At 32.7% G+C, this 72089-nt stretch overlaps 3 protein-coding genes across 6 annotated transcripts in view; 2 read left to right on the top strand and 1 right to left on the bottom strand.

Annotated features, from left to right (window-relative positions):
• The first annotated feature begins 11660 nt into the window (after nucleotides 1-11660).
• LOC117910698 lies at nucleotides 11661-30163 on the top strand. Its single transcript, XM_034824812.1, has 2 exons — nucleotides 11661-11762; nucleotides 28277-30163. The coding sequence occupies exons 1-2, from the start codon at nucleotides 11661-11663 to the stop codon at nucleotides 30161-30163; spliced, it is 1989 nt and encodes a 662-aa protein (XP_034680703.1).
• Nucleotides 30164-38034: 7871 nt separating this feature from the next.
• LOC117910699 lies at nucleotides 38035-46965 on the top strand. Of its 4 annotated transcripts, XM_034824817.1 has the most exons (3): nucleotides 38035-38187; nucleotides 45110-45804; nucleotides 45838-46965. In XM_034824817.1, the coding sequence occupies exons 2-3, from the start codon at nucleotides 45144-45146 to the stop codon at nucleotides 46521-46523; spliced, it is 1347 nt and encodes a 448-aa protein (XP_034680708.1). In that variant the 5' UTR covers nucleotides 38035-38187; nucleotides 45110-45143; the 3' UTR covers nucleotides 46524-46965. The 4 variants fall into 4 exon arrangements, with proteins under 4 accessions (XP_034680708.1, XP_034680707.1, XP_034680704.1 ...); XM_034824816.1 differs by having other exon boundaries at nucleotides 45126-46965; XM_034824813.1 differs by having other exon boundaries at nucleotides 45110-46965.
• A 24173-nt stretch (nucleotides 46966-71138) lies between these two features.
• LOC117910697 (probable disease resistance protein RF9) overlaps nucleotides 71139-72089 on the bottom strand; it is a 1519-nt gene continuing 568 nt past the window's right edge. Inside the window, exon 1 of the mRNA XM_034824811.1 lies at nucleotides 71139-72089. This exon is cut by the window's right edge and continues 568 nt beyond it. Coding sequence (XP_034680702.1) covers nucleotides 71155-72089 — 935 coding nt within the window. The 3' untranslated portion in view covers nucleotides 71139-71154.

Below are 72089 nucleotides of genomic sequence, written 5' to 3'. Positions count from 1 at the left end.
TCTCCATTTATGCTGCCAAAAGGGATAGGGGAATTTAGGTTCCGAGACACTTCTTCAAAGACCAAAAGATTTTTCCAGCAAAGAAGCCAGTCCGAATCTAGTAGAAATGAAGCTCGCAAATCGTTGCTTGAAGTTGACATGAAACTAGAGCCGATAAAAGTGAAAGGAGATAAAAGCAAGTCAGTGTTGTTCGAGGCATGTAGGCTCGCCAAAATGTTGAAATCACTGGAAATGGAGGCTAGAGAGAAATGGAAGATGGTAAGTGAGGTGTGGGTGGAGATGTTGTGCTATGCTGCTAGTCACTGTGGATGGAGTTGACACGGTCAATAGCTCCGGCGAGGAGGGGAGCTACTCACTCATGTTTGGCTTCTTATGTCTCATCTTGGCTTAAGCGAGCAATTCCAAATATCGACAGAAAATGTTATACCTCTCATGTCATCTTCTTATATAGATGAAGATGTTATGCATCCCTATTGTACCTCCCATTCTTATTTAGATGAAAATGTTATGCGTCCCGACCTTACCTCGAGTTGGCCTGCTATTTGATGCCATTATTTGATCCCGAGGAAGCTTGTAATTTGAACATCTCATTTCTTTCGTGACTGCTCGATGTGGGATGGGATTCAAGAAGAGTAAAGAAATGCTAAAATAAGAATATAGAAAGGAGGCCCAATTCTATGGCCCACACTCCCTTGGCCTTATGTTCCCTCAAGCACGATAAACTCAGTCACTGAATTGGAAATTTCGACTTTATTTATTTATTTTTAAATAAAGAGTTTCTAAAAACATATTAGGTCCATAAAACCTTCTTTACTTTTTTTTTTTTTACCTAAGATGTGATTAGAGAATTTTCAGATTCCCATAATGATGATGGAACCTTTGTCTCGCCTAGAAGGAAAGAGGGGCTGGGCATAAAAAAAAAGTAATTTAACATATTTCTAAATGCTTCAAAATAACAAGATTTAATATAATAACAAAAGTTTATAATAATTATATTTGATTACTAACAAAGTGTTGAAAATTTTCTAGATTAAGTTGTATTAATTACTTAGCGGTTTTTATGTGTTACATTTTTAAATTTATGAATTTGTAATTGAATCCAATGTTTGATTATTCATATTAATTCTTTAATTTTTGGATTTTTAATTCAGGGGAAAACATCACCACCTTACATTTTATTTTTCAAAATTAATTAAAATTATTAACTCTAGTGGATATTTAGATGCATTTAAATTATAGTCTAGAGTTTTAATTAGATAAATTTCACTAAAATTGATTATAGTTGATTTCTTTTGTTTTTATTGTATTGTAAGGAGCTAAATTGAAAATTTGTAATAAATTCATTCACAATACAATTTTCTTATTATAATTTTATTGAGAATTGGATGAGGTATGACATCATGTAGTTAAATCTCGATTTTGATTTTGGAACTTTGTCAATATATTTTAAATTCATTTCTTATCAAACCAAGTGATTTTTATAATATTTGATTTGTTTTTTTAGTAAGAATTCATTAAATAAATTCTAAATTTACTTGAAAATAAGATAACAAAATGAAGACAAAAAAACAATTTATCTTAGTCATATTCAATCTTTTTTAATGATAATTTTACTAATATATGATAAATTATTTTTCATCTAAATTGCATACGAAATTTTTAAGATTGAATTTTATTTTATTTTATTTTTTTTAATGAAAAAATGGGTGTAAATGTTATTGTAGTTACCGGATGGCTACAACTGCCCAAAAAATGAAATGCAAGCAAAACAGAGGGATGGGAAAATTCCAAGAAAACAGGGGAAGGAAGTTGACAAGTGACAAAAGTTTAAATATTTAATTGGTGAAGCAGTTTGTCGTCTCTTGAAAACTCGAACTCAATCCAACCCATCATTGTCTCCAACTTTCAAAGTCGCTCTTCACCATCACCAATCAAGCTTTGCAGATCTCCATCACCATGACATATACAAACGAGTAAGTTAATACCCCAAAGAAAAAACTAAGAAACCCATGTTTCTATTCTCTTACAGCTTTAAAAAAACCTTAATAACAATATCACATCTTTCAAATACACTCCACCCATGTTGATACCAGGTCAACTGATGACAGATTCCTCCATTTGGCAGTGGCGTTGAAAGCTCCTGTTCAGATGCTGGAATCTGGGCTCTCTACTTCCCTACACAAAGATGTCCAGACAGGTTGCCTAGACACACCCTTCAATGCTCAAGTCAGACTTAGGAATGAATAGAAACCCTTAGAGAGAAAGAGTAAGTGAGAAAACTAACAGTGTTGACCTCCCTGGCGTTCTGTTTCAATAGGGTTTTTATAGTGTTCAAAGGTGGAGGGCACAGTAGTATTGTGCTGACCCTTGTAATGATGATTGCGCAATAATGACAGGGTAATCATCACAACTATAAAGCGGCTAGGGGTTGTGTCAGACGACATGTCATGGTACAGCTTGTTGTTCCTTCAACTTGTTGAAGGTATGAGACTGGACATGATAATCAATTGATATAGACTTGAGAATGGGAAGGGTCTCATCTATCATTCCAATGTTAGAAAACCAAATCCTTACACACCTTAGAGGATTTCGGGTTGTCTGGAAGATGTGATCCACCCAGTGATGCCACATAGTCTAGATAGGATGTCTCTGGGTGCCTTGAAGTGTATCCGATTAACCATGCGAGGGGTGACACGTGGTCCAATGAGGGTTTTGCTATGTGGACAAACGCGTGAAGGTACACGTGGTCAGCCACGTGGGAGAAAAGTCTCACAATGCCCCCTTTAGCTCATGCACTTATGTCCGGTTAGAGGTGGACAGCCTAAAAATGTTGATTGAAGTCCCCTAATGGGAGTGAGCCACGTGTCAACCGTTTAAACGAGGGCGCTCCCATCGAGGCGTTTTGTCAAGTTGCGTGTCACTTTGGGGTGTGCTCCTGACAGCCTGTCTTTTGGGATCTCTAGGGTTTCTAGTTCCCTATAAGTAGGGAACCCTAGACCTTTGGGAACACCTTTTGGATGTTTCGTATTTTGTTCTCTTCCGCCATTATTTTCTTTGTACCTCTACAACTCCGGTTGTAGTTTTTCTATCACCCTACTGTTCACTTTCGCCAACGGCTCTTGTACCCTACACCATTGCAATCCCAGTAGACGTCCATCTTCTTGGTGGTCCCATCGACTGTTGCAGTTCTGCTCTGGGATGAATGCTCATTTCTAGTAGTGTTGCTTTCTCGATCTTAGGTAAGCCAAAAATTTCTAGTGTTGGTTTATTTACTTTCAATGTTGCGCTTAATTGCTATTTGGAATTATTTGTGGCTTTTGTGGGGGAGTGAGTTCGATGGCGTTTGTGTTTTGTAGTTGGACTTTTGTTTAGTTCAAGACCCTTGTGAGGTATGTTAAAGAGAAAGAACCATAGTTGGGGCTCACCGTACTGGCCAAGCTAGGGGGTCTACCCAAATATGGGCTTTAGGCTTGTGTAGGCTAATCATTGCACATCTGAGGCACTGTCTATTGGCAGAAGGGTCGGGTGACTGCTTTCTACTAATCAGTCATTATGTCATGCAGGTCTTACTCGGCCCACTACTTCAGCATGTCAACACGAGGGGGTGTTGTTTCCACCAGCGCAATTAGTAAAGGCAAGAAAAATGTCCAGACAAAAGAAAGTGTCGAACGCACGGATGCAGAGAAGCCCAATGAACTTTTTACTAAATGGGAGTTTAAAGAGCATTTCTGCGTTCTGTATGGGATTATTATTCGCTTGATCGATGATGGCCCAGTGTCAACCAAAAATGAGTCCTTTAATGCCACTATTTTTAACAAGGAGCAATTTAATGTCGGGCTCCATTTTCCTCTTCCTTCCCTCTTTAAGCAATTTCTTCACTTTACAAAGATTCCCCCAGCCTTCCTCCATCCGAACGTGATTAAGGTACTAATGAGGTGCAACATTTTGAATATGTTTTTCCACTTGGATCTCTCCTTGCTTGAGATCTTGTTTATCTATACTATTAAGATGAGCGAAAAAGAGATTTTCAGCTTGTCCGCCCATATCCCATCCCTTCAGTTGGTGATCGGACTTCCAGATTCTACCAAGGGCACAACAAAGAGACACGTTGTTGTTTTAGGCCCTTGGGCCGGCTCATACGAGCATTCGATTCTAGAATTTGAACCACGTCATTCATTGGGGATTCTGAGTAGAGTAGATCTTTGTTCTCTTGTCTTCTCCTTTATAATTATGGGATTGTTTTGATGCACATTACTTGGTTTATTACAGGAAAAATGAAAAGAAGTCGACTGATAGAGTGGATGGAGAAGGCTTCTTTTGACTTGTTGAACAAGTTATTTGTGATTTCTACTAGTGAGCGAAATCATGAGACCCTACTAACTGATCTGAATTTTCTAATAATGGTTTGGGACTCCCAATCGTACATTATCTCTGTCATTCCTCATTTTGCACCAACAAAACCATGTGCTGAAAATATCTCCTTTTCTACAAGAAAGCTTGGACGGCAGACACAAAGGCAAGGCAAGACCTGCTCAATAAAAAGAGAAAAAACGCCAGAAGGGGACCTTGAGACAGGCTCCGGGCGTAGGTCGTCCGACCACCAACTCTACTGCTCACTCCCCTACTAAGAAAAAGTCCTTTATTTGGCCTGTTGAGAAGACCTTGGACTTATCTCCGTCACCTTCTTCTCCTTCACCTCTATAGAGGCCAACACCAACTAGGACTCAATCGGTTTGCCTTCGATGGGAGACAGTCCTAACCGGGAGCTTGAGCCAGTGGCGCCTTGCATTATCCTTAAGTCAGAAGAAGAAGAAGAAAAAAAAGAAATGGCTCCGAACTTTAGGGTTAGTTTCAAGGAAAAGTAGCATAAGCGCCTCTCTAAAACACTTCCTCCTATAGTTCTTCTTGCTAAGAAGACTTGTTCGGATATTTCTCACGAGGAGCCGATTTTGGGCACTCCTATGGTGCAGGTACCCCTTTTTGATGCCATTAGGTCCAGGCAAGAACAGGTCACGAGTTGTTCTATTGAGAATGACGCTTGCCTGGTGGAAGATGGACCTTTGCAGCCACTCCAGGTGGTGATATTAATGAGAAAGACGCCTCGAATAGCTCTCTAAACTGGGAAGAGATAGTGGTGTTACTGAAGGAAGTTCCTTGTTTTACTGCGCTCGAGCCTCCAACACCAAGCATAGATACCCTCTTTTCGCTCACCTGTCGTCATTTTGTTGACTTGCTCTGCGATTCTCATATTGTTGGCGTGGTTCATCTTCCCCACGGCACTCCGGAGTTTGTACTTCAGTGTACTTATCTGATGCAGAAGTATACTACCGAGGAGATGACAGAAATGGTAAGGTTTGCTCCATCTTTGCCCAAGTTTACTTAATGTCTGGTTTTGACACCTGGTTCAATGTTGTTTCAAGGAGTGACTACTATTCGTAACTTGATGCAGTAGCTAAGCTCGCTCTTCAAACAGCTAGAGGTCACGGAGACCATGCGAGCATTTCTTACCCAACAGATAGACAACGATGAAGAGCTCAATGCCTAACTTAGACGAGTAGAGAGCAAGCTGGTTGTTGCTCGAAAAGTCATCACAAACGGGGAAAGGCTGTTGAATGAGACAGATGAGGAGAGGCAGGTGGCGAAGGTCGAGGCTCGTTGAATGAGAGAGGAAAAGGAGGCTGCAGAGGCTAAGTGAAAGAATACTGAACATGAGATGGACCAACTGAAGAAGGAGTTGGAAGAGCTCCGGGCTGGGTTCACTGCTGAAAAGAATGAGCTGGAGAAAGATTACCAGAAGCAAGTTGATGAGATATTCTTTTTCGGCTACCAATGTTGCATGAGGAAGAACGACATCACACAAGATATCCCCAGCTATCCTTTTGATGAAAAAGAAGATGCGACAGTTAGCAATCCCGCCCAATGAGACAAAGATCCAGATGTAGTTGGTCTTTCTGATGGGTAGTGATTGTACATTTGCATTTTTTTTTCTCTTCCATCTTTCTTTGCCCGGATGTAATGACACCATTTAATAATCAATACATAATCATTTCAATTCACTTGCGTTTTCTTATTGGACCTTATTTCTTTACGTCCAATTTATTGATAGTATTGCTTTAAGTTAGATACATTCCAAGGGCGGAGCAGGGGTGTTTTGTTTAGTGTTTGCAGGTGGTAAGCCCCTGAATCTTCAGTTTTAGATACAATATGGTGCCCTTCCTAGTTTGCTTGGAGTTTTTCACCTCATTTTTTAGTCGTGTTCTCAAAAACCCTTTTGAGGACTACAGTCCCAACCCTAAAGGCACGTGGTCGAGCCTTTCGGTTGTAATGAACGATAACTCTTTGTTGATAGGAGGCCATTTGGATATCTGCATTCCCTCTTGCTTCATCTGCCCAATCCAAGTCTCTTTCAAGTTCTTGAATTTTGTCTCTTCGGCCTTGGACGATCGTCCAGACTATGGGCATGTCAATCCCTGTTGGGATGACCGCATCCATCCATAGGTGAGAGCAAAGGGAGTAGTTCCTGTTGGTCATCAGGGTGTCATTCGATAGGCCCATAGGACTCTGGGTAGTTCATCCACCTACCTTCTTTTGGCTTTTTCGAGTCTTTTTTTTAGCGCAGAGAGTAGGGTTTTGTTCGTTGCCTCTGCTTGCCCGTTGCTTTGAGGGTAACGTGGAGTGGAGTACATATTTTTTATTTTTGGCTCTGAACAAAAGGTTCTAAAAGCAATGTTGTCAAATTGTGGTATGTTATCAGCTACAATCGCTTGCGGGATTCCGAACTAACAGACGATGTTCTTCCAAACAAACTTGAAATGTCCTATCCTTAATGTTGGCATAAGCCTCTACTTCTACCCATTTGCTAAAGTAGTCAGTGGCTACAAGTAGAAACTTCTTTTGCACAGCTACAACAGGTAGGGGGCCAACTATGCCCATTCCTCAAAGTGTGAATGGACAAGGGCTCATGACTAGATTAAGGACCTCAGATAGCATGCGAGGAATAAGGGTGTGTATTTGACATCGATCACACCTTTTGACGTAGTTCTCAGCGTTTTGTTTCATAATGGGCCAATAGTACCCTTGCGAATGAGCACGATATGCTAAGGTATGTCCCCCTATGTGATTGTCACATATACCTTCGTGCAGTTCTACCAATACATACGACGCCTATGCATCGTTTAAGCACTTAAGGTATGGACCTCCAAAGGATTGCCTGTAGAGGTTGTCCCCAATCAGAGTGAAGGGAGCAGCTTGCACCTGGATCTTATGATCTTGTTTGCTTTCTTCAGGCAGATCCCTTGTCTGAAGGTAATTTTCGATCTCATGCATCCAACCAACGCCTATTTCACTGGTGTTGCACACAAGTGCGACTGCAATTGATGATGTAGTTTAGAGGTAGATGGGCAGTAATACTGTTTCTTTTATAGGGAGCGTAGCAGCTATTCCAGCCAAGGTGTTGGCTTGTACATTTTTTGTGCTAAGAATTCTCTTGATGACCCACTTTCTTAATTTATCCAAGGTATTTCGTACCTTCAAAAAGTATTAAGTCATGCGTCCGTCCTTGGTTTCGTACTCCCCCTGAATCTGTCCAACAACTAGTTGGGAGTCACTACATATTTTAAGCTTAGAAGTTGACAAATCAAGAGCAAGACACAATCTGGATAGAATGGCCTCATACTCGGTTTCATTATTAGAGGTTGGGAACCTGAGTTGGATAGTCTATTCTAGTTGTTCTCCAATTGGTGATTCTACGAGGAGGCCCACTCAGGACCCCAAGACTCGGGATGCTCCGTCAACGTGGAGAATCCACCATCCCTTTTCAATAAGCCCTACAAGTTGAGACAACTTCTGAGAGATCTCGGCTATGAAATCAGCCATGACTTGTCCCTTCATGGCCAACCTGGGTTGATATTTGATTTCATACTCACTCAATTCTATGGCCCACTTCAGCATTCTACCGGACAGGTTAGGTTTATGCAAAATACTTCTGAGTGGTTGATTTGTGAGCACGGTTACCTGATGGGCTTGAAAGTAAGGGTAGAGCTTTCTGTGCAACACTCTTTAATGCTAAAGTCGTTTTTTCCATCTTGGAGTACCGGATTTCCGCGTCGATCATGGCCTTGCTTACATGAAGATGGACCTTTGTTCTTTATCTTTCTCATGGCGAAAGAGTATAGCACTGACGGCACAATCAGACACTGCTAGATACATGTACAGTTCTTCGCCAGGCTAAGGACTACTCAGAATGGGTGGCTGCATAAGATAGCGTTTAATCTCTCCAAATGCTTGTTCGCAGTCACTTGTCCATCCGGCCTTGTTGGCCCCTTTTAGTGTAATGAAAAAAAGTCTTAGCCTGTTTGTGAAACGGGCTATAAAGCGTCCCAACGCAGCTAGGCGGCCTGTGAGGCGTTGTAGTTCTTTTTTAAAACTTGGGGCGGATGTCTCCATGACGGCTTTGATTTGGTCTGGATTGACCTTTATTCCCATTTGTGTAACCATGAGTCTTAGGAATTTGCCCGCACTGACTCCAAATGCGCACTTAGTTGGATTCAGTTTCATGTTATATGCTTTCATCAAACGAAAGATTTCTTCTAAATGTCGAGTGTGCTAGCTCCTGGTTTTGCTTTTTACCACAATGTCATCAATATATACTTCCACAATTTGGCCGATTAGTGGTTTAAAAATATTTGTCATTAGTCGTTGGTAAGTAGCTCCAGCGTTTTTGAGTCCAAACAGCATGACCTTGTAACAATATAACCTACGTGACGTCACAAAGAAGGTCTTCTCTTCATCTGGTTGGAACATAGGAATTTGATGGTAACCAAAGAACGCATCTATGAAAGAGAGCATCCCGTGATCGGCAGTGGAATCCACTATTTGGACTATCCGCGCAATGGGAAGCTATCTTTTGGGCAAGCATCATTCAAGTTGGTGTAATCCATACAAACTCGCCATTTACCCCCATTTTTTTAGACAACCATCACATTTTCTAGCCACTCTGGATACTCAACTTCTCTTATAAACCCGACTGTCAACAATTTTTCTACTTCGACTTGAATTATCCTTTGCTTGTCCAGATGGTAGCGTCGAACCTTCTGGAAAATAGGCCATGAGGAAGGTATTACATTGAGCAGATGCGAGGCTATTGAAATATGGATCCCGGGCATGTCATAATGGGTCCACGCGAAAACGTCTTTGTTCTGCTGAAATACTACTTCGAGGGTTTGCACTTCTTCCGATGTTAGGAGGGAGCTGTCATAGGTAAAGTGATCACTTCTTTCAAAGAGAAGTATGGTTTGCAAAGGGTCAGCTACCGACAGATCTCTCTTCGATGGGCTCTAAAATTGCTATTGTTTCGTCACTCCCATCGATTTCATGGGTGGCCCACCATCGTTGGTCATCGTTGGTGGATCCTGACTCTCGTGCTACCTGATAACACTAGCGTGTATCTAGTTGGCTTTCATAGAGGTAGATATGTCTGTCCTCAGTTAGGCAACTTACCATTTGATGATATGTAGAGGGGATGACTTTCATGTCATGCAACCATATGTGCCCCATGATGGCATTGAAATATGACAAGTCTTCCACCACTGAGAACTACACATTTTAGATAACTGGACCGACTTGGACAGGTAGCACGACATCTCCCAGAGAGGTTGTTGATACTTCATTGAATCCTAATTGTATCCGACTGGGATTTTCTAGAGCGGATGGTGGGAACCCCATCTGTCTGAATGCAGACATTTGTAACAGGTCGGTTGAATTGCCTAGATCAACTAAGATCCACATTACATCGAAATTATCGATCCCTAAAGTCAGGATCAGGACATCTTCATGGAGATGTAGTATCCAATTGGGGTCTACTGGGGGAAAAGTGATTGCCCCCTCTATTGGGCGCGTACTCCCATGTGGCGATCCAAGTTGGATGGAGCTAACTTGCCCTCATACGAAGGCATCTCAAAGTAACCTTTGCCTCTTCCATTTAGAGTTGTATTTTTCATCAATGGTGCCCCCATGAATGTAGTTGATTATGGCTCTAGGAGCCGCTAAAGTCAGGGGGACTGGGGTGGCCGGGTCTTAGGTTGTCTCCCCATGCCTGCGGATATATTGTTTTAGGTGTCCAGCTCTCACTAGTTTTTCTACTAGGCAGTGGAGACTTCTGCATTGCTCCATGGTATGGCCATGTTCTTTGTGATAGACATACTTTCTATTTCGGTCCCGCTTTACCGGATCTGTCTTAATTGGCTCTGGCCATCTGAAATCAAACAAATCTCGGATTATGAGGAGGAGCTTGTCATATGAAATGTTGAAGGGGGTGAGGTTGGCTTGGCTTAACTGTTATGGTCCGTTTTGTCTCTTACCCATCTGTTTTCGTTGGCTCGTGGTTTTAGAGTTCTTGGTTGAGTCGTTCTTGGCAGGTAGGTTGGTGACTATGACCTGTTGAGTGGCTACGCAAACGTCGTCCTCAAGCATGGAGTATTTGTTTGCTCATTTGAACAAATCATCCATAGTTGTTGGAGACTTCTTAACGAGAGATTCAAAGAAGAGTGTACCTGGGCAGATACTCTTTTTAAAGATTTGTAGGACGACATCCATGCTGTAAGATTCCACTTAGAGTATAGCCTGCCCGAACCGCTTCACAAACTCCCTTAGTGATTCATTTTCCTATATTTTTATGTTTTGCAGGCACTGATGTTCTGCTTATGCCGTGCTAAACATAGATATTGCCCCACAAAGGCCTCCGAAAGATCCCGAAAATTATTCATGGAATTCATCGGGAGGCGATGGAACCATGAAAGAGCCTGGCCATAGAGGCTGGCTGGAGAGAGCTTGCATAGTAGCGCATCATTCCCTATGTCAAGGGTCGTGAGCTGCCTATAGTGCATGATATGGTCAAATGGATCGTTGGTTCATTCATACGTAGAGAATTTCAAAACCATAAACTGGAGGCTCGTAGTTAATGATGTAAGGGTTGAAATGTGTGGAGAGCATGTCATCCAGTCACCTACTAACAAAGTCGGGGAACCCCTACTTACCAGATCCTTGACTAGTTGTTGTACTGGAGGATAGGAAAGCCAATCTGTTATGACCGGTGCAGCTGAGGGACTAGGACATGCCTCCTAGGCTATCACTACACGCAATTCCCCCCTCTCCCTCTGCCGGGCATCTGATGCCTTAGTCTAGCGTGCATTGCATCCGATAGTTGAGACTTCCTATCGCGCCTCCTTTATACTGAGATACAAGTGGAGTAAGAGCTTTCATCCTGCGCCGCATGGTAGACTGGTGGGGATCTCTCCTCAGACTGTATTTCTTGTTCATTAGAGGGGAACTCTACATTCCCAGGGTATGTTACCTCCTCGTTTTGCCAGGAGTTCGTTCGTTAACTCCTTGGCTATCTGTTGCAAGGAAGGCTTAAGAAAGACATCTAAATACGCTACACCTTGTTCTTCTCTCTAAGTCTCCTTGTTTCCTGGAATAGGGCTTGCACTTGTTGTTACTCTTTCACTGGCGTTTTTCCATACTTTCACGCCAGTCGAAGTAGCCCTCACTACCCATGGCTGATGATTGACTTCTTGAGGGTGTTGACATTTCTTATTTTGCTTCCCATAGACTGCGCCAATGTTAATACTAGGTCAACTAAGGATGGATTCCTCCATTTGGCAATGGCGACGAAAGCTCCTATTCAGATGTTGGAATCTGGGCTCTCTGCTTCCCTGCATAAAAATGTCCGAATAGGTTGCCTGGACATACCCTCCGATGCTCAAGTCAGACTTGGGAATGAATAGAAGCCCTTAGAAAGAAAAAATAAGTGAGAGAACTAACAGTGTTGACCTACCTGGTGACCTGTTTCAGTAGGGTTTTTATAGTATTCAAAGGTGGAAGGCACAGTAGTGTTGTGCTGACCCTTACAATGATGACTGCACAATAGTGATAAGGCAATTATCACAACTGTAAGGCGGCTGGGGACTATGTCAGATGGTGCGTCATGATACAGGCTATCATTCCTACAACTTGTTGAAGGTATGAGACTGGACATGACAGTCAATTGATATAGACTTGAGAATGGGAAGAGTCTCATCTGTCATTCCAATGTCAAAAAACTAAATCCTTACACACCTGAGAGGATTTGGGGTTGTCTAGAAGATGTGATCCACCCAATGGCGCCACATAGTCCATATAAGATGTCTCCAGGTGCCTCGAAGTGTATCTGGTTAACCATGCGAGGGGTGACACGTGGTCCAACGAGGGTTCTGCCATGTGGATAGACGCATGGAGGTACACGTGGGCAGCCATGCGGGAAAGGGTCCTACAACCCCCACCAACTTCAATATGCTCTCCATCGTCTCTTCCAAAAAATCATCACCCCCCATTTCATTATTTTAATGGTGTTTCACACCCTCTCTTATCTTCCTCGTTGGTCAATGATCAAACAGTTCTACACCATTTCTCTTCTTCATCCATTCTTTTTCCCCCACAATGACCATTGAAGAACTCGAGCCTAACCCCACTTCAAATCACATCCTGGATTTGCTGGAGGATTCAGTTTTGTTTCTTCTGTCTTTCTTGGATGATCCCTGAGGCAACTTACAATGAGGTTGTTGAGTTAACCATCTTTGAGAATTACAACACATTCATCCCAAGGTTGAAAACTTGGAGTTTAATACCTAGTGTTTTATGATCTTGAAGCTTATTTTGGGGCTTAGTTTTTAAGATACTACAAATTTTAAAATTGAAAACATGAGGTTTTAGTGACTTGAATCCATAACTTGAGACCATTTACTAAGCTCAAGGCTTTATATAGACATCTCATTTTAAAGCGAATTAATTATTAATGTAGGGTGGTAAAACATTTTTATACATTCAACATTGCATTATTCCAAGACTTAACATCCCGAGCCTCTACTGCACATCAATCCCCAACACCCCATCGTTGTTGATTGGACTCCACTGTTACATCAATTCGCCTGAATCTATCCCCAACATTATGTTACATCAGCTTGCAGATTGTTGCTTGAAGTTGACACGGAACTTGATTCCAAAGAAATGAAAAGAAATAAAAGCAAGTCGATGTAATTCGAGGCATGTAGGCTTGCCTAAATGTTGAAATCACTAGAAATGGAGATGAGAGAGAAATAGAATATGGTGAGTGAGGTGTGAGTGGAGATGTTGTGCTATGCTGCTAGTCATTGTGGATGGATTCAACACAGTCAGCAACTTAGATGAGGTGGAGAGCTGCTCACTCATGTCTGTCTTATTATGTCACACTTTGGTTTAACAGAGCAATTCCAAATATTGGAAGGTGAAAATATTCCAAAAACAATACCCAAACCTCCCATCCTCCTCACAAACTCCCTCATCTCCCATATCACCTTCCTCCATTTCCTTCCCCTTCATAAGCTTTCATGTCCATTTCCTCCCAGTCTTTCCTCTCCCTTTATACCTAAGTCCTCACTTCCTACTTCCTCCTAGTCTCTCCTCCCTCGTGACCAAGGATGAAAATATCGGTAATTACGGATATATTGGTACTTCCATTTTACGAATATATCGGATATATAAGATTTATCGAAGATATATCGACGGATATTTTAACATAAAATATCGATGAACCTAAAATTGATCAGAAATGATCAAAATATAAGAAAAAAATCTTAAAAATAAAATTAGAAATATAATAGATACTTTAAAGTTGTTTTTTTCAAGAAATTGATATATATATATATATATATAATATAATTTATCATGTTTGATAATAATATTGTATATGTTGATAAAAAAAAATATAATTTCATAACTATACATTTATTATTAAATTATATCGAATATTATTCGATAATAATATTGCGATATTTGATTATAATATGTCTAATTTAAAAATATATTTAATATTAAAATTATTATTCATTTAATTCAATTGTATTAAATAATGTAAAATAAATGATGATATATGATGATATATGTATAAAATAAATGATGATATATGTATAATTAATATATTAATGATATCAAAAACACTATGAAGAAAATTATAATGATAATTTTTATATTTTTGGTATTCAAATAGATGAAATTTTTTCATTTAATTATAAAATAATTATAATTAATTTGTTCTTTAAAACATTTTTTTTAATATCATGTTTATATGATGAATTTGAGTATATATATATATATATATATATTTGCTGCAACTTATATAACAAGGGGCAAACTTGCCCCAATGGTTAGCGCAATGCATGAAGAACCTTTTGGTTAGGGTTTGAGTCCTCCCAATGATTGAAAATTGAAGGTAGTGTTGAAGTTTGACTACATTGCCCGCTTTAACTATGTTGACCGTCCCAAAATATTGCGAAATATCAGTGAAAAATCGATAAATGCTGAAAAATCGATGAAAATCCCAATAATTTACCAAAATATCGAGGTACCGATATTTCTCTCTTATATATTGTGTCGAGGTCCATCGAAACTCGATGTATCATGGAAATATCGCGACATTTTAATCACTACTAGCGACTACACATGTTGTTGACATAAAATCTAAGGGCTAGACAAATATTGCTTCTAACGTGCTTGTGATTTAAATACCTCATTTCTTTCGTGACTTTTCGATGTGGGATGGGATTTTAGAAAGGTAGAGAAATGCTAAAATATGAATTTCCTATGGAGGTCAATTTTTTTTTAATCATTCTCCATATTTACACAATTATTTTTTAAAATAGTAAAAACAATTCAAAAATATTTTTAGAAAACATAAGACCTGTTTGGCCATGTTTTCTTAAACTTGTTTTTAAAACAAGTTTAAGAAAATATAGTCAAATGGGTTCATATTTTCCTTTTATTTTTTAAAAACCAATGAAACAACTTTTACTTGTTTTATAAAAATTGTTCTATATTTTACTTTGCTTTTAAAAATTGTTTTTAGAGAACAACTATCAGACATTATTAAAAAAATTTAAAACAATTTATATTTTAAAAATAGAAAACTGTTTTTAAATCATACAGTCAAACAGACTCATATATTTTCTACTTTTAAAAATAAAAACAATTTTATAAACCGTTAACAAGTCCTTAAAACCCTCATTTTTCCTATATGTTTTCATGTGGATGTGAAGATTAGAGAATTTCATATTCCCATGATGAGGAACCCTTGGTCTCCACTAGAATGAAATAAGAAGGGTCAACACAAGACCTTTTATAATTTTTTTTTTTTTGTTAAAATAAATGTGTGTGTGTGTGTGTGTGTGTGTGTGTGTGTATATGATAAAAATTAAATAATATTGTTGTAAAACAAAGTGAAAGAAGGAAAAGAAAGTAAGAAAGAGAGAATAGAATGCACAAAGAAAAATTGAATTAATTTTCATTAGGGGTTCTTCCCTTTTATAGGGAATCACAAATAGATAAACATCATTATGGATGACCATCCATAAGTTCCCACAATGCTACAAATCCTCATATTTTATAACACTACCCCTTGTATGATCATAAAGATATGGTAACTGCCTCGTTAAAAACCTTGCCAATAAAACCTAGTGGGACAAAACTTGGATGAAGGAAAAAAAAAGTACAGTATATCCATATTAGTATTTTCCCCCTCATGTAGACATGATTATGATATCTTCAACATTTCAATTGATAGATCTCTCAATCTTCACATTCCAATGTCATACCTTAACTTTTTCAATGTGGTCAAAGATAACACCTTTGTGAATAGATCTACTAGATTATTGCATGACCGAATCTATTGAACATCAATCTCACCTTTCTCTTAGAGCTCATGAGTATAGAAGAATTTAGGGGAGATATACTTAGTTTTGTCACATTTTATGAATCCTCATTTAATTTGTGCAATATAAGCAGCATTATCTTCATGTAACTTGGTTGCATTACCTCTGGTGGAAGGTAGTCCACATGTTTCTTGAATATGTTGAATCATTGACCTTAGTCATACACATTTACACATTCACAACTTGTTTCATGAATTACAAGAATTTTTCAATGATTTGAATATGTGGCTACCATTGTCTACTTGATTGATCTCCAAGATATTATCGTACCACCATAAGTAAAGACACATCCTGTTAGAGATCAAGCTTTATGAGGATCTGAAATATATTCTGCATCTGCATACCCAATCAATTGTGATTTTGATTCTTTTGAATAATATAAGCCCATTTCACTTGTTCCATGAAGGTATCGCAATATATGTTAAATCTCATTCCAATGCCTTTTAGTTGGGGCAATATCGTATCTTGCTGGTAAGTTGATAGAGAATGCTATGTCTAGTCTAGTATAATTTGTAAGATACATTAGTGCACCAATTGCACTGAGATATGGTACTTCTGGACCAAGCAATTCTTCATTTTCTTTTTTAAGATGAAATGGGTCTTTGTTCACTTCAAGTGAACGAACAACCATGGGGAAATTGACTTGATGTGATTTGTCCATATAAAATCGTTTTACTTTATATATGTCGATTGATGGACTAATATGCCATTTGAATAATGCTCGATCTGTAGGTCGAGACAATATCTTGTTTCCCCAAATCTTTCATTTCAAATTCCTTCTTTAAATAATTGGTTGTTTTTGTGAGCTCTTCAAGAGTCCCTATAAGGTTCAAATCATCCACATATACTACAATTACTATAAGCCTAGGTTTCGATTTCTTGATAAAAACACATGGGCAAATTGGATTATTCACACATCCTTCTTTTAAAAATACTCACTCAAACGATTATACCACATGTGTCCGAATTTCTTTAATCTGTATAGAGATCTTTGCAGTTTGATTGAGTAAATGTTTCGAGGTTTTGGATTAGTTGTTTTAGGCAATTTGAATCCTTCTTGGATTTTCATATATATGTCAATATCTATAGACCCATATAAATAGGTTGTAACAACATCCATAAGACACATATCTAGTCCTTTGGAGACTATTAAACTTATCAAGTATCAAAATGTGATTGTGTCTATCACAGGGGAAATAAGTTTCCTCATAATCTATACCAGGTCTTTGAGAGAAACCTTGAGCAACAAGTTGTGCTTCATATCTTATGATTTCATCATTCTCATTTCGTTTTCTCACAAGACCCATTTATACCCAACAGGCTTTATGTTTTCAAGTGTTTGAACTACAGGTCCAAATACCTCTCGTTTTGCTAATAAGTTTAGCTCTATTTGGATTGCTTCTTTCCATTTTGACCAATCATTCATTTTTCAACATTCATCCATAGTTTGTGGTTCTTGATCTTTATCATTTCTCATGATGTCTATAGCCACTTGGAATGCAAGTATATTATCTATAATAATGTCATAGCGGTTTCTTGTTTTTCCTATGTAACTCATTGAGATCTCTTCAGTTCTATATACTAGTATTTGATCAATTTGTGTCTTTTTAGGGGCTAACTGTTTATCAAGTTGGGTTTCATCATTTGACCCTTTCATATTTGTGAACTCTTCAAGAGTACCAAGTTTTTCATATGTTGTTCCTTTTCTTTTTCTAGGAATTGAATCCTTTGAGCCAATAGGTCTACCACACTTCAGGCCTGTCTTCTATGACATTCTTCAGTTGTCCTTTAGGGACATTAACATGTGTTGGGGTATTCACAACTAGTATGTGAGATTTTGTTACTTTCTTTATATTTGTGAAAGCATCAAGTAACTAATTTGCAAGTCCTTTCAAATGAATAATCCTCTAAACTTCTAGTTCACACTACCTTGTACGTTGATTAAGATGAGACAATGAGGATACATACCATGTTATGTCTCGCCATTCTTCTGAAATTGACTTGTCTTCCCCTAATGGCGAGAACATTTTCATCAAAATGACAATCTACAAATCAAGTAGTAAAAACATCACTTGTGAATGGTTCAAGATCACGGATAATGGAGGGAGAATTAAAACCAACATATATACCAAGTCGATGTTGAAGACCTAACTTGGAACGTTGAAATGGAGTTATAGGAACATAGACAGCACAACCAAAAATGCATAAATGTGAAACATTTGGTTAGGAGCCTAAAGCAAGTTCTAAAGGTGAGCATTCATGATTAGTTGCAGGGCTAATTTGAATTAAAGTGGCAGCATGAAGAATAACATGCCCCAAAGCAAGCAAAGACAATTTTGTTCTCAAACGTAATGGTCTTGCAATTAATTGCAAATGCTTAATAAGAAATTCAGCTAATCCATTCTGAGTGTGGGTATGAGCAATAGGATATTCAATATCAATACCAACCGACATACAATAATCAAGTAATGTTTGAGATGAGAATTCACCACCATTATTAAAATGAATTGTTTAAATAGGGTGATCAGGGAATTACTCCTTGAGTCGAATTATTTGAGCAAATAACCTAGTGAAGGCAACATTTCTAGTTGAAAGAAGACAAACATGAAACCAATGAGTTGATGCATCGATTAAAACCATAAAATAACGAAAATGTCCACTGGGTGAATGAATAGGTCCATAAATATCACCTTGAATACGTTCTAGAAAGACTAGTGATTCATATTCAACCTTGGTAAATGATAGTCTAATAATTAATTTGCCTTGTGAGCAAATAACACAATTGTAATCATTGGGTATCAAAATCTTCTGGTTCTTCAAGGGATGCCCAAAAGAATTGTTGATGATACGACGCATCATGGATAATCTTGGATGACCAAGACGTTCATGCCAAATCATAAAAGTTTTTAAGTTATAGAACTTTTGGTTCATGACAGCATATGACTTAATGGGTCTAATGATTGTTTGATATAACCCACAAGAATAAGAAGAAAGCTTTTCCAAGATGTGTTTTTTTTTTTTCAAAAATAACTAAAGTAATGAGAAGGTATTCATTTCTAGCATTATTCATAGTTTCAATGTGATATCCATTTCGACGAATATCCTTGAAACTAAGAAGATTTAACTTGGATTTAGCATAATAAAGAGGATCATTAATGTGAATTTTAGTTCCACATGGTAAAATAATAGTTGATCTTCCGAAGTCTTGAATTAAGTATATAGGACCTGATATTATATTAACATTAGACTTAACCAATGATAAGTTGGAAAATTATTTTTTATCACGAAGAATTGTGTGTTGTGGCACAATCTGCAAGGCATGCATCTACATTGGATGTCGTATGATGTATTAAAGTATGAGAGAGATCCATGTATCTTCAAGTATAAATAAAGAAAACAATTTAAATAAGAAATAATAAAATGTGAAATAAACTATAAAAGATGAATAATAAATAATGTGTTCAAAATATTATAACAAAATAAACCTATCTGCAAAGAACTAAATAAAAACATAACATTTAATCATAACAAACATTTCCATCACCAATTAGATGGTCAATTTTCCCATTAGGATTCTCAAAGAAATCTAAAACATATAAATGGGTTAGATCCACTAGGCCATCACTATCAATGAAGTTCATTTCAACTTCATTTCTTTTTTCTTTTATTGAGGCTTGATAAAGGTCAACCAAATGCTTTGAAGTACGACAGGTATGTGACTAGTGTCCTTGCATACCACATTTATGACACTTATTCTCACAAGCATGTTTACTTTATGGTTCTATCCTCTTTTCAGGTTGTGCCTCTGAATTATTCCACTTTTGGTGGTTTGAGTTGTTCTTTTTACTCTGAGAACTACCACGATGAGAAAAATTGCGTCTACCACAACCTCGATTGTGACCACGTCCTTTACCTCGGCCCCGTCCATATCCATGTCATTGTCCATGTCTAAGAGTTTGGATAGATGTGGCATTGGCTTCAAGCAATGACACAAACCCAGTGGGACGAGATTGATAGTTTTTTAGTAAAAGCTCATTATTTTGTTAAGCCACAAGAAGAAATGAGATCAATTCTGAATATTTAGTGAAACGACACTCTCGATATTGATGTTGCAAGAGCACATTCGAGGCATGAAAAGTCGTAAATGTTTTTTCAAGCATATCTTCTTCAGTGACTTTTTCTCCACACAATTTTAATTGTGAGCTAATTTTGAATAAAATCGAGTTACAGTCACTAATATACTTGAAATCTTGTAATCTCAAGTGCATCCAACCATAATGTGTCTTTGGAAGGATTATGGTCTTTTGGTGGTCATATCGTTCATTTAGATTATTCCGAATGATGAAAAATCTTTGACTGTAAGGTATTCACCTCTTAATCCTTCATCAATGTGATGGCGAAGGAATATCAAAGCTTTGGCATGATCCTACAAGGATGCGTCATTTCATTCTTTAATGTTATTTCCGAGATTCATCACATCTAGATGAATTTCAGCATCTAGAACCTAAGATAAGTAGTTCTTGCCCAAAATATCCGAGGCAACATTCAAGCTTTACAAGGTTTGATATTATCTAAAAAAAAATTGTGATAAAGAAGAGAAAATAGTTTTTCTATTTCTCTGAAGAGAAAAAAAATTTCTATTTCTATGAAAGGAAAAAGTCTTTCTATTTCTCTGAAGAGAAAAAATCTTTCTATTTATCTGAAGAGAGAAAAATATTTCTATTTCTTTTGTAGAAACTATTCGTGCTGATAACGTATTGAAAAATAAAGTAATAGAAAAAAAAAGTAAAAAAAAAAAAAAAGAATAGAATGCAAGTAGAGAAATTGAATTAATTTCATTATGGGTCCCTCTCTTTTATAAGAGTCACAAATAGATAAACGTCATTATGGATGATCATCCATAAGTTCCCACAATGCTACAAATTCCATATTTTATAACAAATATAATATTTTTAAAATTATAAAATAATAAAGTGTATAACTTTCAACATGTGAATAAAATTAAATAATAAATTTTTTTCCGCTTTGAATATTCTTTACACTTAAATATTATATATATTTTATTTAATCAAATTAAAATATTAATATATTTATATTTATGCTTATCATGATTTAATTTGATAACATTAAATATAAAAGATACTCTATTATTAAATTTTAATTATATATATATTCTTTACAATTATTTTAATTTTAATAATATATAAATTATACATTTAAGATGTCATCTTAACATCATGGTTTAACCATAGTTATACTACCTGACCAATAAACCAAACAAAATTTAATAACATTTCTAACTCAATGACGAATTTGATTTTGAAAACATTGGAAAGACCTTGTTGCAGAATTATACTTTTTATATATTTAAATATTGTTAAGTGTTAGGGTTCTTTTATTTTATTAATATTTGAATGTTATTAAATGCTAAACTAATTTGTTTTTATGAGAAAACTTAACAAAGAAAAGAATTTCTCATTAGCTTAAATGAATTATTACAACAAGGTATTTAAAATACCATTCTAAACAACTAACTAGCTCTGTTTTATTCTAACAAATCAACTAATCTAATTCTATTTTATTCTAACAAATCTATACACATGGACAACAACCATTAACCACTATTCCTAACATCTCCCTTTAAACTCAAAGTTGTAATGTCTTCCACTTTGAGTTTGTTCCTCATTTGATTAAACTATCCACTAGAGATTGCCTTAGTTAGAACATCTACCACTTGTTCATTGGCTAATACATGTCTTATATCTATTTCTTTCTTAAAAAAAATTTATCTTACAAAATAAAGATCCAATTTTGTGTGCTTTGTTCAAGCATGAAGAATGGGATTGGCAGATAACAACATTGTGCTGAGATTATCATAGCATAAAAATGGTATTCTAGGTGTCTTGCACTGCAATTCAGATAGTAAGGATTGAATCCAGGTTACTTTAGCAACTAGTCTAGCCAAAATTCTATATTTTGCCTCTATGCTGGAACAAGAAATTGTTTGTTGTTTCCTAGAATGCCAAGACACAATATTATTGCCAAAGAAGACACAGTGACCTAAAACCGATCGTCTATCATCAGGGTCTGAACCCCAATCAGCATTAAAAAAAAGCCAACTAAACTTAACTCAATAGCTTTCTTTAAATGAATGCCATAATCCATGGTTGCTCTTAAGTACTTAGAATGCATTTTACAGCCTTCCAATGCTCATCTATAAGCCTTTGCATAAATTGACAAACTTTATTGACACTATATGCCAATTCAAGTCTAGTTACAATAACATATTGTAAAGTTCCTACTGTACTTCTGTATAGCTGGGCATTTTCAACTAGAACTCCATCTTGGGAACTAATCTTTAAGCCACTAGTCATAGGAGTAAGAAGACCCTTGGCCTTCAGTATTTTAGTTTTCACCAAAAGATCCCTTATATCCTTCTGTTGAGACAGATGAAATCCATTCACTGTATGAGTAACCTGAATGCCCGTAAAATAGGTTATTTCTCCTAGAACTTTCAAAGAGAACTAAACATCCAACTGTTTGATAAGAGTAGTTACTATCTCTGCATTACTTCCAGTTATCAAAATATCATCTACATGGACAAGAATGTAGCTGGTATGGGTTGATGTAATCCTGAAAAACAAAAAATTGATTTTTCTTGGAAGAGACAAATCCAAATTGTAGAAGTGCTTTGTGAAGTCTCCCAAACCAGACTTGTGGTTCCTGTTTGAGTCCATAGAGAGCTTTATGCAGTTTGCAAACATATTCAAGGTGTTTCTTATCAACAAAGCCTTAAGGTTGTGACATAAACACTTCATCTTGTAAAATACCATTCAAAAAGGCATTATTAATATCCAATTTCCTAACACTCCAACCTCTAGATAAGGCAATGGTGAGTACAATCCTGATAGTTGTTGGTTTCACAACTGGGTTAAAAGTCTCATTAAAATCAAATCCAGCTTGTTAATGGAAACCCTTGGCTACCAACCTAGCTTTGTATTTTTCAATGCTACCATCAGGATTTTCTTTGAACCTATAGACCCATCTACAACCAATATGTATTCTTCCTTTAGGTAAAGGTACTAAAGACCAAGTGTTGTTTCTTTGCAAAGCTTCAAACTCAAATATCATGGCTTGTTTCTACTCATCTTTTTGTAAAGCCAACTTAACTATCTCTGGCTCCTTTACCATTGCAATATATACTTTAGGTTTGGTAATGCCATTTTTGCTTCTTGTTGTCATGACATGAGTATTCCCTTAACCTCTTGGTTGACCTGCCTTCTATTCAAATTAGTATTACCAAAGAAACAATATCCTGCACAACAACATCATTTACTGGAGAAACAGAATGTACTTTAGGAACATAAAGTAAATCAACCTCATTGATTGTCCTGTCAATGAAAGTAACAATAGGACATGAGTGTGAAATAGAATGAGAATGAGTTTGAGAGGAGACTATTAGAACAGGCGGACTAGTAGATGAGGCAGAATTGGACAATGAAGAGGAATTATGGATAAAGTAGGAAGATTGATCAGTTTGAGCAAATGGAAATGTTGTTTCATCAAATATAACATCTCTAGAAATATATAGCTTGCCATTTGAATCCAAACACTTATATCCTTTATGGTTTAAGTTGTATCCTATAAAAGTGCAAACAGTGCTCCTAAATTGTAATTTATGTTTGTTAAAGGGATGAGTACTAGGATGGCATGCACTTTTAGAAAAGAATAGTTGGGTTTGGTTTTGAAGAGAAGGTCTAAAGAATTTTATTTTTTTTTAGGATAAGAGTTGGAAGTCTGTTATGAACAAACATAATAGCTCTGAAAGTTCATCCCAATATTTGAGAGGAATTGAAGATTTAGCTAACAAGGCTAAAACCATTTTCAACAATGTGAAGATGTTTTCTTTCGGCCACTCCATTTTGTTCTTGAGTATGAGGGCAAAACACTCTACAAATGATACCATGTTGAGTAAGGAATGACTGAAAATATCTAAATTCACCACCCCAATCAGATTGAAAGGCTTTTATTTTGGAATCAAGTTGAAGCTTAACTTGAGTTTTGAAATTGATAAAGGTTGGATGACATCAGATTTATTTTGAAGAAGATATAACCAGGTGAATTTAGAATAGGCATCCACAAAATGAACATAGTATCTATAACACTACTTGAAGGGATAGGAGTTGAGCCCCATAGATTAGAATGAATCAATTGTAGAAGAGCAATATAAACTAATTCAAACCTGGAAAATGGAAATTTATGAATTTTTCTTAAACAAAATGATGAACAAAATGAAGGAGGCATTTTATTTATATTAGGGACATTACATGGTGAAAGAACTATTTTTACACTTGAATAGAAGGATGACCTAATCTAGCATGCTAGAGATAAAAAACATATGGCTTTATTGAATCACAAGAATTTGAAACAATACAAGTTTGAACATTACAAATTTTTACAGTAGAGGATGATTGATAAATGTTGAAGGCAGCTTATGGATGAGCAAGACACAAATTTGATGAATCAAACGAGTATAGACCATCTTTAACTTTCCTAATAAGAATAACAACCTGAGAACCCTGATCCTTAACAAAACAAGCATCATAATGGAATTCAAAGAAGACATTAATGTCTTTTTCAAATATGGAAACACTAAGAAGATTCTTTGTAATAGAAAGAACCAAAAGCATATGATTTAAGGAGAGCACTTTAGGAGTAAGAGAGGAAATTAAAGAAAAATGACCAATTCGTGAAATTGACAAACTTGAACCATCACCAATGTGTACTTTGTCCTGACCAGTAAATTCAGTGTTGTGCTGAAGATTATTAGCATTTAAACTGACATGATTTGAAAAACCAGAATCAGGGTACCAAGAGTTATCATTGAACACCTCAAGTGTTGTAAACAAAGTTGAGGAATGATAAAGAACTTGGCTGAAATAAGCACGAGGACCACCACTATTTTAAGAAGATGACGTTGGACTAACAAAACTTTGATTAAACTTATAGTAACACCTCTCAACTTCATGTCCAAACCTTCTACAAAGTTGGCACTAAGGTTTGCCAGTATTATTCCAATTGTTATTCCAACTAGATCTGCTACCATTCTTTTGCCTTCATTAAAATTATGTCTCTACCAAAGTTTCCAGCATTGTAATTTCCATTGAAATGACCTCCATTACCTTGACCAGTACCTTGACCTCTTCCCTGACCAAAGTGGGTAGAGAAATTGCCTCTGTCACGACCTTCAAAACCATTATTAGCAGAAGACGAGGCAAAATTGGCACTTGGTGCAAAGTCAAGAGATTTAACATTCTTTTCAATTCTAACTTCTTATGCCATAATCAAATATTCAACTTCTTCTACTGTGTAGGACTCAAATCTAGTAAGGATAGAGGTGATGAAAGCATCATACTCATCAGTAAGGCCATCTAGAATAGCATCAATATGGTCCTTATTTGTGAGAGAATGTGACCAACTGAGGCTAAAGAATCAACACAGCTTTTAATTTTGGACAGATATTCAACAACATTCAAATATCATTTTTTTTTGTAGTCTTAAGCTGATCCTTAAACTGTCCGATTTTAGCCCTAGTTTGAGATGCAAAATACTACTCTAATTTCACCCAAACTTGAAAAGAGGTTTCACATCCAACTAACCTTGGAAGAACTTTCTTAGAGATCTACAAGAGCAACCATGAGAAAAACAATTGGTCTTGTTGTTTCCACTCAACAAAGGCTTTGTTCACAATTCCGGTTTGTGCATCTTCTTTCAACAAAAACTGTGGAGGGATTGCAGACTCAAAGAAGACAAATCTTTGTAATCCATAACCTTTGATCGTAGAAACCACTTGTTGTTTCCAAATGAGAAAATTGTTGTTATCAAGTTTCACAGAAAAAGAATGTGTAAAAGTCATAAGTAAAAATCGTGACTATTCTTGAGTTGCCATTGATGAATCTTGAGTAGTGGTTTGAATCGGAGCCTCCATCGAAAGCATTTATGGATCAAGACTCCAAATTCTAGAGTAAATAATGCCTTTTTAGTCTCTGAAATTTTCGGCAAACTGCAAGAAAACCCAAACAAAGAAAACCCTAACTTTCCATTCCCTCATTTTCTAACTTTCCAAACTCTAGAAATTTGCAGCCCTAGAATGCTTTGATACCATATGAGAAAACTTAACAGAGAAAAGAATTTCTCATTAGCTGAAATGAATTATTACAACAAGGTATTTAAAATATCATTCTTAACAACTAACTAACTCTATTTTATTCTAACAAATCAACTAATCTAATTTTGTTTTATTCTAACAAATCTATACACATGGACAACAACCATTAACCACTATTCTTAACGGTTTCATATGCTAAAAGCACCCAATAATGATATTAATGATTATGTTTCTTCTATTTTATATAATTAAATTAAAAATATTTGAAAACTAATCATTTAAAAAATATTAATTTAACATATTTGAAAATTAAATATTAAATCTATTTATTTTTATATGCTAAAAGAACCACTAAGGTGTTAATGATTATGTGTCTTCTTATTTTATATAATTCAAATAAAAATATTCGAAAAACTAATCATTTGAAAAGAAAATTAATATAACATATTTCTAAATACTTCAAAATAACAAGATTTATTATAATAACAAAATTTTATAATAATTAATTATATAGTTGGTTAGAGGGTTTTTTAATTCTGTTTGATTACTAATAAAGTGTTAAAAAAATTGTAGATTTAGTTGTACTAATTACTTAATAGTTTTTTTGTGATAGGTCTATAAATTTATGGATTGATTTGTGATTGACATGTGTGTTTGATTATTTAGATAAATTCTTTAATTTTTGGTTTTTAATTTGAGGAAAAACATCACATCCTAACTTTTGATTTTTCAAAATTAATTAAAATTATTAACTCTAGTGTTTTTTAGATGAATTTGAATTATACTCTAGAGTTTTAATTAGGGAATTTTCATTAAAATTAATGATAGTTGAGTTCTTTTGTATTATAAGGGGCTAAATTTGAAAATTTGTAATAAATTTATTTATAATACAATTTTTTTTAATTATAATTTAATTTAGAATGGGATGGCTTATGATAAATCTTGATTTTATTTTGGAACTTTTTAGATTTATTTAAAATTCATGTCTTATCAAATTAAGTGATTTTTATATTATTTTATTATTTGTTAGTAAGAATTCATAAAAATTAAAAAAAAAAAATCTAAATTCACTCAAAAAATAAGAGAACAAATGGCATGTGCTTTCTTTCTGACAAATTCTTTTACTCGCTTAAGCCATTTCCTGACTTTAGCATCAGAGAGGTGTGCCCAAACAAACCATCCAGACAACCTTTTGTGTAAATATCATAGTCGACTGCATCTTGAGTGACTTAGACAGAATTATTGGTCGTATCATTCATTCAACTCTTGGCAGTTAAACGAAATCACTCATCTAGACTGTGGAACAACAAATAATATATAAGTAAAGGTTTTGGATACATTGAGAGATATGCAAGCTCATTGATAAGATTGAGCTTGCAGCTCATGAAAGTATATTTGTTGATAAAAGGCTACAACATGTTATTATTTGATATTTCAATACACAGCATTTGATTAAAAAAAATTTGTTATTTTATGTTGTCAAAGATAGTGTCAAATATTACATTTAATTATATAAGTACTAATTTTAATTTGTTTAAATAATATATTTGATTTTAGAATGCCTTAAATTTGAATTATTTTTAGAGGTTTTTATTTTCCATTTTTAAAAAACTTTTGTACCAAAACACACTTTTTCCTCATACTAAATTAAAAGGTTTTACCCATTCCATACAAAACTATTCTAGAAAAGATGATAAATTTGAAAACAAATAGACCTAAAATGTTTCAAATAAAAAAGGTAAACAAATTAACAAAGCTTTAACTCTATCTGGAAAGTACATTTTTTTAAAACAGTTCTAAGAAATGGTTTCTGAAAACTATTTTTGAAATGATTTCTTTAATATTTTGTAAAATAAAAGTTTGTTTGGAAACTTAAAATGTTTTAAACCTTTTTTGTATATATTTTTCTAATATAGTTTTTATGTTTGATACTTTATTTTCAATCCTTCTCTATATTTATGTAATTTTTTTTTAAAACAATCTTTAAAAAACAATTGAAGTTAAACGACTACAATATACATTCTAAGAAAAAACCTTATTTTATATCTTTAAGAACTGAATTTTATTTTTTATTTTTATTTTTTCAGATTGTCAAACAAGTTTTCCTACTTTTTTTGTTCTAAAAAACAGAAAAATAGGTTTTAAAACAACTTCCAAGCATACCATTTGACATCTTGTTTTCCTTTAAGCACATTGTTTTCTATCTCTTCCTTTAAGGAAATGAATAAAAGTGAAAAATGATTGGTATGAATTTAAGAGTTTTATTTTACAAATTTATTCTTTTATTCTTCATTTTTGGCTCTAATATTTTTTAATGTCTAGTTGTTTTCAGTTGCTAGGACTAGTTGTTCAAGTTGGAGTGGCTTTCTACGTGTTTCTGAGGTCATGGGCAAGAACTCCACTCACATTTCTATCCATTCCAATGTTTGTGGCTGGAATTATCAAGTTTGGAGAGAGGACCTGCGTTCTGAGGTCTGCAAGCAAGAATCACTTTAGAGATTCTTTGCTTCCAGTTCCTGATCCTGGACCTGATTATGCTGATTTCATGAAGGGATATAGTTCATGGAAAGATGAACGGCAGGTTGATAGAACCAGAAGGGAGATTGGTGAAAAGCCACTTCAATCTACCGTTGGTGATGGCATTACTGTTCCTAGTAGAAACTATATTGACAAAGCTTACTTCTTATTCAAGAACCAATTCAAGCATCTATATGCAGACCTCATCCTCAGCTTGGATGACCAAAAAACCAGTGAGGGCATCATCAGGTACATGTCATCGGAAGACGCCTTCAAAGTGGCGGAGATGGAGCTCAATTTTATGTATGATGTGCTATACACCAAGGCAACAGTGATTTATTCTCTACTTGGCATTCTGCTCCGTTCCACGAGCTTCTCCTTCACTATTTCTACCTTAGCAGCCTTCCACTTCTTCATCGATAAGCACGAGTTCTCAAACATTGACATCGACATTACTTACTTATTACTCTTTGGAGCCATTTTTCTTGAGGTTTATGCCCTCACTAAGATGATTTTGTCCGACTGGAGCATTGTCTGGTTGAGCAGCAAGACGAACTCCCTGGCTGATTCCATTTACCGAGCCATTACCTCTTTTAGATCAGTTATAACCAGTGACAAGAGATGGTCTAGACGCATGGCACAGAACAATTTAATTGATTCTTGCCTCAGAGACAAAACCAAGTTCAATCAGGTTCCCAGGTTCCTTGACATGAACAAATTCTTAGAGAGGTACTGGTACATGACTTGGGAGAAGGTGGATGACATGAAGGAACCCATCTTCAGCTTGCTCCTAGAGATGACAAATGATGTCAGGGATCTCAGGTCACTACTCAAACACAGAGGTGATTATGTGATTACAAAAAGAGGGTTTATTGAGACACTTGGTTGGAGTATAGTTGACGTGGAATTTGATCACAGCATCCTCCTTTGGCATATCGCAACAGATCTCTGTAGCTATTCTGATGATGACCCCAATCCTAAATCAAGATGCAAAATAAGCAAATGCTTGTCTGAGTATATGTTGTATCTGCTAGTCATGTGTCCATTTATGCTGCCAAAAGGGATAGGGGAGTTTAGATTCCGAGACACTTGTTCAGAGACCAAAAGATTCTTCCAGCAAAGAAGCGAGTCCATATCTGACAGAAATGAAGCTTGCAGATTGTTGCTTGAAGTTGACACACAAGTTGAGCCCGAAGAGGGGAAAGGAGATAAAAGCAAGTCAGTGTTATTCGAGGCATGTAGGCTTGCCAAGGAGTTGAAATCACTGAATATGGAGATGGGAGAGAAATGGATGATGGTCAGTCACGTGTGGGTGGAGATGTTGTGCTACGCTGCCAGTCAAGATCTCTGTTATCCTTGTGATGTCGACAAATCCCCAGATACCAATCTCAAGTCAAGATGCGAAATAAGCAAATGCTTGTCTGAGTATATGTTGTATCTGCTAGTCATGTGTCCATTTATGCTGCCAAAAGGGATAGGGGAGTTTAGATTCAGAGACACTTGTTCAGAGACCAAAAGATTCTTCCAGCAAAGAAGCGAGTCCATATCTAACAGAAATGAAGCTTGCAGATTGTTGCTTGAAGTTGACACAGAAGTTGAGCCCAAAGAGGTGAAAGGAGATAAAAGCAAGTCAGTGTTATTCGAGGCATGTAGGCTTGCCAAGGAGTTGAAATCACTGAATATGGAGATTGTCGTCTCTTGAAAATTCGAACTCAACCCAACCCATCACTGTCTCCAACTTTCGAAGCCGCCCTTCACCATCTCCAATCAAGTTTGGCAGATCTCCATCACGATGACATATACAAATGAGTAAGTTAATACCCCAAAGAACAAACTAAGAAACCCAGGTTTCTACTCTCTTATAGGCTTTAAAAAACCTTAATACCAACATCACATCTTCCAAATTCACACCACCCCCACCAACTTGAATATGCTCTCCATTGTTTCTTCCAAAAAACCATCACCCTCTTATTCATGGTTCAAAGTCGCAGTATCGGTCATTGACTCGGAGGGTCACGAGGCATATCAGTATCGGTGTCTCAGTTCGATATCGGGCGATATGTAAAATAAGATAATTAAAATTTTCAAAAAATTATAAAAATATTATATAAATTAAAAAATAAAATAGATATAATTAAATAAGCTGAAAATTTTAATTTTTTTTTCACATTTAGCTCAAAATTATTTATGACAATATTAAAATTTGAGGATTTAATTTTCGCTTTGTCATATAAACACTTTAATTTATCATTAAACCTCATATATACCTTTCATATTTTAGCAAATCGGGTACTCAGTTCTCCTAATGTGTTATTATTAAATCATATTAAAGTGTTTATATGAAAGGTATTTTCCATGTAAATTGGGACTCAATTCTAAATCCATATAAAAGGCAGTTTTTTACTTTACTAATTTGAGCTCCCAATCTCCCATCCTCGCACGCCACCATGCTATCAAGACCCACAACAGATGACACGACCTGCAATCGCAAATTTGCAACTGTGCAAGACCTAACATGGGAAGGGAGCAATCCGACTGTGAGGGGGTTGTCTTGTCGACGTCATCGGTAAAAGATTCATTCCACTTGACGAGTCACCATCGCCGACACCAAAGCTCTACCCTCCGGTAATGCTCGATTTTGAGGAAAATCAAGTAAGTAAATCCTAAATCATGCCCTCATCCTTCGGTGGTTTCTTTTATTTTTTTTATTTTTTATAATTATTATTTGTTTTTCCTTCTGAGAAATTTTTCAAAATTCATAAGATTTTGGATTGGATGGATTGTTTCGGAGAATATTGAGTTCATTTAAAGGCTTAAATTGTATTTTTTTGTTTTATTCCCCTTATTTTTATAGAATTTAAGCTATAGTTTCTAATATAATCTTTTCAAAAGATCTTTTGTCCATGGATTTCCTACATTATGGGAAATTTTGATTTTGATTTTTATTTTTATTTTGGTAATGTCAAGCTTCTCATGAAATTTTGTTTAATAAGTGGCCTGCCAAAAAGGGAGATAAAAGCTTCTCAGCAAAAAACAAGGAGGCCATATCTAATAGAGATGAAGCTTGCACATCATTGCTTAAAGTTGATACGCAACCGCTACCTAGAGATGTGAAAGGAGATAAAAACAAGTCCGTATTATTCGAGGCATGTAAGCCTGCCAAAATATTAGAATCAAAGAATATAGTGGGACAAAAGAGAAATGAGTTATGATAAGTCATGTATGGACGGAGATGCTATTCTATGCGGCTACTCATTGTGAATGGGTTCAACACCCGCCATCAGCTTAGGCGAGGTGGAGAGCTGCTCACTCATGTCTGCCTTCTTATTGCACATCTTGGTTTATGTTAGCAATTCCAAATATTAGATGGTGAAGTAAAATCAATCCTTGGCCATCCTTAATATTTCAAATACTCATATGTTTAGGGTTTATGTTTTTGTATTTGACTCAATGAATTATATTGCATATAGGATACTTATAAACTACATTTGCAAGATAGATACAAAGTACTATTTTTTTAGGTGCCAATTCATACATTTCTCTCTACAAAGTTGTATGATATGTAAAATATACTTCTCATTTATTCCATTTACCTCTTTATTCCACATTAAACATACCTTTTATGTTTAATTAATTTTTTTTATGATAAAATCGAACAAGAAAGATTAATGTCACTCATCTCTCCTCAAGATTTATCAAATACACTTGACCTTTATTAGTTTGAAATTTTACCAAACACCTTTCTTATTTTGGATGAAATGAGAGGTGAATGAAAATAATAAATATAAAATATATGAAAGATATTTGATGAAGTTTCAAACCAATAAAAGTTATATATATTTAGTTAAAACTTTAAGAGAGATAAATGAAATTATCCTAATATGAAAAAATAATTTTTCTTAATACATTTCTGGCATAATGCAATACAATATACAAAATACCTAAACTTTTCAAAAGAATACCTAAACTTTTCTTCAAACTAGATACTATATCTTCGAGCCTTGGGTGCACACTGGTTTTACGTTGTCCAAAACCAGCAATGTCCACTTAGTCTATAGTTTTATCACATTTAATTAATGTTTATTCGAGCTATGGTCATTCTATTATTTAGTGGAGTTAATACCTCAATTTAATTTTTAGATTGTAGCTAGGTAATTAAAATACAATTATTGACATTGATTTTCAAAAATTCAATAATTAAAGATTTTAAAGGCATGGTACTTCAAAAAAAAATCATAAAAAAGCATTTCTACAATCTTCGTGAATGAAACATGTACAAAACTATTCCTAATCCAAAATGTGTACATAATGCTTACTTCTCATTCATGACCTATTTTATTGTCGGTTTTAAGATTTTCATCATGATAGTTGGATACATCGATTAAGTATCAATAAAAGAAGATAACTTTTTTATGATATTTGATATTACTTTAATCTAGGATTTACCATTCTAATGCTTAAACACACTTATCTCAAAAGTTGCCTTCACCGCATCCATATGTTTGACAATGTTTTTACTTGAAGTTTTTTGGTGAGAGTGTTTTATTTGAAAGTATTTTTAGAAGAATCACTATTAAATATTTCTTCAAAAAAAATTATAAGTTATTTTTTAATACTAGAAATGATTTTCAGGTTGTTAAAAATGATTCCTAAATTTTGACAAACACCTAATTATTATTTTTTAAAAAATACTTTTTATATTAAAAATGTTTCCTGAAATCATTATCAAACTAACCTTATATTACTATGTCAAGGTTCAAAACACACTTTCCCAAGTCGATTGGCTATAAGCAATAACACCCCCCAGAGGCTTACAATAAACCTATTCTAATGTTTTATAGTGCACCCATCTCGCAGTTTTACTATTCTAGGCCAAGCGATCATCCCAAGGCTTTATAATACTAATATCTCGACACTTATTGTTCTGAGGAGGACATGATGACTTTCCAAAGCTTACTTAAAAAGGTTTGGAAAACACCTATCTTGAGACTTTACCACACACCCATCATAGAGATGTAAACCTGAGACAACTTACAATGAGGTTGTTGAGTTAACCATCTTTGAGAATTACATCACATCCATCCTAATGTTGAAAACTTGGAGTTTACTACCTAGCTAGTGCTTTATAGTACTTCCATCCTAGGATTGAAAACCAGGTACAACACACCTATCTTGAAGCTTATTTTGGGGCTTAGTGTTTATGCTATCATATTAATCCAACGAGTACTATTATCACAAATTTAAAATTTGAGAACATGAGGTTCTGGTGACGTGAATCCATAACTTGACACCACTTGCTAAGCTCAAGGGTTTAGTCATCTCATTTTAAAGCAAATTGATTATTAATGTAGGGAGGTAAAACCTTTTTATACATTCAACTTTGCATTATTTCGACTTTTGAGACTTAACATCCTAAGGCTCTACTACACATCAATCCCTATATGTACCTTATAATCCCCAAGGACTTGGGATAATCATTTTCAAAGAACAATATTATATTGCAAACCAAAGATACTGACATTTATATATGGACATCATTGTGGGCTTCCATGAACAAGGTAATCTCTTATAGCTCAAAAGAGATTGTGCACTTTTAGTTATGACCAAGACAATAATAGTGTATTTTCTAATAGTAGCAAAAAAAAAATAAATTAAATATCATAATTATCAATAACTTAAAAAGGAAAATTGAAAATATCATTCTTAAACATAATAATTGTTTTTACTTCTCTTTTAAAACCCTAAATATCCCAAAGTGGGTTTGGAAAATCAATTAAGCCCAAATAGTTTTTGAAACCTATAACCCTAAATGTCCATTAATTTCGGCAACACCACCGCTGTTAACTAGCCTCCATTGTTACACCAATCCGCCTAAATATCCATTAATTACTTGTGCTATGTTTCCATAGTTGAATAAATGAGAAGCAATATTTGAAATATCAGTAAATATGGATATATTTGCATTTGAATTTTACGAATACATAAAAAAAAATCAAACAAATATCGATGGATATTTTGACAAAAATATGAATCAAATAAAAATAATTCAAAATTCATGAAAATACTTAGAAAACTTAAAAAGAAAAAAAATGATAAAATAAGCAAGAATACACATATTAAAATTATTTTATAAGTGCAATTGACATAAGTATGATTAAAGATAATATTTATCAATTTTTTATAAAAAATCTAGCTTAAATTTCTTTAATATATTTATATTTATTTATTTTAAAAATTAAAAATACTTTTATTAAAACATGTTTTATTATATTTTAAATAAAAAAAATTAAATTGATTTATATAAAATATTTTATTTGAAATTTTATTTCTAAAATTTTATTTCCAAATATGTGGTAACAACTTTCTATATTAACATTAATTTATTTAAATAATTAAAAATTATATTAATAATTTATCTTGTCAAATTAATTTTAATTTATAAAATATTAGAACTTCATTATTATTATTATATTTTAGCAAATTTTGAATAAATTTATATTTTTAATATTTTAAAATAAATAAAAAAGATAAAGTGAAAAGAAAATAAAATTTTGATTCAAAGTTAATAAATTATTATTAGATATTACTTCAAATTCATTTCACTTCTTTTAAGGCTTCTATATAAATACTATGTTTGGCTCTCATAAAATATTAAGGAAGGAAAAACAATATTAAGAAAAATGGTTTTCTTATGCTTGATTATACTATATATATCTATATATATATATATATATATATATATATATTTCTTCCATCCTAAATATATCTTTACACTTTAAAGATTATAAATGTTTTATAAGATAAAAATTGAAAATATTAATATATCTATATTTATCTTTTTCATCATTTAATTTAATACTATTAAAGTTTAAAAAAATCAAATATTATTAATATGCTAATTATTTATATATTTTTTAATTATTTATATTTATATATATATATATATATATATATATATATATATATATATATATATTTCTTCCATCCTAAATATATCTTTACACTTTAAAGATTATAAATGTTTTATAAGATAAAAATTGAAAATATTAATATATTTATATTTATCTTTTTCATCATTTAATTTAATAATATTAAAGTTTAAAAAAAATCAAATATTATTAATATGCTAATTATTTATATATTTTTTAATTATTTATATTTATTTTTAATTTTAATAAAATATAAATTATATATTTATAATGGCATCCCAACATCACATCATGATGATCGACCATAATTGAACCCCGAATACACTAACCAATGAATCATGATCCTTAATATTTCTAGTTCAATTGAGCGATCCAATTATAAAAACATGTTTGTTGCTTGAGGATTGCACCCTTTATATATATCAAGTACTAAAATGTTTTATTTCATTAGTATTTGAATGCTATCAAATGTGAAACCTGTTTATATTTACACTGCTAAAGGCACCGTGTGATATAACTGAAAGGATCACTGCTGGCCTCCACTGCAAGAAACTTCATTGATGAATCCAACAAACGTGAAGGAGGAATTATTGATTCGAATTTATTTAATTAAAGAAACTTGATTGATGACTCAACAAAATTGAAAATGGAATCAGTGAATGGAATTATTGATATACACACGTTTCTCTCATCATTATGTCACTTTTACTTGTAAAAAGGTTTATCTTTTTTTTTTCTTTTTTTCTTTTTTTCGGAAAAAGTGGGTATGAACCTTTCAATTTTGGAATCAAAGTGGGCATGTACCCCCAAAGTAAAGAGTGTGGGATTTTTTTTATAAGATTATAATAGTTTTAAAAAATAATTTCAAATCTACCATAGTTTTATCCAAATAGGAAAGATAAAATAACTTGTAAGTGAAAATTTGTAGATATGATTTTCAAAAAAATAAAAAATAAAAAAATTTAAGAAGTGAGAAATCGTCTCTTTAAGAGACGATTTAAAAAAAATAAAATTAAATAAAGTGAGAAATTGTCTCTTAAAGAAACGATTTCCATAAAAAAAAATATATATATGAAAGAAATTCTCACTTAAAAGGAAAAAAAAAACCAAGTGAATAGTCGATTTCCACACAAAAGTGAGAAGTGGGAAATCGTCTCTTCAAAAGACAATTTTCATACTTTTAAAAGTGAGAAATTCTCACTTCAAAAAAAAACCTTCAAAAATCCACCTTTTCATTATTTATTCTATTTATACAATAATACAATTATTATAAATATATATTATAAAATTAATTAATTTTATTTACTAAATTTAATATATAAATAACATACTAAATTTAATATAAGATTAATAATCTATTATTTTTTTCTCTTACTTTGGAATTAAAAAAAAAAAAACTATTATCAATTTATATATGAAAACCGAGTTTTAAAAACATATGTTATTAATTTATTAAATAGTTATTTAATATATTATTTTAAAAAAGCCCAAGTGGAAATCATCTCCTCAAGAGATGATTTCCACCCCACCTTTAAAGATGAGAAATTCTCACTTCAAACAAAAAAAAAAACAAAAACCTTCAAAAATCCATTTTTTTCTCTTACTAAATAATATATTAAATTTATTTATTTTTTTTTTTAAGTGAGAATTTCTCACTTTTAAAGGTGGTGTGGAATCTCTCTTGAATAGACGATTTTGCTTGGGCTTTTTTAAAATAATATACTAAATAATTATTTAATAAATTAATAACAATTATTTTAAAATTTATTTTTCACATAAATTGATAATAGTTTTTTTTTCCAAAGTAAGAGAAAAAAAATAGATTATCTATCTTATATTAAATTTAGTATGTTATTTATATATTAAATTTAGTAAATAAAATTAATTAATTTTATAATATATATTTATAATAATTGTATTATTGTATAAATAGAATAAAGAATGAAAAAATGGATTTTTGAAAGGTTTTTTATTTTTTTATTTTTTGAAGTGAGAATTTCTCACTTTTAAAAATATGGAAATCGTCTCTTGAATAGACGATTTCCGATTTTTCAAGTTTTTTTTTTCAATTTAAGTGAGAATTTCTCACTTTTGTTGTCGTCTCTTAAATAGATGATTTTCCATTTGGTTTTTTTATTTTTATTTTTATTTTGAGAATTTCTCACATATATGTTTTTTTTTCTTAAAATCATCTTTTTAAGAGACGATTTCTCACTTATTTTTTTTTATTTTTTTTTTTAAACCGTCTCTTGAAGAGATAATTTCTCACTTCTTAATTTTTTTATTTTTTATTTTTTATTTTTGTGAAAATCATCTCTTGAAGAAATGATTTCTCACTTCTTAAATTTTTTATTTTTTATTTTTTAAAAAATCATCTCTTAAATAGACTATTTTTCACTTACAAAACTATATAGATTTGAAATTATTTTTTCTATTACAATAATTTAGAAATTATTTTTTAAAACAGCCGTGCTCTTATAAAAAATATGTGCTTGTAAAGGAACGACCCTATATGCACTATCAGTATTAGCTCCCCACTGTACTCTCACCACCCAAAAGACGAATCTCTCTCCTCTTTTTTTTTTGTTTTTGGGGCTTTCTGTCTGGTTTCTTAAAAGTTGGTCTTTTCTCTGGTTTAAAACTACTAATGCAACCCATTCAAGGGTCACAAAGTCACCATTCTCACTGCCGTTGGCCACCATCTCCGGCCATCCACCTTCTCACCAGTACACTACTCCCACCTTCATGAGCGGAATACCGTGAACAGCTCCAACCAACCCACCACCGTCATACTCTGGTACATTTCCCTTCTTATTTTGCTTTCAAACCGACTTCTTTCTTCTTCTTCTTTTTAATTATGCTTTATTTGTTTATTCGTCTGAGAAATTGTTTAAAATTTATGAGACTTTGGATTGCATGGATTGACTCGGAGAATGTTGAGTTCGTTTAACGGCTTAAATTGTATCAAGATCTAGGCTGGTTGAAACAATTGCCGACTTTTGGTCTCCTTAAAATTCTATTTCTAACCGTGCGAACATAGGCTTAAGATTCATAACACAGGCTTAAGATGAGCTCTTAAGGTGAACTGATCTGATATTCTGCCTATTATTCTTACTCTGGAATTCCACGTGAATTCTATTTACACTTGTGAATCCCAACTAGAGAGCTCCTTAAAATTTTATTTCCCGACCTATTTGGAAAGAGCTACTCTAAAGCCTATTCCATCGGTCACTTTTCAGTCGAAAGCCTGTAAGTTAATTTCATAGATCACTTTTCTCAGGGTGCTCGTAGATCAGGGAATAAAAAAAAAACCACTTCTCATTCAGAAGCGGGAAAGAACAGATGAATTAAGCGGTCATCGAGATCTTTATAGAAAATAAAAGCATTTCCGAAAATTCAAAGCCATGAACACAGGGAATCGACTAAGTAGAGGTAAGCGATAGCACCAGTCTACGATGGTATTATCAAGGCACATGAGTTTGTATTTGTATTAAAGTCGTTCATTCTCTCTACCTAGAAGTATACCTTCAAGTATGATTCGTGCATATGAAAGAGATGTTTTTGTAATTAAGGAGGACGAAAGAGGCTAATACGGAGGGAGGTTTGCCCTGAAGTGATCCAGCCTCATAAAATCTCTTATCTTCAATGCCACAACAGATGAACATGTGCTTCCACCTAATTGGTGGGTGGCCATCCTGCTCAACCATAAGTCCATATTCCATATCGGTATTAATACGTGTGGCTATTGTTTTTTCCAATTCTTGAACGGCGTCAAAATTAAATAGACAGAGTCAACAAAAAATTTTGGTTTAAAAAAAAAGTTTGGGATTTTTGACTGGGAAAAAGATGCCCAAAAAAAACACAGAATCTATATCGAGAGGTTATGAACACGTGATCCGAATGTTATGGTCGTGGCGTCGGCTTTGACGTTTCCTTTTTCGCTTCTAGAGTTTTTTAGTCTCTGCTTTCCTACGCTGTCTGCAACCTAAGTATTACAATGGCTTTTCCCCATACCTAAACACCATGTGCTTTTACTAGCGTATACGAGGCCTGAACTTCACTCCATCCATTTCAATCTGGGGATCCTAATGTCCTGCTTCAGCTTCACCGCAACAAGAGACTGGTGCTATCGCTCCATCTTCACCAAATCGGGTCTTCGCTCCATCTTCACCAAAAAGAAAAGACGAGTTTGTATTTTTTAAAATAGATTATCTATCTTATATTAAATTTAGTATGTTATTTATATATTAAATTTAGTAAATAAAATTAATTAATTTTATAATATATATTTATAATAATTATATTATTATATAAATAGAATAAAAAATAAAAAAATGGATTTTTGAAGAGTTTTTTTTTTTTTTTGAAGTGAGAATTTCTCACTTTTAAAAATATGGAAATCGTCTCTTTAATAGACGATTTCCGATTTTCCAAGTTTTTTTTTTTTCAATTTAAGTGAGAATTTCTCACTTTTGTTGTTGTCTCTTAAATAGATGATTTCCGATTTTTCAAGTGTTTTTTTTTCAATTTAAGTGATAATTTCTCACTTTTATTGTCGTCTCTTAAATAGATGATTTCCCACTTGATTTTTTTATTTTTATTTTTCTTTTGAGAATTTCTCACATATATGTTTTTTTTTTGTGAAAATCATTTCTTTAAAAGACGATTTCTCATTTATTTTTTTTATTTTTTTAAAACCGTGCGAACATAGGCTTAAGATTCATAACACAGGCTTAAGATGAGGTCTTAAGGTGAACTGATCTGATATTCTGCCTATTATTCTTACTCTGGAATTCCTATGTTTCACCTGAATTCTATTTACACTTGTGAATCGCAACTAGAGACCTCCTTAAGTTTTATTTCCCGACCTATTTGGAAAGAGCTACTCTAAAGCCTATTCCATTGGTCACTTTTCAGTCGAAAGCCTGTAAGTTTCATAGATCACTTTTCTCAGGGTGCTCGTAGATCAGGGAATAAAAAAAAACTTCTCATTCAGAAGCGGGAAAGGACAGATGAATTAAGCGGCCAAAGAGATCTTTATAGAAAATAAAAACATTTCCAAAAAATTCACACAGTGAACCACCACCTCAGCCATCATAGTCTCACCATTTTGTAAGGGAGAATTATGTTTTGTGGGCCAATTTGGGAATAATAACATTTTCGGAACCCAACTTTCCATAATCCAAGATATGTCCACTGTTTGGAAAAATATTAAAGGAAACATGCACTATCTACTGTTTTAAAATGCTATTCCAAAATTGCCCTTTAATTGTCCCTATCAGCAGCCACCGTCTCTCACTCGGGCATCAAGGAGCCCTTTTCTGAAGTTGGCCTCCAGACGAGAGAATCCCTAAAAAAGCCCTATTTTTTCCTCTGCCATTCTCAATCCTCGCAGATACTAATCTAATCAAGTTATTATTATTTTTTTTTGCAACCCCCGTTTGATTCCCAAGAAAATCCACCCCCATTCGCTTTTCGGGAAAATTCATCCTCGTTTGATTTCTGAGAAAATCCATCCTCGTTTGATTTCCGAGGCCCTTTTCTGAAGTTGGCCTCCAGACGAGAGAATCCCTAAAAAAAGCCCTATTTTTTCCTCTGCCATTCTCAATCCTCGCAGGTACTAATCTAATCAAGTTATTTTTTTTTTTTTTGCAACCCCCGTTTGATTCCCAAGAAAATCCATCCCCCATTCGATTTCCGGGAAAATTCATCCTCGTTTGATTTCCGACAAAATCCATGCAAAACCCCCAAGAAAAACAAAAAAAAAGTGCTTTTTTTGTTCCTCCATGTGTTTTCTTGATCTGATCTAGGGGTCTCTTTGATTTTGGGCCATTGGATTTAAATTTCACAAACCCTAAATCCACGATTTTTGAGCCATGCTGAAAAATCCAACCTTTGCCTGCAAATCATGATCAGATTACCAAATAGCATCTTATGTTTTTTATAAAAAAAATAAAATAAAATTGGACAGATTTTGTATCCTGCGTGGGCTGGTAGGAAATATCGGGACCTTTCACAGGGACGATGAACAATGGAGGGGTATTTTCGGTATGAAATAACACCTCAGACCAGAATGCAGGTTTCCTTTAATAGTTTTCCAAACAGTGGACATATCTTGTATTATGGAAAGTTGGGTTCCGAGAATGTTATTATTCCCAAATTGGCCCATCAAAACATAATTCTCCCATTTTGTAACATTCGACATGGCATTATAATCAGGCTTACCATTCTGAGGCTTTTGAGCACTCTAATCCCCTTATGTACCTTACAATCCCGAGGATTTGAGACATTATTTTCAAAGATCTAAAGATATTATGTTGCAGGCCTAAGATACCGACATTTGTATGTTAGCTTCCATGAACAAGGTAATGATCCTCTATTGCTTCATTATGATCAAGACAATAATACCATAATAGATTTTATTTTTAAATATCATAATTATCCATCAATTAAAAAATATACAATTACAATATCATTTTTAAACATAAAATTATGCAATAATAATTTTTAAACAAATTATTATTTCCCTTTGATCTTTGAGTTGGTCAATGACACATGAGTTGAGCCTAAGGAGAAAAAGAGGAGCAAGGCATGGAGAATCTGCTGCATCTTTCTGTGCTAATCTTCTGTCTAGTCTTGTGAGTTTTTTCGTAGTTAAGAAATAATGGTTGGAAGGTAAAATGTGGCACAGGAGGATCTAAAAAACAAGAAAATTAACGAGTGAGGTGTGAAAAAGGAAAAAGAAAAAGAAAGCATAAGCCATACTCAGTGAATATAGTACCGTTCTGTCACTGATGATAGGGAACTTTTCAAGTGAATGCACAAGTTCATTATTCATTGCATAGTGCTTAGGGTGCAATTTGGGGCGGGTCAACTCGACTCAATCTAAACTTGATATAATGTTTGGCGGGTGTAGATAATCATCTTTATTATTGGGATTGAGCTTGAGTTAAAGTTTTCAAATCAAATTCAATTTGGTTTGTGCCTAGGTTAAGATTAAGGTTTGGACAACATAAACTTAATTTGAATGCAATTTTATGTTTCTATAATATTTATAATGTATATTATTTTATATAAAAATATTCATTTTTTTTAGATTTTTAAGAAAAAACATCAAATTAATATTATATAATATATATTTTCATTTTTTTTAAATGTAAATTTATTTTTACTTTTTGTTGTTACATATATATTTTTTTCTTATTTACTATTTAATTTCTCATATAAATATATAAAAAATTTATTAAAAAAATATTATAAATGAATTTTGAATTATATAATTCAAAAAAACATTATATTTTCCTCAGGTTTGAATAAACCTAATTTGAATTCAGTTTAATGTTTCTTAATATTTATAATAAATATTATCTCGTACAATAATATTCATTTTTTTATATTTTTGTGAAAAAATGTTAAATTAATATTCTATAATATATATCTTCATTTTAAAAAATATATATATATAAATTTGTTTTTATATTTTTGTTGTTATATCTAAATTGTCTTATTTTATTATTTAAATTTTCATATAAATATATAGAAATTTTGTTAAAAAAAAAAAGAAGAAAATAAAACATTATAGAAGGATTTTGAATTATATAACTCAATTGACCTGAAATAAAACTTGACTACCTTAAACTCAAGCGGGTTTAGAGAAATGAGGTTGGGTTAAGTTTTGGCTTAATAATTTGGGTATGAAGTCAATTTGGGTTAGATTTTGATCAATTATTTTGTATTCCAGTTGAATTTGGGTTAGATATCAACCCATCAATATTGCAGCCATAACACTGTTCCACAAAATCAAAGGCGAAATCAGCATGTGTTTCTCGACTTGTGACCAAGTCCTACACTCTGGGCTTCTCCCTTACATTTATTAATATGACTCTATGAGTACACCCTTGTGATCAGATGATTCTGCACAAAGCAAAATTGGGAATAAATGAAAGGAAAAGAGTTATGTTTGCATTATAATGAAGTAGAGAAAATATCATGTTGTTGCTGGTGATGCCCTTAAAGTATGCGTACTGTGACCAACAACTCCTGCACCACATCCTTTCCTCAGATTCCAGGGAAACTCTATTTTCCCTTATAAATACACACACAAAGGACTCCCAATTGTGAGTCACAAAAAGGAGTCGTAGGAGAGCCAAAACCAGCCCTTTATTCAAGTATTTCTTACTTGTAAGTTCATATGTTGTTATTGCCAAAGTCCCAATTGTGTGTTTCTATGTTTATTATTATTATTTTTGTTGTTGTTCTCATATGATATTCTTTTCCTATCAACCATTAATCATTTATTCTTCATTTTTTGGCTCTAACTCACGTAGGACAGGTTTAGATTTTGTTACTAGACATAATACTTTTATTTTGATTTTAGGGAACAATATAATTGAAGTTTCAATGCTAAATAGAAGATGATATTTGATAAATTAATTTAAAAAGTTAATAACTTAGAGTATGTTTGACAGTGATTCTTAAAAATGTTTCTACCTTGAATGATAAAAATTTTCAAGTATTAAAAATATTATAATTGAAACTAAAAAAAATAGATCTAATTACTACAAAAAATAAGAGATGAAAATTGATATATCATGAATTATGACTTTACTATTTCTTTTTTATACACAACTATAATTTTTTAATTTTCTTATTACTTAAATAGATTCTAAATTAAGTAACACATAATTAATAATTTAAATTCTTTGATGAATCTTTTAATTTTTGAGAATAATTTGAAATTCAAAAAATTGATTTGATTAGTTATATATTAAATCCAAACATTCTAAAATATTGTGCTTGTAATTGATGACTAAATGTGTGCGTGTAATGAAAATTTTTTGTTCATTTACATGTTAAAAAAGCTAAACTTTATTTTATATTCATTTTAAATACAATATTACTAACAATTTATCATTAAATATTATTATTATTCACTTTTAACAAAAAAGAAATTAATGACTCTTTTACGAAAATGTTAATATCCATATTTTTTTAATACATATTAAAATAAATAGTATTTTTTTTATAAAAAAAATATAATTTATGATTTTATTATAATATTACTATTCATGTTTTACTAAAACCTATTAATTTTTTAATTTATTTGTAATTAAAAAACTAATTTTATTTTTAATAAGACTTGAATTAAATTTAATTAATCTTATATAAATTAAATTTACAATGTTTTTACAAAATCAAAATAGAAAAGAGTTATTTGATTAAAAGGATCATTTGAAGCCCAATTTTTGAAATCTAATTACTTAAAATAGTAAAGGACATTTATATCAAAAATATTATTTTATCCATTTTAACTAATTAATTTAATAAAAAAATCATTTTTTAAAATAATTTATGGAAGCAAGTTTTTGTTTTTTGTTTTTTAAAAACAACTTGTCAAAAACCCTTATTTCTTTTAATAAAATTTATAAAAATTATTTTTATTCTTTAATTTAAAAATAGTTTGTAAAAAAATGGTGAAACAACCTATCTTTCTAATTTTAAGTGAAAATTGAAGCTATTAATAAGGTGTTTAATAAAATTGAAGATTAAAAATTAAGTGATAAATTTTAATGTTGAGTTATAAATGTTGGAAAGTTACAAGTGGCAAATGAATAAAAGTGAAAAATGATTGGTATGAATTTAAGAGTTTTATTTTACAAATTTATTATTTTATTCTTCATTTTTGGCTCTAATATTTTTGAATGTTTAGTTGTTTTCAGTTTAATCTTTTTACAGAGAACAGGCGCGAGAGCAATGCAGATATTCCCAGAAAGTGTGCAGAAACTTTGGAATGAATGGGAGCTACGCTTGATGGTTCTACTAAGCCTTTTCCTACAAATCGTCCTAATCATCTTTAGCAACCGACGAAAGTACACAGTCACACCTTGGATCAGAATCCTGATTTGGTCGGCCTACTTGTCCGCAGACTGGGTGGCGACAGTATCCCTTGGTACCCTCTCAAACAGCCAAGGAGATTCGGAAGGGAAACTTCTGGATCCAAACTATACCCTCATGGCGTTTTGGGCGCCATTCCTTCTCTTGCACCTTGGTGGTCCGGACACTATCACGGCTTACTCCTTAGAAGATAATGAGTTGTGGTTAAGGCACTTGCTTGGACTAGTTGTCCAAGTTGGAGTGGCTTTCTACGTGTTTCTGAGGTCATGGGCAGGAACTCCACTCACATTTCTATCCATCCCAATGTTTGTGGCTGGAATTATCAAGTATGGAGAGAGGACGTGGGTTCTGAGATCTGCAAGCAAGAATCACTTTAGAGATTCTTTGCTTCCAGTTCCTGATCCTGGACCTGATTATGCTGAGTTCATGAAGGAATATGGTTCATTGAAAGACAAAATGGACGTTTCTAGAACCAGGAAAGAAAAGACTGGTGAAAATCCACTTCAATCTACCGTTGGTGATGACATCACTATTCCGAGTGGAAAATATATTTATAAAGCTTACTACTTATTCGAGAACCAATTCAGGCGTCTATATGCAGACCTCATCCTCAGCTTGGATGACCAGCAAAACAGTGAGCGCTTCATCAAGGAATTGCCATTCGAAGGGGCCTTCGAAGTGGTAGAAATGGAGCTTAGTTTCTTGTATGATGTGCTCTACACCAAGGCAACAGTGGTTTATTCTCTACTAGGCATTTTTCTCCGCACTACCAGCTTCTTGTCCACTATTTCCACCTTAGCGGCCTTCTACTTCTTTATCCATAAGCACCAGTTCTCAAACATTGACATCAACATTACTTACACGTTACTTTTTGGAGCAATTTTTCTGGAGATTTACGCTATCATTATGCTGATTTTGTCTGACTGGACCATTGTCTGGTTGAGCAGTAAGAAGTGCTCCCTGACTGGTTCCATTTGCCGAGCCATTACCTCTTTTCGATCGGTTCTAACGAGTGACAAGAGATGGTCTAGACGCATGGCACAGAACAACTTAATCGATTCTTGCCGCAGAGACGAAATTGATGAGGTTCCTAGATTCTTTGACATGAACAAATTCTTGGAGAGGTACTGGTACGTGACTTGGGAGAAGGTCGATGACATGAAGGAACCCATCTTCAGCTGCCTCGTAGAGATGACAAACGATGTCAGGGATCTCAAGTCGCTAGCTACTCAAACATAGAGGTGATTATGTGACCAGAAAAAATGGGTCTTTTGATAAACTTGGTTGGAGTATAGTTGATGTAGAATTTGATCACAGCCTCCTCCTTTGGCATATTGCTACAGATCTCTGTTACCCTTGTGATGTGGACGAATCCCCAGATACCAATCTCAAATCAACATGCAAAATAAGCAAATGTTTGTCTGAGTATATGTTGTATCTGTTAGTTATGTGTCCATTTATGCTGCCAAAAGGGATAGGGGAGTTGAGGTTCCGAGACACTTGTTCAGAGGCTAAAAGATTCTTCCAGCAAAGAAGGGAGTCCATATCTAACAGAAATGAGGCTTGCAAATTGCTGCTTGAAGTTGACACGGAAGTTGAGCCAATAAAAGTGAAAGGAGATAAAAGCAAGTCGGTGTTATTCGAGGCATGTAGGCTTGCCAAAACGTTGAACACACTGGAAATGGAGATGGGAGAGAAATGGAAGATGGTGAGTGAGGTGTGGGTGGAGATGTTGTGCTATGCTGCCAGTTACTGTGGATGGATTGAACACGGTCAGCAGCTTCGGCGAGGCGGCGAGCTACTCACTCATGTCTGCCTTCTTATGTCCCACCTCGGTTTAAGTGAGCAATTCCAAATATTGGAAGGTGAAAATGTTCCGAAAATAGTACCACGGAATCTTTACCGTGGAAGGCAACTTCCTCCTGCGAGAGGTCAGCTTAAGCGCCAAATATTTGAATCCATCGTGAATGCAAGGGATAATACGGACAAAAAACCGGGATCGTCCTCGTACGGATAGTGAATGGGCGTCCTCATACGGACTGTATCGTCCTCGTACACCACCCTCTCAGACGGTGAGTGAGGTGTGGGTGAAGATGTTGTGCTATGTTGCCAGGTCATTGTGGATGGATTCAACACGGTCAATTGCTCCGACGAGGCGGGGAGCTACTTACTCATGTCTACTTTTTTAATGTCCACCTTGGTTTAAGCGAGCAATTCTAAATATTGGAAGGTGAAAAACATCACCACATAACATTTGATTTTTCAAAATTAATTAAAATTATTAACTCTTATGGATATTTAGATGCATTTGAATTATACTCTAGAGTTTTAATTAGAGAAATTTCATTAAAATTGATGATAATTGATTTCTTTTAATTTTATTGTGTTATAAGCAAGGATGAAAATATCGGTAATCACGGATATATCGGTACTTCGATTTTACGGATATATCGGATATATCGGAGATATATCGGCGGATATTTTGGAAAAAAATATTGATAAGCTTAAAATTGTTAAAAACTCATAAAAATGTAAAGAAAACCTCATAATAATATAATTAGAAGTATAATAGACATTCTAAAGTTATTTTATTGAAAATTTTGATATATGTATATCATGATTTATTATATTTGATAATAATATCGTATGTATCGATAAAAATATGAATTTTATAAGTGTATATTTATTATTAAATTACACTTAATATTATGATATTTGATTATAATATGTCTAATTTTAAAATATATATTAATATTAAAATATGATCCATTTAATTCAATTGTATTAAACAATATAAAATAAATTATGATATATATATAATTTTTTTAATATTTAATTAATTATTAATGATATTAAAAACATTATGAAGAAATTATATAATTTTTATATTTTTGGTAATTAATTAAAAGATCTTGTATTTAATTATAATTAATTTGCTTTTTAAAATATTCTTTTAATATTTTCATACTGAGTTTAAGTATATATATATGTTTTGCACATTATATATCAAGGGGCTAGTTAGCCCAAACGGTAAGTGGTTGAACCCCAAACCTTTTGGTTTGGGGTTCAAATCCCCTCGGCAGCAAATGGGATTATGGGAAGCTATTGTAGCGCTTTGACTGCACTGTAGCGGGGTTGACTTCGTTTGACCCGCGTTGACCAGGCGATATATCGTGAAAAATCGCCGATATATCGCGAGAAATCGGTGATTTTTCACGATTTATTCCGAAATATCGCTGGACCGATATTTCTCCATGAAATATCGTGTCGCTGTCCTTCGATACACGATATTTCGGCGATATATCGCCGAAATATCGCGATATTTTCTTCCATGGTTATAAGGAGTTAAATTAGAAATTTTGTAATAAATTCATTCATAATACAATTTTCTTACTATAATTTTATTGATAATTAGATGAGGTAGAACATCATGTAGTTAAATCTTGGTTTTGGTTTTGGAACTTTGTCCATATATTTTAAATTCATTTCTTATTAGACCAAGTGATTTTATAATATTTGATTTGTTTTATTTAATAAGAATTCATTAAATAAAATCTAAATTTACTTGAAAATAAGAGAACAAAATGAGGACAAACAAATAAGTTATCTTAGTCATATTCAATCTTTTTTAATGACAATTTTACTAATATATGATAAATTATTTCTCATTTAAATTGCATACAAAATTTTTTAGATTGAATTTTATTTTATTTTATTTTTTTAAATGAAAAAGTGGGTGTAAATTTTATTGTAGTTACCGGATGGTTGCAACTGCCCAAAAAAATGAAATGCAAGCAAAACAGAGGAAGGAGAAAATTCCAAGAAAACAGGGGAAAGAAGCTGACAAGTGACAAAAGCTTAAATATTTAATTGGTGAAGCAGATTGTCGTCTCTTTAAAATTCGGAACTCAACCCAACCCATCACCGTCTCCAACCTTGAAAGCCGCCCTTTGAAAGGAAAATGAAAAAGAGATGGATTCCTTTCTTTGAATTATTGCTATAGCCACACGCTCCGGCCGGCCCACAAGACGATTATCTCAGTCTCGCTCCTCTGTCTCTTCTTTTTTCTTTTTCTTTTCTGGCTTTTTCTCTGGTTTTAAACTACTACTGCAACCCATTCAAGAGTCACAAAGTCACAATTCTCATTGGTGTCCGCCACCATCTCCGGCCATCCACCTTTTTACCAGTACACTACTTCCACCTTCATGAGCTGAACACCGTGAACAGCTCCAACCATGCCCCCACCGTCAGACTCCGTTATATTTCCCTTCTTATTTTGCTTTCAAACCGATTCCTTTCTTCTTCTTCTTCCTCTTCTTCTTTTTTATTTTTTTTTATTTTTTTATTTTTCTTTTATTTTTTATAATTATTATTTGTTTTTCCTTATGAGAAATTGTTCAAAATTCATAAGATTTTGGATTGCATGGATTGGTTCGGAGAATATTGAGTTCGTTTAATGGCTTAAATTGTATTTTTTGTTTTTTTTCTCTCCCTATTTTTATAGAATTTAAGCTATAGTTTCTAATATAATCTTTTTAAAAGATCTTTTGTCCATGGATTTCCTACACTACTTTATGGGAATTTTTTATTTTGATTTTTATTTCGGTAATGTCAAGCTTCTCATGAAGTTTTGTTTAATAAGTGGCCTGTCAAAAAGGGAGATAAAAGCTTCTCAGCAAAAAAAAGGGAAGTCATATCTAATAGAGACGAAGCTTGCACATCGTTGCTTAAAGTTGATACCCAATCACTACCTAGAGATGTGAAAGGAGATAAAAGCAAGTCCGTATTATTCGAGGCACGTAAGCCTGCCAAAATATTAGAATCACAGGAAATGGCGGGGTAGAAGAGAAATGGGTTATGATAAGTCATGTATGGACAAAGATGCTATTCTATGCGGCTACTCATTGTGAATGGGTTCAACACGGCCATCAACTTAAGTGAGGTGGAGAGCTGCTTACTCATGTCTGCCTTCTTATTGCACATCTTGGTTTAAGTGAGCAATTCCAAATATTAGATGGTGAAGTAAAACTAATCCTTGGCCATCCTTAATATTTCAAATATTCATATGTTTAGGGTTTATGTTTTTGTATTTGACTCAATGAATTATATTGCATATGGGATACTTATAAACTACATTTGCAAGATAGATACAAAGTACTATTTTTTTTAGGTGCCAATTCATACATCTCTCTCTACAAAATTGTATGATATGTATAATATACTTCTCATTTATTTTCTTTACCTCTTTATTCCACATTAAACATACCTTTTATGTTTAATTAATTTTAATTATATTTTTTTATTTTTTTATGATAAAACCAAACATGAAAGATTAATTTCACTCATCTCTCCTTCGGATTTTATTAAATACACTTGACCTCTATTGGTTTGAAATTTTACCAAACACCTTTCTTATTTTGGATTAAATGAGAGGTGAATGAAAATAGTAAATATAAAATATATGAAAGACATTTGATGAAACTTTAAACCAATAAAAGTTATACATATTTAGTCAAAACTTTAAGAGAGATAAATGAAATTAACCTAATATGAAAAAATAATTTTTCTTAATACATTCCTTAACCAAGCATAATGCAATACAATATACAAAATACCTAAACTTTTCATCTAATTAGATACTATATCTTCGAGTCTTGGGTGCACATTGGTTTTACATTGTCCAAAACCAGCAATGTCCACTTAGTCTATAGTTTTATCACGTTTAATTAATGTTTATTCGAGCTATGGTCATTCTATTATTTAGTGGATTTAATACCTCAATTTAATTTTTAGTTGTAGCTACGTGGTTAAAATACAATTATTGACATTGATTTTCAAAAATTCAATAATTAAAGATTTTAAAGGCACGGTACTTCAAAATAAAATAAAAAAAATCATAAAAAAGCATTTCTATCGTAAATGAAACATGTACAACCATTCCAAATCCAAACTGTGTAGATAATGCTTACTTCTCATTCAAGACCTATTTTATTGTCGGTTTAAAGATTTTCATCATGATAGTTGAATACATCAATTAAGTATCAATAAAAGAAGATAACATTTTTATGATATGTGATATTACTTTAATCTAGGATTTACCATCCTAATGCTTAGAAGCACTTGTCTCAAAGGTTGCCTTCACCGCATTCACTCCAATGCTTTAAAATGTGTTAGACAATGTTTCTACTTGAAGTTTTTTAGTGAGAGTGTTTTATTTGAAAGTGTTATTAGAAGAATCACTATTAAATATTTCTTCAAAAAACAGTATAAGTGATTTTTTAATACTATAAGTGATTTTCAGGTTGTTAAAAATGTTTCTTAAATTTTGACAAACACCTAATTTTTTTTTTTAAATACTTTTTACATTAAAAACGCTTCCTAAAATCATTACCAATCGAACCCTTATATTACTATATGAAGGTTCACAACACACTTTCCTCCGTCAATTGGCTATAAGCAATAACATCCCCAAAGGCTTACAATAAACCTATTCCAAGGTTTTATAGTGCACCAATCTCACAGTTTTAACTATTCTAGGCCAAGCGACCATCCCAAGGCTAGCTTTATAATACTAATATCTCGACACTTATTGTTCTGAGGAGGACATGATGACTTTCCAAAGCTTACTTAAAAAGGCTTGGAACACACCCATCTTGAGACTTTACCACACCCATCATAGAGATGAAAACCTAAGACAACTTACAATGAGGTTGTTGGGTTAACCATCTTTGAGAATTATATCACATCCATCCTAATGTTGAAAACTTGGAGTTTACTATCTAGCTAGTGCTTTATAGTACTTCCATCCTAGGATTGAATTGAAAACCACGTACAACACACCTATCTTGAAGCTTATTTTGGGGCTTAGTGTTTATGCTATCATATTAATCCAATGAGTGCTATTATCACAAATTTAAAATTTGTGAACATGAGGTTCTGATGATGTGAATCCATAACTTGAGACCACTTGCTAAGCTCAAGGGTTTAGTCATCTCATTTTAAAGCAAATTGATTATTAATGTAGGGAGGTAAAACCTTTTTATACATTCAACTTTGCATTATTTTGACTTTTGAGACTCAACATCCTGAGGCTCTACCACACATCAATCCCCTTACATACCTTATAATCCCCAAGGACTTGGGATAATCATTTTCAAAGAACAATATTATATTGCAAACCTAAGATACCGACATTTACATTTAGACATCATAGTTGGCTTCCATGAACAGGGTAATCTCCTATAGCTCAAAAGAGATTGAGCACTTTTAGTTATGACCAAGACAATAATAGTGTATTTTCTAATAGTAGCAAAAAAAATTTAAATTAAATATCATAATTATCAATAACTTAAAAAGAAAAATTGAAAATATCATCCTTAAACATAAAGTTATGTAACTTCTCTTTTAAAACCCTAAATATCCCAAAGAGGGTTTGGAAAATCAATTAAGCCTAAACAATTTTTGAAACCAAAAACCCTAAATATCCATTAATTTCGATAATAACACTACTGTTGACTGGACTCCATTGTTACACCAGTTAGCCTAAATTTGATCTTCTTCTGATTACTTGTGCTCTTATATGTTTTCATAGTTGAATAAATGAGAAGCAATATTTGAAATATCGGTAAATATGGATATATTGGTATTTGGATTTTATGGATATATCGAAAATATCGGACAAATATTGATGAATATTTTGACAAAAATATGGATCAAATAGAAATAATTCAAAATTCATGAAAATAATTAAAAAAAATTTTAAAAAAATGATAAAATAAGTAAGAATACACATATCAAAATTATTTTATAAATGTAATTTACATAAGTATAATTAAAGATAATATTTAGCAAATTTTTATAAAAAAAAAATTAGCTTAAATTCCTTTAATATATTTATATTTATTTATTTTAAAAATTAAAAAAATACTTTTATTAAAGCATGTTTTAGTATATTTTAAATAAAAAATTAAATTGATTTATATAAAATATTCTATTTGAAATTTTATTTCTAAAATTTTATTACAAATATGTGGTAATAACTTTTTATATTAATTTATTTAAATAATTAAAAATTATATTAATAATTTATCTTGTCAAATTAATTTTAATTTATAAAATATTAGAACTTCATTATTATTATTATTATTATTATTATTATTGTTGTTGTTGTTGTTATATTTTAGCAAATTTTGAATAAAATTATATTTTTAATATTTTAAAATAAATAAAAAAGATAAAGTGAAAAGAAAATAAAATTTTGATTCAAAGTTAATAAATTATTGTTAGATATTACTTCAAATTCATTTCACTTCTTTTAAGGCTTCTATATAAAGGATATCTTTGATTCTCATAAAATATTAAAAATATATATATATATATTAAAAAAATAATTTCTCATATTTGATTATACTATAAATATATATATTTCTTCCATCTAAGTATATCTTTACACTTAAAGATTATAAATGTTTTATCAAATAAAAATTGGAAATATTAATATATCTATATTTATCTTTTTCGTGATTTAATTTAATAATATTAAAGTTTTTAAAAAATCAAATATTATTAATATGTTAATTATTTAAACATTTTTAAATTTTTTATAATTGTTTTAATTTTAATAAAATATCGATTATATATTTATAATATCATCCTAACATCACATCACCATGATCGACCATAATTGAACCCAGGATACACTAACCAATGAATCATGATCCTTAATATTTCTAGTTCAACTGAGCGATCCAATTATAAAAACATGTTTGTTGCTAGAGGATTGCAGCCTTTATATATATATCAAGTACTAAAATGTTTTATTTCATTAGTATTTGAGTGCTATCAAATGTGAAACCTGTTTATATTTACACTGCTAAAGGCACCGTGTGATATAACTAAAAGGATCACTGCTGGCCTCCACTGCTAGAAACTTCATTGATGAATCCAACAAACGTGAAGGAGGAATTATTGATTCGAATTTATTTAATTAAAGAAACATGATTGATGACTCAACAAAATTGAAAATGGAATCAGTGATTGGAATTATTGATATACACACGTTTCTCTCATCATTATGTCACTTTTACTTGTAAAAAGGTTTATCTTTTTTTTTTTTTTTCTTTTTTTCAGAAAAAGTGGGTATGAACCTTTCAATTTTGGAATCAAAGTGGGCATGTACCCCCAAAGTAAAGAGTGTGGGATTTTTTTTTATAAGATTACAATAGTTTTAAAAAATAATTTCAAATCTATCGTAGTTTTATCTAGATAGGAAAGATAAAATAACTTGTAAGTGAAAAATTGTCTCTTCAAGAGATGATTTTCAAAAAAATAAAAAATAAAAAATTTAAAAAGTGAGAAATCGTCTCTTTAAGGGAGGATTAAAAAGAAATAAAATTAAATAAAGTAAGAAATTGTATCTTAAAGAAACGATTTCCATAAAAAAAAAAATATATATGAGAGAAATTCTCACTTAAAAGGAAAAAAAAAAAAACCAAGTGAATAGTCGATTTCCACACAAAAGTGAGAAGTGGGAAATCGTCTACAATTTCCATACTTTTAAAAGTGAGAAATTCTCACTTCAAAAAAAAAAAAAAAAAAACCTTCAAAAATCCACCTTTTCATTATTTATTCTATTTATACAATAATACAATTATTATAAATATATATATTATAAAATTAATTAATTTTATTTACTAAATTTAATATATAAATAACATACTAAATTTAATATAAGATGAATAATCTATTATTTTTTTCTCTTACTTTGGAATTAAAAAAAAAAACTATTATCAATTCATATGAAAAATGAGTTTTAAAAATAGTTATTATTAATTTATTAAATAGTTATTTAGTATATTATTTTAAAAAAGCCCAAGTGGAAATCATCTCCTCAAGAGACGATTTCCACCCCACCTTTAAAGATGAGAAATTCTCACTTCAAACAAAAAAAAACAAAAACCTTCAAAAATCCATTTTTTTCTCTTATTAAATAACATATTAAATTTATTTATTTATTTATTTATTTTAAGTGAGAATTTCTCACTTTTAAAGGTAGTGTGGAATCTCTCTTGAAGAGACGATTCTGCTTGGGCTTTTTTAAAATAATATACTAAATAATTATTTAATAAATTAATAACAATTATTTTTAAATTTTATTTTTCACATAAATTGATAATAGCTTTTTTTTTTCAAAGTAAGAGAAAAAATAGATTATTTATCTTATATTAAATTTAGTATGTTATTTATATATTAAATTTAGTATGTTATTTATATATTAAATTTAGTAAATAAAATTAATTAATTTTATAATATATATTTATAATAATTGTATTATTGTATAAATAGAATAAAGAATGAAAAAATGGATTTTTGAAGGGTTTTTTATTTTTTTATTTTTTGAAGTGAGAATTTCTCACTTTTAAAAATATGGAAATCGTCTCTTGAATAGACGATTTTCGATTTTTCAAGTGTTTTTTTTCAATTTAAGTGAAAATTTCTCACTTTTGTTGTCGTCTCTTAAATAGATGATTTCCCATTTGGTTTTTTTATTTTTATTTTTATTTTGAGAATTTCTCACATATATGTTTTTTTTTTAAATCATCTTTTTAAGAGACGATTTCTCACTTTTTTTTTTTTTTTTTTTAAACCGTCTCTTGAAGAGATAATTTCTCATTTCTTAATTTTTTTATTTTTTATTTTTTATTTTTGTGAAAATCATCTCTTGAAGAAATGATTTCTCACTTTTTAAATTTTTTATTTTTTATTTTTTTGAAAATTGTCTCTTAAATAGATGATTTTTCACTTATAAAACTACATAGATTTGAAATTATTTTTTCTATTACAATAATTTAGAAATTATTTTTTAAAACAGCCGTGCTCTTATAAAAAATATGTGCTTGTAAAGGAACGACCCTATATGCACTATCAGTATTAGCTCCCCACTGTACTCTCACCACCCCAAAAGACGAATCTCTCTCCTCTTTTTTTTTTTTTTTTTTTTTTTTTGTTTTTTGTTTTTGGGGCTTTCTGTCTGGTTTCTTAAAAGTAGTACTACTGCTGTCGACCAGCTACTTTCTTCGAATTATTGCTACAGAAACACGCTCCGGCGGCCCCACGAGACGACTCTCTCTCTCTATCTCTTCTTTTTCTTTTTTGGTCTTTTCTCTGGTTTAAACTACTAATGCAACCCATTCAAGGGTCACAAAATTATTGCTACAGAAACACGCTTCGGCGGCCCCACGAGACGACTCTCTCTCTCTATCTCTTCTTTTTCTTTTTTGGTCTTTTCTCTGGTTTAAAACTACTAATGCAACCCATTCAAGGGTCACAAAGTCATCATTCTCACTGCCGTTGGCCACCATCTCCTCTTTTTTTTTTTTGGTTTTTGGGGCTTTCTGTCTGGTTTCTTAAAAGTAGTAGTACTTCTGCTGTCGACCAGCTACTTTCTTCGAATTATTGCTACAGAAACACGCTCCGGCGGCCCCACGAGACGACTCTCTCTTTCTCTCTTCTTTTTCTTTTTTGGTCTTTTCTCTGGTTTAAAACTACTAATGCAACCCATTCAAGGGTCACAAAGTCATCATTCTCACTGCCGTTGGCCACCATCTCCGGCCATCCACCTTCTCACCAGTACACGACTCCCATCTTCAAGAGCTGAACACCGTGAACAGATCCAACCAACCCACCACCGTCATACTCTGGTACATTTCCCTTCTTATTTTGCTTTCAAACCGACTTCTTTCTTCTTCTTCTTTTTAATTATGCTTTATTTGTTTATCCTTCTGAGAAATTGTTTAAAATTCATGAGACGTTGGATTGCATGGATTGACTCGGAGAATGTTGAGTTCGTTTAACGGCTTAAATTGTATCAAGATCTAGGCTGGTTGAAACAATGCCGACTTTTGTTCTCCTTAAAATTCTATTTCTAACCGTGCGAACATAGGCTTAAGATTCATAACACAGGCTTAAGATGAGGTCTTAAGGTGAACTGATCTGATATTCTGCCTATTATTCTTACTCTGGAATTCCTATGTTTCACCTGAATTCTATTTACACTTGTGAATCCCAACTAGAGACCTCCTTAAAATTTAATTTCCCCACCTATTTGGAAAGAGCTACTATTCCATTGGTCACTTTTCAGTCGAAAGCCTGTAAGTTTCATAGATCACTTTTCTCAGGGTGCTCGTAGATCAGGGAATAAAAAAAACCACTTCTCATTCAGAAGCGGGAAAGGACAGATGAATTAAGCGGTCATCGAGATCTTTATAGAAAATAAAACCTTTTCCAAAAAATTCACACAGTGAACCACCACCTCAGCAATCATAGCCTCACCATTTTGTAACATTTGACATGGCATTATAATCAGGCTTACCATTCTGAGGCTTTTGAGCACTCTAATCCCCTTATGTACCTTACAATCCCAAGGATTTGAGACATTATTTTCAAAGATCTAAAGATATTATGTTGCAGACCTAAGATACCGACATTTGTATATTAGCTTCCATGAACAAGGTAATGATCATCTATGTCTTCATTATGATCAAGACAATAATACCATAATAGGTTTTTTTTTTAAATATCATAATTATCCATCAATTAAAAAATATGCAATTACAATATCATTTTTAAACATAAAATTATGCAATAGTAATTTTTAAACAAATTATTATTTCCCTTTGATCTTTGAGTTGGTCAATGACACATGAGTTGAGTCTAAGGAGAAAAAGAGGAGCAAGCCATGGAGAATCTGCTTCATCTTTCTGTGCTAATCATCTGTCTAGTCTTGTGAGTTTTTCGAAGTTAAGAAATAATGGTTAGAAGATAAAATGTGGCATAGGAGGATCTGAAAAACAAGAAAATTAACGAGTGAGGTGTGAAAAAGGAAAAAGAAAGCTTAAGCCATATTCAGTGAATATAGTACTGTTCTGTCATTGATGATAGGGAACTTTTCAAGTGAATACACAAGTTCATTATGCATTGGATAGTGCTTAGGGTGCAATTTGCGATGGGTGAGCTCGACTCAATCTAAACTTGATATAATGTTTGGTGGGTTTAGATAATCATTTTTATTATTAGGATTTAGCTTGAGTTAAAGTTTTCAAATCAAGTTCAATTTGGTTTGTGCCAGGTTAAGATTAAGGTTTGGATAACATAAACCTAATTTGAATCTAATTTTATGTTTTTATAATATTTATAATGTATATTATTTTATATAGTAATATTTGTTTTTTAAATTTTTAAGAAAAAATATCAAATTAATATTATATATATAAATTTATTTTTACTTTTTGTTGTTATATATAAATTTTTTCTTATTTACTATTTAATTTCTCATATAAATATATAAAAATTTTATTAAAAAAAATTATAAATAATTTTGAATTATATAACTCAAAAAATTATTATATTTCCTTGGGTTTAAATAAACCTAATTTGAATTCAATTTAATGTTTTTAATATTTATAATATATATTATCTTGTACAATAATATTCATTTTTTATGTTTTTGTGAAAAATGTTAAATTAATATTATATAATATACATCTTCATTTATATATATATATATATACACAAATTTGTTTTTATATCTAAATTGTCTTATTTTATTATTTAAATTTTCATATAAATATATAGAAATTTTGTTTAAAAAAAGAAGAAAATAAAACATTGTAGAAGGATTTTGAATTATATAACTCGATTAACCTAAAATAAAACTTGACTACCTTGAACTCAAGTGGGTTTAGACAAATGAGGTTGGGTTAAGTTTTGGCTTAATACATTGGGTATGAAGTCAATTTGGGTTAGATTTTGATCAATTGTTTTTTATTCCAATTGAATTTGGGTTAGATATCAACCCATCAATATTGCAGCCATAACAGTGTTCTACAAAATCAAAGGCGAAATTAGCATGTGTTCCTCAACTTGTGATCAAGTTCTACACTCTAGGCTTCTCCCTTACAATTATTAATGTGATTCTACTATTTTTAACACTTGAATAATAAAAATTTTCAAGTATTAAAAATGTTATAATTGAAACTCAAAAAATAGATCTAATTATTATAAAAAATAAGAGATGAAAATTGATATATCATGAATTACGACTTTACTATTTCTTTTTTATACACAACTATAATGTTTTAATTTTTCTATTACGTAAATAGATTCTAAATTAAGTAACACATAATTAATAATTTAAATTATTTGATGAACCTTTTAATTTTTGAGAATAATTTGAAGTTCAAAAAATTGATTTGATTAGTTATATATTAAATCCAAACATTCTAAAATATTGTGCTTATAATTGATGACTAAATGTGTGCGTGTAATGAAAATTTTTGGTTCATTTACATGTTAAAAAAGCTAAACTTTATTTTATATTCATTTTAAATATGATATTATTAACAATTTATCATTAAATATTATTATTATTCACTTTTAACAAAAAAGAAATTAATGACTCTTTTACGAAAATGTTAATATCCATATTTTTTTAATACATATTAAAATAAATAGTATTTTTTTTTATAAAAAAATATAATTTATGATTTTATTATAATATTACTATTCATGTTTTACTAAAACCTATTAATTTTTTAATTTATTTGTAATTAAAAAACTAATTTTATTTTTAATAAGACTTGAATTAAATTTAATTAATCTTATATAAATTAAATTTACAATGTTTTTACAAAATCAAAATAGAAAAGGGTTATTTGATTAAAAGGATCATTTGAAGTCCAATTTTTGAAATCTAATTACTTGAAATAGTAAAGGACATTTATATAAAAAAATATTATTTTATCCATTTTAACTAATTAATTTAATAAAAAAATCATTTTTTAAAATAATTTATGGAAGCAAGTTTTTGTTTTTTGTTTTTTAAAAACAACTTGTCAAAAACCCTTATTTCTTTTAATAAAATTTATAAAAATTATTTTTATTCTTTAATTTAAAAATAGTTTATAAAAAAATGGTGAAACAACCTATCTTTCTAATTTTAAGTGAAAATTGAAGCTATTAATAAGGTGTTTAATAAAATTGAAGATTAAAAATTAAGTGATAAATTTTAATGTTGAGTTATAAATGTTGGAAAGTTACAAGTGGCAAATGAATAAAAGTGAAAAATGATTGGTATGAATTTAAGAGTTTTATTTTACAAATTTATTATTTTATTCTTCATTTTTGGCTCTAATATTTTTGAATGTTTAGTTGTTTTCAGTTTAATCTTTTTACAGAGAACAGGCGCGAGAGCAATGCAGATATTCCCAGAAAGTGTGCAGAAACTTTGGAATGAATGGGAGCTACGCTTGATGGTTCTACTAAGCCTTTTCCTACAAATCGTCCTAATCATCTTTAGCAACCGACGAAAGTACACAGTCACACCTTGGATCAGAATCCTGATTTGGTCGGCCTACTTGTCCGCAGACTGGGTGGCGACAGTATCCCTCGGTACCCTCTCAAACAGCCAAGGAGATTCGGAAGGGAAACTTCTGGATCCAAACTATACCCTCATGGCATTTTGGGCGCCATTCCTTCTCTTGCACCTTGGTGGTCCGGACACTATCACGGCTTACTCCTTAGAAGATAATGAGTTGTGGTTAAGGCACTTGTTGGGACTAGTTGTCCAAGTTGGAGTGGCTTTCTACGTGTTTCTGAGGTCATGGGCAGGAACTCCACTCACATTTCTATCCATTCCAATGTTTGTGGCTGGAATTATCAAGTATGGAGAGAGGACCCTGCGTTCTGAGGTCTGCAAGCAAGAATCACTTTAAAGATTCTTTGCTTCCAGTTCCTGATCCTGGACTTGATTATCCTGATTACATGAAGAAACATCGGGAAGGCCCGGAGATCGCTAAAATGAGCAAAGAAGACATCGTTCTTCAATCTATCGTTGGTGATGACATTGCTGTTCCTAGTATTGACAATGATGACATTGTTGTTCCTAGTATTGACAAAGCTTACTCCTTATTCAAGGACCAATTCAAGCTTCTATATGCAGACCTCATCCTCAGCTTGGATGACCAAAAAACCAGTGAGGGCATCATCAGATGCCTGTCATCCGAAGACGCCTTCAAAGTGGTGGAGATGGAGCTCAATTTTATGTATGATGTGCTATACACCAAGGCAACAGTGATTTATTCTCTACTTGGCATTCTGCTCCGTTCCACCAGCTTCTCCTTCACTATTTCTACTTTAGCGGCCTTCCACTTCTTCATCGATAAGCACGAGTTCTCAAACATTGACATCGACATTAGTTACTTATTACTCTTTGGAGCTATTTTTCTTGAGGTTTATGCCCTCACTAAGCTGATTTTGTCCGACTGGAGCATTGTCTGGTTGAGCAGCAAGAAGAACTCCCTGGCTGATTCCATTTACCGAGCCGTTACCTCTTTTAGATCAGTTATAACCAGTGACAAGAGATGGTCTAGACGCATGGCACAGAACAATTTAATTGATTCTTGCCGCAGAGACAAAACCAAGTTCAATCAGGTTCCCAGTTTCCTTGACATGAACAAATTCTTAGAGAGGTACTGGTACATGACTTGGGAGAAGGTGGATGACATGAAGGAACCCATCTTCAGCTTGCTCCTAGAGATGACAAATGATGTCAGGGATCTCAGGTCACTACTCAAACACAGAGGTGATTATGTGATTACAAAAGAACGGTTTATTGAGACACTTGGTTGGAGTATAGTTGATGTGGAATTTGATCACAGCATCCTCCTCTGGCATATCGCTACAGATCTCTGTTATCCTTGTGATGTCGACAATCCCCAGATACCAATCTCAAGTCAAGATGCGAAATAAGCAAATGCTTGTCTGAGTATATGTTGTATCTACTAGTCATGTGTCCATTTATGCTGCCAAAAGGGATAGGAGAGTTTAGGTTCCGCGACACTTGTTCAGAGGCTAAAAGATTCTTCCAGGAAAGAAGGGAGTCCATATCTGACAGAAATGAAGCTTGCAGATTGCTGCTTGAAGTTGACACGGAACTTGAGCCAATAGAAGTGAAAGGAGATAAAAGCAAGTCGGTGTTATTCGAGGCATGTAGGCTTGCCAAAACGTTGAAATCACTGGAAATGGGATGGGAGAGAAATGGAAGATGGTGAGTAGGTGTGGGTGGAGATGTTGTGCTACGCTGCCAGTCATTGTGGATGGATTCAACACGGTCAGCAGCTCCGGCGAGGCGGGGAGCTACTCACTCATGTCTGCCTTCTTATGTCCCACCTCGGTTTAAGCGAGCAATTCCAAATACTGGTAGGTGAAAAACCCCCTCCTCCGTCCCTTCGAATTCCCATAGACCTACGCCACGACCGGGACCCGGACCCTACCCTACGTTTTAAGCCGGACTCGGACCCGACCCTTCCCTACCCCTACGTTTAAGCCGGACTCGGACCCGGACCCCGGAACGTGAGTCGGCCCGCGAACTTTGATGCCACTTCTCGTTCACGAGGAAGCTTGTAATTTGAACATCTCATTTCTTGCGTAACTACTCGATGTGGGATGGGAATCAAGAAGGGTAAAGAAATGCCAAAATAAGAATATAGAAAGGAGGCCCAATTCTATGGCCCACACTTCCTCGGCCTTATGTTCTTCAAGCACGGTAAACCCGATCACTGAATTGGAAATTTAGGCTTTATTTATTTATTTTAAATGAAGAGTTTCTAAAAACAGATTAGGCCCATAAAACCCTCTTTACTTATTTATTTATTTATTTATTTTTTTACCTAAAATGTGATTAGAGAATTTTCAGTTTCACATGATGAGGATATAACCTTCGTATCACCTAGAAGGAAAGAGGGGGTTGGGCACAAAAAAAAAAACTAATTTAACATATTTCTAAATGCTTCAAAATAACAAGATTTAATATAATAACAAAAATTTATAATAATTATGTTTGATTACTAATAAAGTATTGAAAATTTTCTAGATTAAGTCGTATTAATTGCTTAGTGGTTTTTATGTGATACATTTTAAAATTTATGAATTTGTAATTGAATCCCATGTTTGATTATTTAGATTAATTCTTTAATTTTTGGATTTTTAATTTAAGGAAAAACATCACCACCTAACATTTGATTTTTCAAAATTAATTAAAATTATTAACTCTAATGGATATTTACATGCATTTGAATTATAGTCTACAGTTTTAATTATAGAAATTTCACTAAAATTGATGGTAGTTGATTTCTTTTGATTTTATTGTATTATAAGGAGCTAAATTGGAAATTTTGTAATAAATTCACTTACAATACAATTTTTCTTATTATAATTTTATTGAGAATTGGATGAGGTACGACATCATGTAATTAAATCTTGGTTTTGATTTTGGAGCTTTGTCGATATATTTTAAATTTGTTTCTTATCAAACTAAGTGATTTTTATAATATTTGATTTGTTTTATTTAATAAGAATTCATTAAATAAATTTTAAATTTACTTGAAAATAAGAGAACAAAATGGGGACAAAAAAAACAACTTATCTTAGTCATATTCAATCTTTTTTAATGACAATTTTACTAATATATGATAAATTATTTCTCACCTAAATTGCATACAAAATTTTTAAGATTGAATTTTATTTTATTTTAATTTTTTAAATGAGAAAGTGGGTGTAAGTGTTATTGTAGTTACCGGATGGCTGCAACTGCCCAAAAAATGAAATGCAAGCAAAACAGAGGAAGGAGAAAACTCCAAGAAAACAGGGGAAGGAAGCTGACAAGTGACAAAAGCTTAAATATTTAATTGGTGAAGCAGTTTGCAGTCTCTTGAAAATTCGAACTCAACCCAACCCATCACTGTCTCCAACTTTCAAAGCCGCCCTTCACCGTCTCCAATCAAGCTTGGCAGATCTCCATCACGGTGACATATACAAATGAGTAAGTTAATACCTCAAAGAAACAACTAAGAAACCCATGTTTCTACTCTCTTATAGGCTTTAAAAAAACCTTAATACCAACATTACATCTTCCAAATTCACACCACCCCCGCCAACTTCAATATGCTCTCCATCGTTTCTTCCAAAAAACCATCACCCCCACCCCCCATTTCGTTATTTTAATGGTGTTTCACGCCCTCTCCTATTTTCATAGTTGAATAATTTGAGAAGCACTGTTGCCAATTATTGACAGAAAATTGATTAATGGCGACAGAAAAGAGATTGAAAGGAAAGCGAAAAAGGGATGGATTCTTTTCTTTGAATTATTGCTATAGCCACCACACGCTCCGGCCGACCCACAAGACGATTCTCTCAGTCTCGCTCCTCTGTCTCTTCTTCTGTTTTCTTTTTCTTCTGGCTTTTTCTCTGGTTTAAAACCACTACTGCAACCCATTCAAGAGTCACAAAGTCACCATTCTCACTGCCGTCGGCCTCCATCTCCAGCCATCACCTTCTCACCAGCACACTACTCCCACCTTCATGAGCTGAACTCTGTGAACAGCTCCAACCGAGCCCCCACCGTCATACTCTTTGGTATATTTCCCTTCTTATTTTGCTTTCAAACCGATTTCTTTCTTCTTCTTCTTTTTTATTTTTTTATTTTTTATAATTATTATTTGCTTTTTCTTCCGAGAAATTGTTCAAAATTCATAAGATTTTGGATTGCATGGATTGGTTCGGAGAATATTGATTTCGTTTAAAGGCTTAAATTGTATTTTTTGTTTTTTTTTTCTCCCTATTTTTATAGAATTTAAGCTATGGTTTCTAATATAATCTTTTCAAAAGATCTTTTGTCCATGGATTTCCTACACTACTTTATGGGAAATTTTGATTTTGATTTTTATTTTGGTAATGTCAAGCTTCTCATGAAATTTTGTTTAATAAGTGGCCTGCCAAAAAGGGAGATAAAAGCTTCTTAGCTAAAAAATGGAGGTCATATCTAATAGAGATGAAGCTTGCACATCGTTGCTTAAAGTTGATACGCAACCGCTACCTAGAGATGTGAAAGGAGATAAAAGCAAGTCCGTATTATTCGAGGCATGTAGGCCTGCCAAAATATTAGAATCAGAGAAAATGGCGGGATAGAAGAGAAATGGGTTATGATAAGGGTCTCCAACGGGTCGGGCCGGGCCGGGCCCTTGGTATATCTAAGGCCCGTGGCCCAGCTTGTGGGCCCTCAAGCTGGGCGGGCTTGGTGGGCCGGCTGGGCGGGCTGCCCGGAGGGGCTTGCACGGGCTGCCCGGATGGGCTTGTTCGGGATGTCCGGATGGGCTTGCGCGGGCCGGCTGGGCAGCCCGCTCGGACAGGCTTGGGTAAAAATTAAAATAGTTTTCAGTTTTGAAAGGAAGGGGATTCCCTTCCCTTATGGATCCATAAGGGAGCTAGCCACCAATTGAGCTAACCCTCTTTTGTGTAACTATTTTGCATTAGTTATATATATATTAGAAATGTTGTATAATTTTTGAAAAAAAATAAAAATGAGCTGGCTGTTCAACGGTCACATGACCGTTGAACATGCCTGCCACTCATAATTCAATATTATTACCGTTGAACGGTCTTGAAATTAAAATAAAAAAAAAATTAAATCCTAATATTTAAATCCCTATAAATATTAAATACCCTCAATTTTTTTCTATTCTCTCAACCCTTAAGCTCTCTCCCATTCCACAATATTTCCGATTATTGCATTTTGTCTCAAATTATTCAATATTATTGGTGGTGAAAAACAAGCATTGGTGGTTCAAAGAGTTCAAATTTGAAGGAATTTCTGCTTCGGTTCTCCAATTTAGTAACATACTTCACCTTTACTTTTATTTATTTGTTACATTTTAATTTTACATTTATTATTTTTAGCATAATATTTTATCAATAATTATAATTATGGTAAGTGGTTTTTGTTCTTCATCTAATGCATGTGATAGCAAAAAATTTACTTCAAATATATGGAATTTTTTTGATAGAATAGAAATAAATTTAGAAAATAATAAAAAAGAAATAAAATCAAAATGTAAAATTTGTAACAAACTTCTTAGTGGTGGCTCAAATGCAGGTACAAGTCATTTAAAAAGGCATCATGAAAATTGTAAAACTAAAAATAATGTAGATATTAGAAATTATATGCAATTAGGTAAAGATGAAAGTGGAAATTTAAAAACATTTTCTTATGATGAATCTTATTGTCGTGAAGAAATGATTGGTTATATAATAAGAGCAGAACAACCTTTCAATTTCATGGAAACTCATGATTTTACGGGAACAATGCAACGAGCTGTTAATCCTCAGTTTCAAGGTTGCTCTGGAAATACAGTTAAAAGAATTCTTATAAAAAATTTTGAAACACAAAAAGAAAATTTAAAATTTTTTTTGCAAATTTTGAAGGAAGAATGTGTTTAACATCTGATATTTGGACATCTTTAATTTACAGTGGTTTTTTATGTATAACTGCTCATTATATTGATAATGAATGGAAATTAAATAAAAGAATTATTTCATTTAAAATAATAAATGCTCCACATAATGGTAAAAATATAGCATCTTTAATAAATGATGAAATTATAGATTTTGGCATTCGTGATAAAATATTTACAATAACATTAGATAATGCTTCTAATAATGATGCAGCAGTATCTAGATTAAAACGATATTAGCAAATAAAATAAGATCAATGTAAAATATTTCATGTGCGTTGTTGTGCACATATTTTAAATTTAATTGTAAAAGATGGATTAAAACACGTTGATGATACATTATCAAAAATTAGAGGCATTGCTGCGGGTCTTAATAGTTCTCAAGCAAAACATGAATTATTTTTTTATTGTTGCAAAATGTTAAATATGAAAAAAAGAAATATAAATTTGGATATGCCCACTAGATGGAATTCCACTTATAAACTTTTACAAACTATTATAAAATATAGAAAAGTAGTAGAACTATATGAAATACAATTAATTAGTAATGATTGTGAAGCAGATATTGATGCATTAAATGATTATGATTGGCATATTGCAGATCTTTTAAGAGATCTTTTTGAAGTATTTGATACTTCAACAAATAATTTTTGTGGTGTATATTATCCATCTTCAAACTGAGTTGTCATGCAAATAACTAATATTTTTATTATACTTCAAAAATATTTAAATTTGGATATATTTAATGATGCAATATTTGCAATGATAGAAAAATTTAGAAAATATTGGGGAGAAATACCTTTAATTTTTTATCTTGGTTTAATTGTGGACCCTAGATTGAAATTGGAAGCTTTGGATGAATGGTTAACAATTATTTATTTTAATGACCAAATAAAAATTGAAGAAATTAAAAATGAAATAAATTCATTATTATATAATTTATATAACTATTATAAAGAAAAATATGGTGATGATATTAGTTCTATTAAATTACCACCTACATCTACAAGTTCTTCATCTTTTTATAAAGGAGCTCTAGAAATGTTAAAAAGTCGAAAGAAGACAACAAATAGTTCTCCAAACAACACAACTGATTTAGATAGATATCTTAATATTGATTTAATTTCATTTGAAGATGATGAAGATTTTGATATTTTAATATGGTGGAAATCACAACAACACAAATATCCTGTGCTTTCTATCATTGCTCGTGATGTACTAACAATTCCTATAAGTACAGTTGCATCAGAAGCTGCTTTTAGTGCAGGTGGAAGAGTAGTTAGTGATAAACGATGTAGCTTAGCGCCGGATTCTATTGAAGCAAATATATGTGTGAAAGACTGGGCAATAGCAGATAAAAGGATATTTGATTCTATTCAAGAAAAAAATATGTTTGTCGATATGGAAAAACTAAAATCATCAAGATCTTCATGAATTTGCGATAGTTCGTCATCATCGCCAAGAGATAATGATTAAAATATTTTACTAAATGTATGTCATATTTTTATTTTTATTTTTGTGGTTAAAAAGTACACACGATTGACAAATAAGTAGGTGTCAACCTAGTTGGGATGTATTTATTTTGTAGTGATGTAAACTTTTCCCACATTTTCAAATGTAATGTATACATTCAATGACTAAAATAGTTAGCAATGAATATTTTTATTAATGTAGCATTTTCTATTTCTTGAATATCTTTATATATATATATATATATTTTTAAGTGGCGGGCTTACGGACGGGCCTACGGGCGGGCTAGCCCGCCGGGCCGGGCCGGGCCTAAATTGGCGCCCATGGCCCGGCCCATCCAGAAATGGGCTCGAGCTCGGGCCGGGCCGAGCCTGGGCCGGGCCGCTGGCTTTTTGGAGACCCTTAAATTGATAAGTCATGTATGGACAGAGATGCTATTCTATGCGGCTACTCATTGTGAATGGGTTCAACATGGCCATCAGCTTAGGCGAGGTGGAGAGCTGCTCACTCATGTCTGCCTTCTTATTGCACATCTTGGTTTAAGTGAGCAATTCTAAATATTAGATGGTGAAGTAAAACCAATCCTTGGCCATCCTTAATATTTCAAATACTCATATCTTTAGGGTTTATGTTTTTGTTTTTGACTCAACAAATTATATTGCATATAGGATACTTATAAAGTACTATTTTTTTAGGTGCTAATTCATACATCTCTCTCTACAAAGTTGTATGATATGTATAATATACTTCTCGTGTATTCTCTTTACCTCTTTATTCCACATTAAACATACCTTTTATGTTTAATTAATTTTAATTATATATATTTTTTATTTTTTTATGATAAAACCAAACAATAAAATATTAATTTCACTAATCTCTCATGAGGATTTGATCAAATACACTTAACCTCTATTGGTTTGAAATTTTACTAAACATTTTTCTTATTTTGGATGAAATGAGAGGTGAATGAAAATAGTAAATATAAAATATATGAAAGATATTTGATGAAATTTCAAACCAATAAAAGTTATAGATATTTAGTCATAACTTAAAGAGAGATAAATGAAATTATCCTAATATGAAAAAATAATTTTTCTTAATACATTCCTGAACCAAGCATAATGCAATACAATATACAAAATACCTAAACTTTTTCAAGAGGATACCTGAACTTTTCTTCTAGTTCAATACTATATCTTCGAGTCTTGGGTGCACACTGGTTTTATATTGTCCCAAACCAACAGTGTCCACTTAGTCTATAGTTTTATCACATTTAATTAATGTTTATTCGAGCTATGGTCATTCTATTATTTAGTGGAGCTAATACCTCAATTTTATTTTTAGATTGTAGCTAGGTAGTTAAAATACAATTATTGACATTGATTTCCAAAAATTCAATAATTAAAGATTTTAAAGGCATGGTACTTCAAAAAAAAATCACAAAAAAACATTTCTACAGTCTTCGTAAATGAAACATGTACAACTATTCCTAATCCAAAATGTGTACATAATGCTTACTTCTCATTCAAGACCTATTTTATTGTCGGTTTTAAGATTTTCATCATGATATTTGAATACATCGATTAAGCATCAATAAAAGAAGATAACTTTTTTATGATTTTTGATATTACTTTAATCTAGGATTTACCATCCTAATGCTTAGACACACTTATCTCAAAGGTTGTTTTCACCACATCCATTCCAATGTTTTAAAATGTGTTTGACAATATTTCTACTTGAAGTTTTTGAGTGAGAGTGTTTTATTTGAAAGTGTTTTTAGAAGAATCACTATTAAATATTTCTCCAAAAAACATTATAAATGATTTTTTAATACTGTAACTGATTTTTAGGTTGTTAAAAATGTTTCCTAAATTCTGACAAACATCTAATTATTTTTTTTTAAAAATACATTTTACATTAAAAACAATTCCTAAAATCATTACCAAACAAACCCTTATATTATTGTATCAAGGTTCACAACACACTTTCCCAAGTCAATTGCCTATAAGCAATAACATCCCCAAAGGCTTACAATATACCTATTCCAAAGTTTTATAGTGCACCCATCTCATAGTTTAACCATTCTAGGCCAAGCAACCATCCCAAGGCTTTATAATACTAATAGCTCGACACTTATTGTTCTGAGGAGGACATGATGACTTTCCAAAGCTTACTTAAAAAGGCTTGGAACACACCCACCCATCATAGAGATGAAAACCTGAGACAACTTACAATGAGGTTGTTGAGTTAACCATCTTTGAGAATTACATCACATCCATCCTAATGTTGAAAACCTGAGACAGCATGAAGGGACACATGCTCGTAATGTGTCCCTTCATGCTACCTGATGGAATTGGACAGATCAGATTCCAAGACAGCTGTGCTGAGGCCAGAGTGTTTTTTCAGGATAAGAAGCCTATAACAAATAGAATCCAAGCTAGTGAAAAGTTACTTCAAGTTAGCACTGAAATTCTACCCTCAGAAGTAAAAGGAGATAGAAGCAAGTCTGTGCTATTTGATGCCTGCAGGCTGGCTAACTCTCTGCAATCCCTGGAGAGAGAGGAGCAATGGCAGTGTGAAAAGAAATGGGGGATGATTAGTCTTGTGTGGGTGGAGATGCTATGTTATGCTGCAAATCAGTGTCGATGGAATCACCATGCCAAGCAGCTCAGGCGAGGCGGAGAACTTCTCACTCATGTTTGGCTTCTCATGGGTTATTTTGGTATTACTGAACATTTCAAGATTTCACAAGGCTATGCAAAGGCCGAGCTGGTTGTCAGTTGATTAGTTTGATGTCCCACAAGATATCTGAATTGGTTGCAGTGTAAAATAGGATGACTGTTGACTAAGAGTAAGATTGGGACTATTGCATCGGGTAAACTCCAAGGTAAAACCTTATAACATTGTTTTTAGCTAACCCTGAATATTATCTCTATTACAAGCATATCACATTAAGATGATTAAGTAGGATAAGCACCCAAAGATATTATCAAACTTATAAGAAAAGCAAAGGAATGCATACACATAAAAGTTGTTGGTCTGCTAAGCAATCAATCCTATGCAGTGAACTGACTAGGCATGTCTGTCAACTTCAATTCCAACAAGCTCCTATGTAGCAATTCTTTGGGAAGCATCTTCAACCTTATACAGGACCTTATCTCTAAATCTCTCAGAGCCTGCAGTGCTCCTTCCTCAACATTCCATTCCTCCAGTTGCTCTAGCTTCCATAGTTTAAGAACTCGAAGCTGTGGAAAGCCTCCTGAGGGGCAGAGCATGAGCTTTCCTGTATAGGATTTGGCTAACAACCTAAGAATTTTTAGGTTGGGAAGCTTATCCAATTTTAGCATTGGATCTTCCATTAGTCCTGACCCTGATAGGGTAAGGTCAGAGAGATTCCGTGGGAACTCAGATACAATAGATGGGTTCTTTAACCTTCCCAACAAGTAGATACTAGAGAGATTGACATGGCCAGATAAAGGCTTCAAGTCTAGATCCCAAGGTTGATTCGATTCATCATCCGATTTCAGCCTTAAAGTATGAAGATGTTTCAATTTTAGAACCCAGTTAGCCACTGCCTCCAGTTGTGATAACATTGTCTGCTGTTGGGATGGCATTAACCGGCATGCCAGTCCCAATTTTCTAGCATTCACCAACCTGTCCAGGCCACCCTTCACCAGAGTCTTCTCATCTACAAACAGTCCCCACAAGGTTTGAAGAGCTATTAGAGAACAAACTCTTGGTTGAAGCGTAAATCTACTCCGGTAACTCTCACTTAAGAGCGAATGTCTTAGATGCTGCATCTTCCAAATTGAACTAGGAAGAGTGCTGATGTAAGTATGCTTCAAATCCAATGTTGTAGTCACCATGGATGTGACTACAACATGGATGTGACCATGGATGTGATCAAAGCTGAAATCTTCTTTGTCAAGATGATCAACAAGGCGGCGGACTAAACCAGTGCTTATGGACAACTCCGATCTTGTCTTGGCAT

The sequence above is a fragment of the Vitis riparia genome, unplaced genomic scaffold, assembly GCF_004353265.1.
Source record: "Vitis riparia cultivar Riparia Gloire de Montpellier isolate 1030 unplaced genomic scaffold, EGFV_Vit.rip_1.0 scaffold820_pilon_pilon, whole genome shotgun sequence".
Classification (NCBI taxonomy): domain Eukaryota; kingdom Viridiplantae; phylum Streptophyta; class Magnoliopsida; order Vitales; family Vitaceae; genus Vitis; species Vitis riparia.
This window is presented reverse-complemented; position numbering and strand designations above follow the sequence as displayed.

Excerpts from the sequence above, each read along its gene's own strand:
- LOC117910699 (XM_034824816.1), top strand. The coding sequence starts at position 45,144 with ATGCAGATATTCCCAGAAAGTGTGCAGAAACTTTGGAATGAATGGGAG.
- LOC117910698 (XM_034824812.1), top strand. The coding sequence starts at position 11,661 with ATGGCGACGAAAGCTCCTATTCAGATGTTGGAATCTGGGCTCTCTGCT. Across the intron at positions 11,763-28,276 it reads ACATACCCTCCGATGCTCAA|TTGCTAGGACTAGTTGTTCA; the intron begins GTCAGACTTGGG and ends AGTTGTTTTCAG.